This window comes from Lactuca sativa, chromosome 2, assembly GCF_002870075.4.
Source record: "Lactuca sativa cultivar Salinas chromosome 2, Lsat_Salinas_v11, whole genome shotgun sequence".
Taxonomy (NCBI): domain Eukaryota; kingdom Viridiplantae; phylum Streptophyta; class Magnoliopsida; order Asterales; family Asteraceae; genus Lactuca; species Lactuca sativa.
The window spans coordinates 37,773,944-37,846,032 of NC_056624.2; the positions used below are offsets into that span (position 1 = coordinate 37,773,944).

Here is a 72,089-nt window from a genome sequence, read left to right on the forward strand (position 1 = left end):
TGTATGTTCATAAAAATGCAATCTTGGACGTAGATGTTGAGCCATGCATGAGATCTAGACTTTTGGAGGAGAAATGAAAGGTGTTAGAGGGTGTGGGAACCTTTATAGCCATGCAAAGGCTTAAAGGTTTCGACTTTATGAATTAAGAGGTGTTAGAATGGCCAGATCTGGAATATGAGATTATGTCTTAACTGTTTAAGACCTAAAATGAAGAAAGTAGGAAACTGGGATTTACGTTGGGCGTAATCCCAGTACGCGCCGCGTAGGGGATCGCTTTCCCTGATTCTGGAGTGCAAGAGTACGCCCCGCGTACAGGAGTTGGTATGCCCCGCGTACTGCTTGCTGTTGACTTTTGTTGACTTTTAGGGTATTTGGTCAACATGTGGACTTTTGAGTCAGGGAGGGGTAAAATGGTCTTTTACCCTTCTGTGGGATTGTAGAAAGGGATGTAGTATAGCCTTGAGAGCCGTTAATGATTTGAAATGATTACTTGTTGTGATTAGGCGAGGCTAGGTCGTTGTTTCGAGATTTAGACGTATCGAGCACGTGAGTTATTAGACATCATACGAGGTGAGTCTCATCACTATATTGTACCTGGAAGGGTACCTATGTGTGACCGGAAGGTCTGGTATGCTATGAGATATATGCATTGTATGCTATGAGTTACATGTATTGTATGCGTTATGTATGTGATATGTATGTTATGCTTGATATGGGCCGGAAGGCATTATGATATGGGCCGGAAGGCATTATGATGTGGACCGGAAGGTCAGGGAGTTATGGACCGGAAGGTCGACACGGGAAGGACCGGAAGGTTTACCGGGTTGGGACGGAAGTCCCCTGAGACACATGGACCAGAAGGTCGTGTGGGTATGGCCTGGAAAGGCGTATGTGTGTAAGTGGTATATTGGGGAACTCACTAAGCTTCTTGCTTACAGTGTTTATGTGTAATGTGTTTCAGGTACTAGTGAGGACCGTGGGAAGGCGCCGGCATGACTCGTACACACACAGGCGGATTTGGATTTGTTTGATCTTGGGATTTGATATGTTTTGTATAATGACCATGTTACATTGGATTTTATGGTTTTGTCTTGAATGAAATTATGTTTTAAAAATGAAAAATTGTTTTGAAAATTTACGTCATTACATGGACAATCCGAAGTCTAGCATCCGAGTACGTTGGGCGTAAATCGTCTCGTTTTGTGTACCTCGAACTTGTAAAATCCGTAAATTTCGCATACGAGCTCCTATTTTGACGTTCTTTATATCCACGCGAATGTGAGAAAATACTCTACAACTATCATTTAGATTTCGTCGGCTAAATTTGACTTTATTTTTAATTATATTTTATTTAATACGCCGGGATACGATAATTCCTTTAAAAATCCATAACTTCTTTATCCAATGTCTATTTTCGTCAGTCTTTTTACCATTGTACTACTATTGTAGAGACCTTCAACTCTCATTTAGGTTGCGGCGGCTAAAAATCGCTTGATCTTTATTTCGAGTTTTTAGCTGTCTACCGTTGTTACGAAACTTAGAGAATTCGTAACTTCTTCATACGAAGTTAGATTGGGGCGTTCTTTTTATGTATGCTCATGGTTTAACGTAATCTATGACTTTCGTTTAGATACCTAAGGCTTAAAAAGCATTTTATTGAAGTTTCACTTTTTTACGTTTAGCAGTGTTTTGTCGGGTGTGTCGTGGATTTTCGATTGGTCATAACTCCTTCGTTATAACTCGGATTTGATAGTTCCTTATGTTTGTGGAAACCTTGGCACGATATCTAACACTTTATGCATCCCAATTAATATTTTAGAACACTTCATTTTTGAAGCTAATTTCGTTGATTCCAATAGTTCGTTATATTTGACTTTTTGAATGTTACATTGATTTGAAAAATATCGGGTTGTCACAATTATTGGATTAAATCTGCGCTCATTCGAATCACTTCATTGATTTTATCACGAGTGATCATGAGACGATAATATCTTATATTTTCCAAACGGAGAGATATGAGTTGTAGTCTACAAGTTGGTTGCACATTGATAACGTTAAAACGCACAAGTGACTTGGTGTTATAAAATGCATTGTTGTGTGTGATTTGATGACTAGATAGAGCAAGCATATGAGTCGAAGTTTATCCATTCCTTTTACCCTTGTAGGGATAAAAGTGATATCTGTGGCCCTACGATGATTTAGTGATGACAACCCTAAGTGCTCGGCCGGGCCTGGATTGATTTGGTTTTTTCAATTAGTCGGTCATCATAAATTGGAAATCGGGAAACAATAGATGGACAGCGAGAATGATTATACTCCATGTCTCAGTCTATATGATATCTAGAATGGAGGAATATATGATCCCTTATCTAATGGGCACGACATTGACTAGGTTAGAGTTCGACAGCGGCTTTTAAGAGCTACGATTGCTAGTCGTGATTTTGGAGTCTTACTTGCAGTAATAGTTTTAGACTTATCCAAGTGGGAGACTGTTGGATTAGATTTCTAAGCCCATAAATATTATTGGTATGTACTCGGCCCGAGAGTAGCATGGTCCATTTTGTAACATCCCAAAAACACAGTCTGAAAATTTTGTTTAATTTAATAATAAAACCATAGTCGAATAACCTCATATAAAAATCATAAGCAATGTATCTCAAAATATTATAACAACTGTCAAGTATTTCATAGTATAAACATCCCAAGCTGAACGATTGGTGTGTGCACTGCAATCTTCCTGAGCTCCTCTTTAGAAAAACTGAGTACCTGAAACCAAGACTGAAAACTATAAGCACGAAGCTTAGTGAGCTCCCCCAACCTACCACATACCATACAATAATATATAAACACATATTGGGCCTTGCTCACTACATTGGACCGAAGTCCGGAACTAACTGCATCGGACCGAAGTCCGGAACTGACTGGGACCTTGTCCCCTGCATCGGACCTAAGTCCAGAACTAACTGCATCGGACCGAAGTCCGGAACTGACTGAGCATAGCATAACATAAACATATTAACTAACACATATACTGCATACTGCATCGGACCGTAGCCCGGAACACATAACACAAAATCCTGTATGAGTCACAAAGACATCAAGCATACTAACTACTGCATCGGACCGAAGTCCGGAAACTACTGCTAGCTAAACGGGCCGACATTGTGGCCTTAGACACGTTCCTATTGGAAGGAAACTCACCTGAACTGCTGAACTCTGCTGATAACCCTCTGGCTGCTAACCGACAACCCTCTGAGCCGCTGCTCCTCTAGCTCTCCGAGCTACCAATATCAATATGACACTTAGTCTGACAGTCCTCCAAAAGTCAACTAAGTCAACTCTAGTCAAATTCAAAGTCCTGGTCACAATCAACCTTCTAGGTTGACCCTACTCGCCGAGTCAGCCTACTGACTCGCCGAGTTCATAAGCTCAGAAACCCTTATCATTTGCGACTCGACTCGCCGAGTTAGACCATGACTCGCCGAGTCTACTGATTTCCGAGTCCTGACCTGTCCAACTCACTGGGTCCCCACACAACTCACTGATCCAAGTCTTAACTCGAAGGGTTTGGGGTTTCGCGACATGACTCGCCGAGCCAAGAACAGGCTCGTCGAGTTCAAGGCAATCTTCAACAGACTCGTCGAGTTGTTCTTCCAACTCATCGAGTTCCTGCCTATCTTCATCCAACTCGTCGAGTCCACCCATGTGACTCGCCGAGTTGCTACGCGATTTAAGTCTTATATCTAGCCTGACTCGCCGAGTCATCTCCCATACTCACCTAGTCCATACGTGCATTTCCGTAATTTCGAGTCACAGAGCTTCTCCTTTGCTCCAAACAATAGATTTGGGTTCCTAGAGTCGATTAGCAACATAAAGTTGCTAACTTTACGTGCTTCTTGCCTCATAATAGAAAAAACCAAGCTAGAGAGGAACTCAACTCATGGGGAAAGGCTTTTGCATAGCAACTAACATGGCTTTCTGCATTTTCGATCCAAAAAGAGCTCAGATCTGGAGTTTCAATTCCAGATCTAGCTTATGCACCAATTTCTCATCACATACTCTCAAAGAAACCCTAAAACTCCACGAAAGATGGATCTAGAAAGGAGAAAGCCAAGGATAACGATTCATTACCTCCAAATGCTCTAAAAAGTTCCACCAACTCTGGATCCAAGGCCTACTCTTGCACCACTATGAATCTCTTCTCTTCCAAGCTCCAAATTACTTCGCCAAGGGTAGATCTTGTTCCAAAAACGATTTTGGTGGCTAGGGTTTGGGGTTCTGGACTATAGGGCCGCAAATGAGCCCTAGGGAAGAGAATAAGATGCTTAAATAGGGTACCAAGTGCCGGAATTAGGGTTTCCAACCCAGACCAGACTTGCCGAGTCCACTTGCCAACTCGCCGAGTCGGTCACTTACTTTACACCCAGATCCTGCTCTCACTCGCCGAGTTCCTCCCTAGACTCGACGAGTCAACCCTCTTTAACTTAGGTTTTTTCCTTTCCTTTCTTGACCTTTTTGATTTCAGGTGTTACAACTCTCCCCACTTAAACTAAACTTCGTCCTCGAAGTTCTTTATGGTCAACTGACCTGCAATCCGCCTCAACACCCTCCTTGGTGACTTTAACCCTTTTGTCCATCACTCTAGCCACTCTCAGTGTTGGTCATTACTGTTGGTAGATACTGAATTCTTCTATTTTCCATAATTTCCTTAACGTTACTTCCTCGGACTAAAAATTCTGTTGCCCCTCATCCTCCCACCGGATGCACTGAGACCACCCTGGTCCAACTAATCTACCGATATCTGAGTTACCGGACTCCCACCGGTCACTACACCCCATCGCAACCTACTAGTTGCTTCCAACAACTTCTGAAGATACTTCGATTATCTATAACTGTTTTATCCATTCTGCCTCTCATACTGAAATGATGTTGCTGGAACCAGCCTGCTTATCTCCCATCTGATTACTCAACTCCTACTAACTCGAGTCTTCCATCCTGAAAGAAAAGCTACCTGCCTAACTATCCTTACAGATCACTTATACTTGGCATAAGGCTCAACTGATCCTGCTGAGAGGGACTTGCCATTTCCAAATCAACCAACTATACCGTCAGCACTTACATTCCAACACACATACTAATACTGACCATCACACTGCAACTATCCGAAACACTGAACTGCCTGCAACACTGAACTGCCTGATACACTGAACTGCCTAAAACACTGAACTGCCTGAAACACTGAACAGACTGAAACACTGAACTGCCTGAAACACTGAACTGCCATATGGCTGCTTCCCAAATATCTCGAGACCTTCCTGGTCTCCAATCATTCGTCGGTTATCTACAACACCGAGTTCCAACTCAACTGTGGAGTCCAAGGACTCCTTACTTAGTCACTCCCATGACTTCTGAACGAAATCATTCTCTGGAACTAGTTTCCACTAGTTCTCCTATCGCTGCGGCCCTAACAACCTTCCCGATCCAACCGATCGGGTCCATACGTCGAACCCTAACATCATCAGATCCAAGACAAAAAAATGATGGCTCCCAGACTAGCGGTAGCCCTTAACATATGCGAACACAAGTGGTCCACTGCTTCCCTAATCTCATAACTGAGGTGACGATATATTGCCAAATCTCCGACTTAACCATAACTGAACCATTTGGGAAATCCGAAATCTAACCCGTGGCTTCCCATATCCTCACTGCTGCACCCGAACTGGTGGGTACTACTGCTTTCCCCGCGTCCAACAACGCGCTCATGCTGCCTACCAATCTGATAAAGGCCATGGCTACACCTGCGGACTTACAACTCTCTAATACTATCTGGCTGCTAGTGAATGCTACGGCTACCCCCGTAGACTTACAACACTCCACTACTATCTGACTACTAGTGAATGCTACGGCTACCCCCGTAGACTTACAACACTACTACTACTATTTGACTGCTAGTGAATGCTACGGCTACCCCCGCAGACTTACAACACTCTACTACTACCTGACTGGTAATGAATGCTACGGCTACCCCCGTAGACTTACAACACTACTACTACTATCTGACTGCTAGTGAATGCTACGGCTACCCCCGTAGACTTACAACACTACTACTACTATCTGATTGCTAGTGAATGCTACGGCTACCCCCGTAGACTTACAACACTACTACTACTATCTAACTACTTGTGAATGCTACGGCTACCCTCGTAGACTTACAACACTACTACTACTATCTGACTGTTATTGAATGCTACGGCTACCCCCGTAGACTTACAACACTACTACTACTATCTGACTGCTTGTGAATGCTACGGCTACCCGCGTAGACTTACAACACTACTACTACTATCTGACTGCTTTACTAACCTACTATTCTGAGGACATCCTGACTATCCCTAGTCCTGCTAGCGATCCCTCATTCTGATTTCTCAAAACCAGCCCTTAGTCATCGAATACTACATCAGCCTCGACATCTTATAACCTTGATATAATTCGCGTTTTGTCGAGGAAGTCTTTGGCTTGGTTCCCAAACCAACCGTCTACTAATCCGGATACATGAAACTATTGTTGGGAAGTTTCCAAATTCCCAACTGCTGAATGTACACAACCCTGCATGATGTCTCTGCCACTGGCTACTAACACGGAAGCATCTCTTGCTAACCGTTCTCAAGATCCTCATTCCGACTCACTAGAGTCCTACAGGCGATCCTCCAATCCTGGATTCCCAACCAGCTACTAACCATCTCGATTTCATGAACTAACTATTGGGAAGTTCCTCAAACTCCCAATCCTGAACTCCTCAATACATCCATCGCTGTGCTACTATCTTTTCTTCTCAGAGGCCGCGTACTCATTCTGGGTCTATGTGCTCTTATCCTTATATACTCGGAGGGTTCTCCCCCACTTGGATCCGGATAACTCCTCACAGCTCACTGGTCGAAAGGATTCCCCAACCTTCCTTCCATGAAAAGGGGCAATCCGCTGCCCGCCTACGTTTACCTCTGTTGGCGCTCCAACTAACCCTTACCAGGTCCGAACCATTCTTGCTTAACTAACCGAGCACTCTTCAATCCTTCACTGTATCTACTTAGTGACTGCATCCCGAGAACTTGCGTTTAGGGTGAACATCTCTAACCCACTTCCTTACCGACCGCTAGCTACTCCACTAAAGGCTCTGGATTGTCACTACTGAGAATATAACTGATCATTACCCGACTAACACCTTCCGCAAGTAGTGAGGCACTACTAAATCTTACACATACATGTTATAGTCACCGCATCTGAAGTAACCTGATCTAGAGGGAACGACCTCCAATTCACCATTCTAATCCAAAGGTATGCAAATGGCATATAACTTAACCATAGGCAGGTAATATAATACCCCAACACATATGCTTATTGATATCGATGCAGCAACATAACAATAATATCATGAATAATAATTGTCAAGAAGGTAAAAGATACGTACCCCCAACATCCAGTGCTGCCCGAATCCTTAGTGAAATCATCTGGAATACTCTGCTCCGAGCCTTGGGCGCCCTTGCCCGGCCCCGGCAACTGCTGGTGCTACTCAAAGTCACAGGAGCAGGAGCTATCACCTGCTCTGCTGTATACAAACTCGGACAGTGGGCCTTCTTGTGGCCCGTCCAACTGCAATGGAAACATATCGTGTCAATTTCCTGGGCGATGGTAACAGTACAATCTCTGTTAAAATGGCCAACCCGGCCACACTTCAAACATCCAACATCGCCACCACTTCTACGTCTTCACGCACCCTTGTGCGTCCTACCACACTTCCCGCATCGACTGCAGCTCTAATAGTCCCTCGTTCTCAAATCCGACCCCTTGGGCCTCTTGCCCGAACCTGTGGCTACCTGAGTCTCAACCGTTTTCCTTATCGCTTCCGACTCCCTGCCCGTCTCTCGCTCCTGCATTACCTTTTCGACCCCATCCGCCGTCTGAACAATAGCTGTCTGATCCTGGAGCTTCGTGGTCAACCTATCAGTGATCCTCCCGACCATGTCGGCCAGATCCTCACAAATGGCTCGCGAGAGCTCCTCAACTATCCAATCATGCAGAGGTCTCTCTTGGAGATAGGGTGCCCCACTCACTCTGTCTCCTGATGGCAAAACTAGAAATGGGATCTCCCTCCCTGATGGATCCCTGATCTACATAAGCATCGGGCTCTAGACGAGCCCCAATATGTCCTGAAACTATCCCGACCCTAAAGGCCCCAAGATGACTGTCCATAAGCTCCACAATGGTCTCCCTAACTGAGTCAAAAATCAATGGAGTCTGATCAATGATGTTGCGCATAATCTCTGCGGAAATGAAATCCCTCATCTGATCATCAAGCTGCCCGGCTCGAGAGTCCGAGCCAGACCCCTCCCCGGTACCTGAACCGCTAACTGGTAACTCGCGCAATGTCACCATGCTGAAAATATAACACTTCCCGATCAATATACATACCGCTGCTGAGGGATCTCTCACACACACTCTATAAGTTCCCTGGTCTTGTCTCGGACCCTCTTGACTCGAGTACGGATCCTCTGCTTTCAGTAGTACGGGCCCATACTACCTTCCACATCTATCCGTACTTTCCTCAAGAGTTACCTCAACTCCACCAAGTCACTCTCCTTCTACTGATGTATGTTACTACCTTCCTAGGCTTTCCCTAAGGAACCTTTGACTCCACCCAAACCAGTCCTCAGCTGCTGAAGGCCTCCTTGTAATGCCAATTAGCCACCACCTGAATACCATCACAAGTAATGAGGCTTGGATAATCCTTCGAGTAAAAGACTCGTCCCTACAATGGTTAGATTCATACGAGAGTTGCGCAGTAGGGCCAAATCCAGCACTCTGAGATTTTTCAACCCTGATCACATGTGATGTGACGTATTCACCTAATGGCTAAGTCCCATCACTCAGAGTCCCACAAAGCACAAAGCAAGCACCATTCGGATAAAGGGAACATACTCATGCGGAACTATTCTCATTACGAGAGACTGTACTAGCATACAATGCTAATCTCATACTATCAGGCATAACCTACACAGGCTATCCTACCTCTGTCTACTCAATACTAGCATGCAATTCTTATAAAGCTAAAACACATAAAGCAAGCACATAAGGCACCCTCCTAGATCCTTAGTCCTATACTAGCATGCTGTTCTACTGAAACTAAAACTGAACTGATCTGAAACTGAAACTAAAACTGATAATCATAAACTTGTATGGGTAATTTGGGAGTACTTACTTAAGCTCGGCTGATTGCATGCACTACACCCTTTTTCTCTTTTCAAAGTTCTTTTCTTTCTAAAAATTGCTTATCGCTTTTTCTAAAACTCTTTTCTTTCCTCAAAAATTCTTTTCGAAAATGTTTTTCCTTTAAAAACCTTTTTTTTTGGTTTCCTTAGTTTGAGTCCAGACACACTCTCAAGTATGTCCGAATCCCTCAAACCAAGGCTCTGATACCAACTTGTAACATCCCAAAAACACAGTCTGAAAATTTTGTTTAATTTAATAATAAAACCATAGTCGAATAACCTCATATAAAAATTATAAGCAATGTATCTCAAAATATTTTAACAACTGTCAAGTATTTCAGAGTATAAACATCCCAGGCTGAACGATTAGTGTGTGCACTGCAATCTTCCTAAGCTCCTCTTTAGAAAAACTGAGTAACTGAAACCAAGACTGAAAACTGTAAGCACGAAGCTTAGTGAGCTCCCCCAACCTACCACATACCATACAATAACATATAAACACATATTGGGCCTTGCCCAATGCATCAGACCGAAGTCCGGAACTAACTGCATCGGATCGAAGTCCGGAACTGACTAGGACCTTGTCCCCTGCATCGGACCTAAGTCCGGAAAAAACTGCATCAGACCGATGTCCGGAACTGACTGAGCATAGCATAACATAAACATATCAACTAACACATATACTGCATACTGCATCAGGCCGTATCCCGGAACACATAACACATAATCCTGTCTGAGTCACGAAGACATCAAGCATACTAAAGACTGCATCGGACCGATGTACGGAAACTACTGCTAGCTAAACGGGCCGGCATTGTGGCCTTAGACCCGTTCCTACTGGAAGGAAACTCACCTGAACTGCTGAACTCTGCTGATAACCCTCTGGCTGCTAACTGACAACCCTCTGAGCCGCTGCTCCTCTAGCTCTCCGAGCTACCAATATCAATATGACACTTAGTCTGACAGTCCTCCAAAAGTCAACTAAGTCAACTCTGGTCAAATTCAAAGTCCTGGTCACAATCAACCTTCTAGGTTGACCCTACTCGCCGAGTCAGCCTACTGATTCGCCGAGTTCATAAGCTCAGAAACCCTTATCATTCGCGACTCGACTCGCCGAGTCAGACCATGACTCGCCGAGTCTACTGATTTCCGAGTCCTGACCTGTCCAACTCACTGGGTCCCCACACAACTCACTGATCCGAGTCTTAACTCGAAGGGTTTGGGGTTTCGCGACATGACTCGCTGAGCCAAGAACAGGCTCGCCGAGTTCAAGGCAATCTTCAACAGACTCGCCGAGTTGTTCTTCCAACTCGTCGAGTTCCTGCCTATCTTCATCCAACTCGTCGAGTCCACCCATGTGACTCGCCGAGTTGCTACGCGATTTAAGTCTTATATCTAGCCTGACTCGCCGAGTCCATACGTGCATTTCCGTAATTTCGAGTCACAGAGCTTCTCCTTTGCTCCAAACAATAGATCTGGGTTCCTAGAGTCGATTAGCAACATACAGTTGCTAACTTTACGTGCTTCTTGCCTCATAATACAAAAAACCAAGCTAGAGAGGAACTCAACTCTTGGGGAAAGGCGTTTGCATAGCAACTAACATGGCTTTCTGCATTTTCGATCCAAAAAGAGCTCAGATCTGGAGTTTCAATTCCAGATCTAGCTTATGCACCAATTTCTCATCACATACTCTCAAAGAAACCCTAAAACTCAATGAAAGATGGATCTAGAAAGGAGAAAGCCAAGGATAACGATTTATTATCTCCAAATGCTCTAAAAAGTTCCACTAACTCTGGATCCAAGGCCTCCTCTTGCACCACTATGAATCTCTTCTCTTCGAAGCTCCAAATTACTTCACCAAGGGTAGATCTTGCTCCAAAAACGATTTTGGTGGCTAGGGTTTGGGGTTCTGGACTATAGGGCCGCAAATGAGCCCTAGGGAAGAGAATAAGATGCTTAAATAGGGTACCAAGTGCTATAATTAGGGTTTCCAACCCAGACCAGACTCGCCGAGTGGGTCACTTACTTTACACCCGGATCCCGCTTCGACTCGCCGAGTTCCTCCCTGGACTCGACGAGTCAACCCTCTTTAACTTAGGGTTTTTCCTTTCCTTTCTTGACCTTTCTGATTTCGGGTATTACACATTTGGGTTACATAACATCAGGACAATTTGTTAGGATGGACTCTTGAGAAAAGGTTATATATGATTTATTAATATATTATAAGTTCTAATATATTAATACGAAATCATATGTTTTAATTAGTATTTATAAAGAATTAATTTGGAATTAATTTAGTGATCAAAAGAGACTAATTAAATCTATTGGGACTAATTATGGTAATTAGTTATATTTATATGTGTTGGTATTATGATCCATGTTGGACCAAGTTTATCTATTGACACATAAAGATTTGGACCACATGAACCATGGATCATAAAACCCACGAGTATGGATTTGGGTTATACCCATGACTCTTGGAATCCCACATATAAATACCTACTCCATAGCCTAAAAAACGCCACTTGTAGTACTTCTAGTTCTTGGAGTTCATGGAGGTGTTTTTTGTGCATGGAGATTCTCTCTCAAGAGCCACCTTTGTCCTAGGTGAGTTGTGATCCATTTGAGGCATTTCATACTTTTGGTGCTAACCTCTTAAGGCCAAATACAACAAGGTTTCAAGCTACATAAAAAGGTATGTCATCCTAACTAGTATTTCATATTGTTTATGTCATTTGCATGCTAGTTATAGGATTAATGCTTTGGAAACACTATTACATGTATAATTAGAGAAAACATAGATCCAAGGCATTTAGGGTTATATGTGCACCATAGGATGTTGTTGTATACAAAACCTAACAGATGATGCATCACACCATCTTCTGATCGTCTGATACTATACCAAATCATATTTTTGGCATTGTACTTCAAACAATATACTTCGTCGCTTAGGGACATAGGAAAGTACCATAACACCTTATTAGCTACTTTTTTACTCTTGGTGATTTTATTGATCCATCGGCTCTCTTGACAAATAAGACACATCTGCAATGACTTGTGTTCTTTGTAAAAGAGAAACAATTGTTTTTGCACACATGTATCGACTCATACCACATATTAATATTCTCCGATTTCTTTTTGGCTAGATAATGTGAAAGGAAACCTTGGTATCTTTGGGAAATGTTGATTGAAACAACTCAAGGAGTTGATCAAACGAACTATCAGTCAATTTTTTGTTCATCTTTATATGCATTAACTTTGCTAAAAATCACCGGAAGAAAAAGTGCAACCATGATACAATTTAGTTTCCACTTCTTCTAACAACTATGGAAAATCATCATCCACACCGTTGCCCCTTGTATTCGAGGTTCCTTCATTGAGTTTGGTATCATTTTATTTTGACTCCTACATCACATAGTCGATTAAATCAATCATTTTGTTACTTGGCAAGACGACTGGAGGAATTAAAGGCTCACCATGATAGATCTAAGTTGTATACGACTTACTAAAACCATTTATAAATATATGACGTTCCCCTGTTTCCGGGAACTTGAAGTAGTGGTTATCATATTTTTGACACGCACATCTGATTTTACCATTACTATTAATGTGTGACTCGGACATCTCGATAAAAGAGTTGAGTCTTACTTGGAGCTCAGGATAGTTTCGATGTGGATTACTAGTCCAACTTCTACCAATAGACATGATGTTGTTGAAACATAATTTCAGGTTTAGAGTTTACACTACGGAAAACAAATGTGATGTAATACACACTTTTTGAATACCCAAAGAGCAAAGAGAAACTGAAAACCAAATCTGTCTTAAACAAACAATCATATAATACATGTACACATCCTGGATCAGATAAAGTACTCAAAAAGCAGTCCCAATATGGGGACAACTCGAAGTTAATTTCTAAACCAATTTCAGGCGGGTATTTCTACGCATATGATGATTACAAAGAAGACACACAAACCGATAGAATTTGAAAGATTTTTTTGTTATTTATATCATATTAATTTTGTATATTTTTTACTTTTTTATTTAATTTTGCAGGGCCGGTTTCAAGGATTTAAATGCCCAGGACAAGCCGGAAAAAAAAAAGACACCTAGGCCCTAACGTGTAACAAATTAAATTATATAAACTAAAGTATTTTTAAAACGACGATAAACTTTATAACAACAAACATAATATTTTTTAACGTATCATTTAAATTGAAAAAATATCGAAGAATCTGGTTTTAAGTTTGTATTTAATTTTATTTAAAATGGTTATTGTGCAAATTCCTTTCAATCTTATTCATAGGCAGCCATAGAAACCCTACCCCAATTTTCAAATAGGCTCGTGATCATGACATCAATTCAACAAATGTTCATTAACCTTTCTCTTATGACTTGTATGATAATATAAAGTGTCAAAATGACACGATAATAATAAATAAGTATAACTTTACCGGTAATTACTTATTGCATAAGAAATCTATATAAGACTTAAAGTGAATTAACTTCACGTTTTTTTATAAAATGAAGTATAAGATTCAAGATATGTAAATAAATTTTTATTTTTAAGCAACTTCTAACTCTTATACCTAATTTTTTATTTATATTGTGTAAATCTCTTTATCTCGTATGTAAATTATTATCCCAAACTAACTCATTTTTAAATAAAGGAGTCAAAATTGACAATTATATCTCAAACATCCACAATATTAAATTCAAACAATAAAACACTACAACTAACATACCAAGGACTAATGCTATATAGCTTAAATATAAGAACTAGTTATGCAAAATTTTCTTCTAACTACTATTGTGCTCCAATTTTGGAAGTAAGGTGAAACAAGACACTATAAGTTGAGTCAACCAAACTTCACCAAAAGTCTCGAAAATGGATTTCTTTAAAGAAAGCTTCTCATCTCTCTGAAAAAATACACAGAAAACATCTACAAAATACTCTATTCTCTTTCTCATCTGTTTTGATTCTCTTCAAAAGCAAAAAATATATCTACAATCAAGCAAACTAAGGTGGAAGATGTAAATTGGAGGTTGGTGGTGAAGTTGGAAAGATGAAACATATCGATTTTTGAGTTGGAGATTTAAAGGAAAAGGAGATTTACAACAAATCTAAGGATTATTGTTGTTGTTAGCCGAAAAAACCTAGATTTAATTAAGCTTTTCTTGAAGATATGTGTCTGTAGGGTCTATATACCAGAAAAAGCTAATAAGCTTCGTTCGTGATCTGCAGTTCCCCGCTAGCCCATCTGTTGTTAGGCCGTTGTATATAATATATTTATAAAAAAAAAAAAATGGGCCCCTAAAAAAGGTGGGCCCTATGCAATTATCCTGTTTGCCCTTGCTCTAATCAGCCCTGTGATTTTGTTTTACGTTTTCTATAACAACATTGTACATCAAATATTACATTTGTTTAAAAATTTGAGCATTGTATTGTTTTTATATTTTTGTTATTTATAATATTTTATTTTGAGTATATTACAAAAATGGTCCCTATGCTATGATCGAATTCTTAGTTTTGGTCCTTAAGTTTAAGATTTGATAGGTTATATCCCTATGATTTGTAAAAATTGTACTGTTGGTACTTGGTCCATATACACACATGCACACACACACGTATATATATATATATATATATATATATATATATATATATATATATATATATATATATATATATATATATATATATATATATAAAATAGTTTTTTATCTTTATTTTAATAGAATTAATATAGATTTTTATAAAATATTTTTTAATTTTTAAATCAATTATCTAAATTATAAAAAATCATAATATTATTATTATTTATTTTTATTTATCTTTGTTTTTGTGGTTTAAAAATCTTTTAATATTTTTGATGTTTTATTTAAATATATTTTTCAATGTTTTCTTTTTAACTTTTTGTTCGTTCATTTATGTTCGTAAACGTTCGTTTTTTATCTTCGTTTACGTTCATTTATGTTCTTTCGTTTAATTTACTTATACACATTTATGTTGACTTTTTTTTAATATATCACCATACTATACGTTCGTTTATTTTCATACATGATCAATTGTGTTTTTTTTATTCATTTATGTTCGTTTGGTATAATATGGTAATATAACAAAAAAGAGTTGAACATAAATAAATTATATAAATGAATGTAAACGAACACAAATGAAGGTAAACGGACATCATAAACGAACGTTCACGAACAAAATGAACCAATGAGACCATTGTTCATGTTCGTTCGTTTAACTAAATGAACGATAATTTGTGTTCATGTTCGTTTATTTGTTAAATAAACAAACATAAACGAACTTCCTCCGAACAGTTTACCAACGGCTCACCGAACGTTCAGTTGGTTTACTGCCATACATAGAAGTGAATGATATAAACAAAAATCAACATTAAATAATTATATTTGACGAATAAAACGTCAAAAAATATTAAAAATATATAGTTAAATAAAACGTCATAAGTATTAAAAGATTTTTAAATTATAAAAACAAAGATTAACAAATAAAGCAAAAAATAAATAATAATAATAATTTTATAAATAATCTATATTAATTCTATTAAAATAAAGATAAACAACAACAATAATATATATATATATATATATATATATATATATATATATATATTAAAAAATTTTAAAAGAAAAAGAAAAAAAAGGTAATTTGGTCTTTTTTATAGGGACCAAGGACCAACAATGCAATTTTTACAAACCACAGGGGTGTAACATATCAAAATTTAAACTTAAGGACCAAAACTAAGAATTCGACCAAACCGCAAGGACTATTTCTGTAATTTACTCTTTTATTTATTTTTTTTTTATTTTCCATTTATAGCATTGTATTATAATAATTATATTGTGTTGTTGTTTTCTACTGTAGTGATTTACTTTACGTTTTCATTGGCAATAATAGCATCTTACTTTATTTGTGTGTGCTTGCTTTTTGTTTTTTACAATCTACATTTTTTTTACAAAAAATAGCATCATACTTTAATTGGTTTTTCAATAAAGCATCCTATAATAATATCATCCTATTTTATTTGTTTTTTTCACAACACACATTGTAATTTTTTTACAAAAAATAACATTCTCAATAATAACATCCTACCTTATTTTATTTTTTCAAAAATAGCATCCATAATAATAGCTTTCTTAATAATGACATTTTCAATAACAACATCGTGCAAAAAATATACATTTCATACAAATTCATATATAAATGCATAATGTCATGTTTTCATTCATATAAATACACATTATACACACATACAATCCACATTACATACAAATACACATATACTTTAAATATCATTATCAATAATAAAATTTTACTTTATATGTTATTTTTCCACTATAGCATTGCAACATACACATTACACACAATCCAGATTTTATACATACATTTAATCTACATTTCATACATAGAAATACACATTATACACACATATACACACAATATTCCACAGTCATGTTTTCATACACACAAATACACATTATAAATACATTCACATACACATAACACACACACACACACACACACACATATATATATATATATATATATATATATATATATATATATATATATATCAAATATACACATATGACTAATTTCATATAACACACAAATAAACAAAAAATTAAAGGAGAAATGAACCTGTGGTGGCCAGAAATCAACAATGGTGGCCGGAAATCAACAATGTGGTGCAATTAACTCAACAGTAACCTGGAAAACATTAAAAGAGAAAGAAAATAAGAAATGATGAAGGAATTGCACCTCGGTTGTCCGAATTGTGCCTTCATCCCTGGAGAAGACAACCTCGTCTTACTTAAAGTGTAACAGAATGAGAAGGAAGACAACGTCACTGTGTTGTATTTGTGACAAGCAATACATTTGACAATTAATAGCGGCGATGACAGATCAATAACAGCGACAATTAGGAAACAACGACAACAGCGAAAAGGGAAAAAATCACAGGTTATTTTTCGACTATTAGCGGCAACACTGTCACAGCTATTCGTTAAACGAGACGGACGACCCTTGCCCTTGGATCACAGACAAATTGATCGAACAAACAGGGTTTGACAGAATGGCTTGACGCAGATTGTGGTTTTCCAATAAATTAGTTATAGGGAAAATGACTTATTAAGGTACTTAACTTTTCGGTATGTTCACATTTGGGTAATTATCTTTTTTTTGTACACATCTAGGTAACAAACTTGTTGGAAGTGTTCACATATGACCATTATGACCTGTTATAGTAGGTTAAATCCTAGATGTGAACGCTATCAACAAGTTCATTACCTAGATGTGTAGAAAAAAATAGTTACCCAAGTATGAGCAAAACAAAAAGTAAAAGTAAATTACACGAATGGTCCCTGTGGTTTGGTGGAATTTATATTTTTGGCCCCTAACAAATTATTTTAACTTGGATGGTCCCTACTGTTTATTTTTGTTGCGCGTTTGGTCCTTGTCTTACCTAAAAAAGACTATTGTGCCCTTATTAATTTATTTTTTAATTAATTTTCTTATTTATGTATTTATTTTTTACATATTTAAAAAAATTAATAGACCCCACATATTTGTATCACCTTGGATGATCCCTACTGTTTATTTTTTAATTAATTTATTTTTTTAACTTGGATTATCCTTACTGTTTAATTTTGTTACGAGTTTGGTCTTTCTCTTACCTAAAAAACTATTGTTCCCTTATTAATTTATTTTTTTAATTAATTTTCATGTTTATGTATTTATTCTTCATATATTTAAGAAAATTAGTAGACTCCATATATCTGTATCTCCTCACCATCTCATCTCTCATCCCCCTCAACTTCTATTTATTTTCCATGTTTAGTGATATCGACGTCTTCATCATCCCTTCTTTTTTCGGTCCTTCAACTCCGTCGAATCAACATTACAAACCACTAAAGATGAAGAGCCAGTAGGTTACGGTGTTGGTTCACCACAGTTGAAGTACCAAAAAATGAAGGATGGTGAAGACGTCGATATTACTAAAGATGGAAAAGAAATATAAGTTGGGGATGATGAAAGATGAGATAGTGACCGGTAAGACCCAAATTAAATCTCTCAAATGTGGTTTCAGGTTTACGGTGAGGAGATATAGATATGTGGGGTCTATTAATTTTTTTAAATATATAAAAAATAAATACATAAATAAGAAAAGTAATTAAAAAAATAAATTAATAATGGAATAATAGTCTTTTTAGGTAAGACAGGGACCAAACGCGCATAAAAAATAAACAGTAGGGATCATCTGAATTATATTTCTCAAATGTGGTTTGAGGTTCACTACAACATTAAAACCCTATGGTGACGACAATTTCGGACCCTATACCGACGACTTGTCGTCGGTATACCGTATACCTACGACTTGTTGTCGGTATAGAGTCGTCGGCATAGTCGTGTTGGCATAGGTCAATAGAGTCGTCGGTATAGATGTCGTCGCGATAGCTTCACGTATTCCGATGACTAGTCGTCGGGATAGAGTTTGTCAATCATATTTTCGGTTGTCGTCGGCACACCTATAGTGACGACTTGTCGTCACCACAGGATCGTCGGGATAGCCCTTTCACGCAGATCGCCACGTGTCATAGCGACGACTAATCGTCGGTATAGCATAAAAAAAACTACGTCGTTTTGATTTGTGAAACAAACCAAAAATTTTCGAAGAAATTTAAACTTTCCAAAATCGTTTTTCACACAAATAAAAGTGACTCAAAAATCCACAAGTTCTAATTGCTTTCAAAATGTTTTCATATTAGAGTTCCTAGAAAACCAAAATTATAAAAACGGGGATGTGTACGTCACGCCTTTTCCTTGCCCTAGTCAGCTGAGGTACCTAAAACAATAATCGATAAAATGTAAGCTCGAAGGCTTAGTGAGTTATCCCCAAAATACCAACCTCTAACATCTAATAATAACAAACAACATGCATAATGAGCCTTCAGCCTGACTGGACCGCCTCCTCCAGGCCTACAACCTATCTAGACCACTCCCGAGCCTTCGGCATGACTGGACCGCCTCCTACCGGCCTACAGCCTATCCGGACCGCTCGCCGGGCCTTCGGCATGACTAGACCACCTCCTACGGGTCTATAGCCTATCCGGACCATCCCGGGTATGTTGTCCTCAACCGCACAAAGCAGGACACCGCCTCAACCCAACCCATCCATGTATGTCGACATATAAATAACACACAATCAAACAATAAGCACAGATCACCCTAATCGCTAAGCATAGCACCATTCTATCTACCAAGGTACCAATCCAACATATCATAACCGCATCACACCCTAGGTTCTAGGGTACGAATCTAATTGATCATGAATATGAAACACATACTAACTCCGTGATAAAATCCCAAGGGACCGACCTAGTGTCGTAAACCGTGTTGGTATAGTGAGGAGAACTCACCAAGCAATATTGCAGAACCGAACTGAGAGTCTTCAACTGCTACGCCCGACACCCTCGACTGAAAGATAAAGAATACGAATTACTTAACAAGACCTTAAAGATATCAAGAGACCCAAATGTCCAACGTAATATTGGCCCAATTTATTAAATTGGGCCCATCACTCTATTGGGCCTACACAATCCTATAAGTCCAACCTGGCCCAAACAGCACTATATCCATAGTCCACTAAGGGATTAACCAAAATGGCCCATAATCGGCCCAAAGCAAAAAGCCCACAAGCTAAAAGTCCAACAGGGAGCGTACGCGGGGCGTACATCCCAGTTACGCTGGGCGTAGCGTAGTTCTTCGTTGACCATCATCGGGACCGCTGACCACGTACGCTGGGCGTACAGATATTACGCGGGGCGTACGCAGGCTTTACTAAGATCATAATAAGTGCTTAATGGTTTGAGCTCTTGAACCCATATTCCAGATCCATCGACCAAATATGCCATAGAATCATAAAGTTTCGGACTTTATCACTTTGGACCTCCAAAAAGTCCTTAACTCATAGTCTTAACTCATTAAGACCTTCTTATCACATGCATGGATCAAATCTAGCTAAAAAGGACCGATTTTTATCACTTAAGGCCTCTCAAAACGTCTGAAAGGACAACTTATTTGGTCTAGAACATCACATGCATCATCTTGGGAAATCTAGGGTCCATAAGACCTTCAAAAAGCTAAAATGTCTAGATCTAAAATAAATAAGGATAAAGTTTCAATCTTTTTACCTTCTGGAGCTCAAATGGTGTATCCCAACTTCAGATGTAAGGCCTTGCTTTCTTCCTCTAGCTTCTTAGTGCAATAACTCCACTCTCCAAGGCTCAAGATGCACACTAACACACTCTACACACACAAACTAGGGTTTTGCGGCGTTCTTTGAGGTATGGAGGTTGAGGTAAAGAAAAAAATGAGCCATAAGGGTATTTATATAGTCCCAACCTCGAATATTAGGGTTTTTAGCTGACGCGAGTACGCCCAGCGTACATAAGCTTACGCCCAGCGTACTAGGGCACACCTAGTATGCCCAACATACTCTTATGTAAGCCTAGCGTACTCCCTCTTTGGCCCAAAGTTTCAACTTTAGCCCTTAAACTCCCCGGGACTCAACATAACTTCTTCTAGGGCTGCCAAAGACAATAATCAAAAGAAGGTGGGTTTTGAAATATACCTGCTAGGTTTGGGGTGTTACATCTCTCCCCCACTTAATCTAGACTTCGTCCCCAAAGTCGGATGTTGCGAAAAGATCTGGGTAGTGCTCCCTCATTTCGGATTGTGGCTCCCAAGTCCACTCGGATCCCTTACGGTGCCACCACTGCACCTTGACCAGCGATATGTCCTTGCTACGCAAAATTTTCATTTTCCTTTCCAAAATAGCCACCGACTGCTCAACATAGTTCAGGTGCTCGTCAACCTGAACATCATCCAGAGATACCACTGCATCCTCATCCAAAATGCACTTCCGCAACTGGGAAACGTGAAAAGTGCTGTGTATTTGACTAAGCTCCTCCGGGAGATCCAGTCTATAGGCTACCCTGCCAACTCTGGCTATCACTCGAAAGGGTCCAATAAACCGGGGGCCCAATTTTCCCCTCTTCCTGAAACGGATCACAGCTTTCTAGGGTGAGACCTTCAGGAGCACCATATCTCCGACCTGAAACTCCAGTTCCGATCGGTGCCGGTCAGCGTAACTCTTTTGCCCGACTCTGAGCAGTCTGAAGTCTCTGTCTGATCTGCTGAATCCTCTCGATAGTTTGCAGAACTACTTCGATCCGACCCATAACCTTATGAGCCACTTCACCCTAACAGACCAGGGTGCGACATCTCCTCCCATACAAGAGCTCATAAGGCGGGGCGCCTATACTGGAATGAAAGTTGTTGTTGAATGAGAATTCTGCAAGAGGTATGTAGGAGTCCCAGCTCCCACCAAAATCGATAATACAGGCCCTCAGCATGTCCTCAAGTGTCTGTATGGTCCGCTCACTCTGGCCGTCTATCTGCGGATGGTAAGATGTACTGAGGTGCAGTCATGCGCCCAGTTCCTCATGGAACTTCTACCAAAATCAGGAGGTGAAATGAACATCACGATCCGAGACAATAGAGACCAAAAATCCATGCCGCGCGACAATCTCGCGGATGTATAACTTAGTTAACTTCTCGGCTGAAGATCCCTCCCAAATGGATAGGAAATGAGCACTCTTGGTCAATCGATCTACGATGACCCATATAGTGTCGAAACCTCTTATCGTCCTCGGCAGCTTGGTGATGATATCCATCGTGATTTGTTCCCATTTCTACATAGGAACCTCAATAGGCTGCAACTTCCCGTGTGGCCTCTGATGCTCAGCTTGACCATTATACAGGTCAGGCATCTCTCCACGTACTCAGCGATTTCTCACTTCATGCACGACCACCAATAGCTCAAACATAAATCCCGGTACATCTTGGTTGCCCCGGGGTGAATGGAGAAACGAGACTTATGAGCCTCCTCCAATATAATCTGCCTGACTCCACCAGTCATCAGAAACCAGACCCGACCATGACGGTTCATCAATCCCTGGCTATCCTGCTCAAACCGGGCATTTTCATCCTTTATCTTCTCTGGTTTCTAGTTCTCTCTATGTATACCCTCTGACTGAGCTCCTTTGAGCAAGCTCACGAGTGTGGAACCCACTGATATCATCATGCATGATACTGGGACAGATGGCCCGACCACCTTGCAACTTAAGGCGTCAACAACCACATTCACGTTACCAGGGTGGTAAAGGATCTCACAGTTGTAGTCCTTGACTACATCCAGCCTCCTGTGCTGCCGCATATTCTAGTTTGGTTGATCGATAATATACCTTAAGCTCTTGTGGTCCGTATAGATAGTACAGCGGACCCCCTAGAGGTAGTGTCTCCAAATCTTGAGAGCGAATACCACCGCTCCCAACTCCAGGGCATGTGTGGGGTATCTCGACTCATGCGGCTTCAGCTACCGCGATGCGTAGGAGATAACCCTACCTCTCTGCATGAGGACTACTCCCAAACCTCTGATGGATGCATCACAGTACACCACAAAATCCTCCACCCCTTCGGAGAGGGTCAAGACTGGGGCTTCGCACAACCACTGTCTAAGGGTCTCAAATGCCCTTTGCTGCTCGAAACCCCACCGGAAATGCACCCCCTTCCTCGTCAGATGAGTGAGGGGTACGACAATCTAGGAGAAATCCTGAATGAATCTTTGATAGTACCCTGCCAAACCCAAAAAGCTTCTGATGTCGGAGGGGGATCTCGGGACCTCCCATCGCATAACGGCCTCGATCTTGGCCGGATCGACCAAAATCCCATCCTGGTTCACGAGATGCCCAAGGAACTGAACTCTCGTAACCAAAACTTACACTTTGAGAACTTAGCATAAAGTCGTTCTCGCCTCAGAACCCACAAAAACTCCCGTAGATGCTCCTCGTGTTGCTCCCGGGTCTTGGAATATACCAAGATATTGTCAATGAACACTATGACTGAGCGATCAAGCATCGGTATGCATACCCGATTCTTCAGGTCCATGAAAATCGTCGGCGTATTGGTGAGCCCAAATGCCATCACCACAAACTCGTAATGCCCATACCGAGTTCTGAACGCCGTCTTCTCCACATCCTCCTCCCTTACTCTAACTTGATAGTACCCGGACCTCAAATCAATCTTGGAAAACCAAGATGCCCCTACAACTGATCAAACAGGTCATCTATCCTTAGGAGTTGGTAACGGTTCTTCATCGTTAATTTGTTCAATTCCCTATAGTCTATGCACATCCGATGGGATCCATCCTTCTTCTTTACGAAGAGTATCGGGGCTCCACATGGAGAACTGCTCTGACGAATGAATTGCTTCCCTAGCAGCTCCTGCATCTGTGATGATAGCTCCTGCATCTCTGGTGGTGTCAGTCTTTACGGGGCCTTAGCCACAGGGGCTGCAGCCAGAACCAGGTCGATCCTAAACTCGACCTGCCTCTCTGGGGGTATTCCGGGTAACTCCTCCAGAAACATGTCGGTAAACTCCCTGACTACTGGGACATCTGAAACTGAAGAGGGGCTGCAAACCCGCGTATCCTCCACGTACGCAAGATAACCCGCACACCCGTGCTGAATATATTGTCGAGCCCTGCCAGCTGCACAAAATCTGAAACCCGATCTGGTGCCCTCACCATAAACCACTAGTTCTCCCCCACTTGGGGTTTGAACTGTAACCCCTGACATTCGCAGTCGATCATGGCTCTAAACCGACTCAACCAATCCATCCCCAGGATCACGCAGACATCCCTCATGGGGATGGGAATCAGGTCAATCGGAAAAGGTATACCAAATATCTCCAATGTGCAATCTGATAAACTGAAGAAACGGAAACCCCAAGCTCACTGGAAATAGAGACTAATAACGAACACTCGAGCTCTCCTAAAGGCAGACCGAGTCTGCTACCGAGAGTTTGGGAAACGAACGACCGACTCGCACCCGAGTCGAACAATACCAAGGCAGGCAAGGAATTCACTAAAAACATACCGAATACAGGTACCTACAATAATTTAGAATAAACAATAATATATATTAATCAAGAAAGAGTATAGAAACATACCGGCCACCACATTTGGCACTGATCTGGCCTCCTCGGCAGTAAGCTGAAAAGTGCGTCCCCGGGCCTTCGGAGGCTCTGCACCACTCTGCTTCCCATCCGTGATCCTCAAAGTAGCTGGCGCTGGAGCCTGCACTGGTCTGGTAGCTAACTGCGGACAGTGGGTCTTCACATGACCCACCTAATGACAATGATAGCAAATCCTCATATTAGGAGTAGGGGCGGGTTGGCGGCACTCCCGTGTGTAATGTCCCTCCTTGCCACATTTATGGCATCCAGTACTCATTCGACATACTCCCGAATGAACCTTCCCGTACTTCCCACAAGTGCGGGCCTGCTGCCCTCCCGACCTAGAATCTACGACCTTGAACCGCTTCAGCGCCGGCTGCGCCTGACCTGGGGCCTGCCTCGCCTCACGTAACTGCAACTCAATCTCCAGCTCGCGCCTCCTCGCGGCCTCCTGGAGCTCCTATAACGTACTACACCTCTACGTCGCGACAAACTGCCTAGTATTCGTCTTGAGCATACCCAGATAACGAGTAATTTGTGCCTACTCTGACGCGAACTCCGGGCAAAACATCACCCTCTCAGTAAACAACCTAGTAATCTCTGCCACCGACTCCTTGTCCTGTCGCAGGTCTAAGAACTCTTGCGCCAGTCTCTCCCTCTCCACCCGCGGAACATAACGGGTACTGAACATGTCTCTAAACTGATCCCAAGAAATCGCAGTTCGATGCTCCTCAGTGTGTAACCCAGTAACCAATCTCCACCAATCCTTTGCCCCGGACCGCAATAGGTTCAGAGCACATCTCACCCTCTGATCATCAGGGCACGAACACGTGAAGAAACATCCCTCCACGTCGGACAACCATTTCATGGCAATAATCAGATCCTGAATCCCATCAAAATTCGGGGGCTTCGTGTTGTCAAAGTCCCGATACTGAAAGGCTCAAACAGCTCCTCCTCCCGCTATTGTTACAGCCAATGCAGCTGCAGCAACGGCCGTCTTAGCCAAATTCGCATAATGCTCGTCAAAGTAGTCCACCATGGTGGTCTTAATAGACCCGAACATCTCTGGTAATTGTGCCCGAAACAGAGTGGCAACCTCATCATGCAGGATCTCCGGAATCCTAGCATCTAACTCATCCGTCCCCATCTGAACAATAACGTCGGGCTGTACTGGTTCCCCTGCCCGTCAATTCCTGTCCCCGATCCCGATCCGGATGCGGCTCCAAAGCTCTTCGTCATCACCATACTAAAAACATACCAATAAATACATTAGATAATCCCAAGAAATGGGAACCAGCCCCCAAATAACCCTAAGGATTAAGACTTCCTTGACACGCGTATGGGTCATGTGCTTTCAGTAATACGGGCCCATACTACCTTCCACACCTACCCATATTTGTCTCAAGTATCATCATAATACCCTAGTACACACATACATGATAATCTTTCCAATCTCAACCCTTGAGAAGAATAATCACCCCATAACCGACCTCATGTAAACTACTCATGAAACTTCCACCAACCCCTACAGCACTAGTGTATGCTAGCCATGCATAACGTTGGACGTCATAGACTTTCGAATATTCGACTCAACCCTAAGCCCCCAATCAAAAAAGAACAGAACATTGGGCCAAATCACGTATTCTCAGGCTATAAGATCTTAATTGTGCATAACCGTGATGCATACACCAATCGAATGCAGTAATGATGTCAATTTCATTTAAGGAAAACCCTAGGCTAGCAGGCATCATATAATCAGGAAATTCTATCATGCAATTCCTAAAGATCCCTAGCCTACCTCTAGCATGCGGTTCTAACACATCATAACGTCAAATAACAGTATGGTATTTTTGGGGTCTACTTACTGGCTCCGGCTAACGGTACACATCTCATCCCCTTCATTTAAACTGAATTTTATTTTGAAAATCATGTTGAAAAATATTTCCTTGATTTGATACTGGATTCACACGAATGTTCCTGCAATTCACTCAAACCAAGGCTCTGATACCAACTTGAAACAACCCAAAAATTTTCGAAGAAATTTAAACTTTCCAAAATCATTTTTCATACAAATTAAAGTGATTCAAACATCAACAAGTTCTAATTGCTTTCACAATGTTTTCATATCAGAGTTCCCAGAAATCCAAAATTATAAAAACGGGGATGTGTACGTCACGCCTTTGCCTTGCCCTCGTCAGCTGAGGTACCTAAAACAATAATCGATAAAATGTAAGCTCGAAGGCTTAGTGACTTACCCCCAAAATACCAACCTCTAACATCCAATAGTAACAAAAAACATGCATAATGAACCTTCAGCCTGACTGGACTGCCTCCTACGGGCCTACAACCTATCTAGACCGCTCCCGAGCCTTCGGTATGACTAGACCGCCTCCTACGGGCCTACAGCCTATCCGGACCGCTCGCCAGGCCTTCGACATGACTGGACAGCCTCCTACGGGCCTACAGCCTATCCGGACCGCCCCGAGTATGTTGGCCTTAACCGCACAAAGCAGGACACGGCCTCAACCCAACCCACCCATGTATGTCGACATATAAATAGCACACAATCAAACAATAAGCACAGATCACCCTAATCGCTAAGCATAGCACCATTCTATCTACCAAGGTACCAATCCAACATATCATAATATCAAAACACCCTAGGTTCCAGGGTACCAATCTAACTGATCATGAATATGAAACACATACTAACTCCGGGATAAAATCCCAAGGGACCGACCTAGTGTCGTAGACCCTGTTGGTATAGTGAGGAGAACTCACCTAGCAATATTGCAGAACCGAACTGAGAGTCTTCAACTGCTACGCCCGACACCCTCGACTGAGAGATAAAGAATACAAATTACTTAACCAGACCTTAAGGATATCAAGAGACCCAAAAGTCCAACCTAATATTGGCCCAATTTATTAAATTGGACCCATCACTCTATAGGGCCTACACAATCCTACAAGTCCAACCTGGCCCAAACAGCACTATATCCATAGTCCATTAAGGGATTAACCCAAATGGCCCATAACTGGCCCAAAGCAAAAAGCCCACAAGCTAAAAGTCCAACTGGGAGCGTACGCGGGGCGTACCTCCCAGTTACGTTGGGCGTAGCGTAGTTCTTCGTAGACCATCATCGGGACCGTTGACCATGTACGCTGGGCGTATAGATATTACGTGCAGGTACGCGGGCTTTCCTAAGATCTTAATAAGTGCATAATGGTTTGAGCTCTTGAACCCATATTCCAGATCCATCGACCAAATATGCTATAGATTCATAAAGTTTCGGACTTTATCACTTTGGACGTCCAAAAAGTCCTTAACTAATAGTCTTAACTCATTCAGACCTTCTTATCACATGCATGGATCAAATCTAGCTAAAAAGGACTGATTTTTATCACTAAGGCCTCTCAAAACGTCTGAAAGGACAACTTATTTGGTCTAGAACTTCACATGCATCATCTTGGGAAATCTAGGGTCCATAAGACCTTTAAAAAGCTAAAATGTCTAGATCTAAAGTAAATAAGCATAAAGTTTCAATCTTTTACCTTCTGGAGCTCAAATGGTGTAACCCAACTTCAGATCTAAGGCATTGCTTTCCTCTTCTAGTTTCTTGGTGCAATAACTCCACTCTCCAAGGCTCAAGATGCACACTAACACACTCTACACACACAAACAAGGGTTTTGGGGCGTTCTCTGAGGTATGGAGGTTGAGGTAAGGAAAAAGAATGAGCCATAAGCGTGTTTATATAGTCCCAACCTCGAATATTAGGGTTTTTAGCTGACGCGAGTACGCCCAAAGTACATAAGCTTACGCCCAGCGTACTAGGACGCACCTAGTACGCCCATCGTAGACTTATGTACGCCTAGCATACTCCCTCTTTGGCCCAAAGTTTCAACTTTAGCCCTTAAACTCCCCAGAACTCAACATAACTTCTTCGAGGGCTGCCAAAGACAATAATCAAATGAAGGCGGGTTTCGAAATACACCTGCTAGGTTCGGGGCGTTACAATTTTCTTGCACATGAGATAAAAATAAATGGAAAATATATGTTTTTATACCTATACCGACGACATGTCGTCGGCATAGATTTTCAGGATACCGCGCATTTTTTTGTCATTCCGGCCAGACTTGTCCCGACGACAATTCGTCGGAACAGAGGTCCGGTTCAAATTAATTTTGTCAAAGTTTTCAAAAGTTATGGCGACAACTAGTTGTTGATATATAGGTGTACTTGTGGTGACGACACGTGTCATCGGGATAAGTGTCGTCGCCATAGGCTGTTAATGTTGTAGTGGTTTATGGTGAGTAGATACAGATATGTGAGGTCTGTTATATTTTTTTAAATATATAAAAAATAATATATAAATAAAAAATTAATTAAAAAATAAATTAATAAGGGCAAAATAGTATTTTTTTTAGGTAAGACAGAGACTAAACGTGTAACAAAAATAAACAGTATGGATCATCCAAGTTAAAAAAATATGTTAGGGACCAAAAACACAAATTCTCCCAAACCATAAGGACCATTTGTGTAATTTATTTTTACTTCTTGTTCATATTTGGATAATTATTTTTTTTGTATTTGTTGAAAGTGTTCACATTTAGGATTTAACCGGCTATAGCAAGTCATAATGGTTATATGTGAACACTTCCAACAAGTTTGTTACTTAGATGTGTACAAAAAAAGATAGTTACGTAGACGTGAACATACCGAAAAATTAATCACCTTAATAAGTCATTTTCCCTTAGTTAGAATACCACCTATATTTTGGACAAGACTTGAACCTTCGACCTTGAGGAGGAAGTGCAACACCTACTACTATCATATTAGGATCTTTTAGGTCTAATAAAATAGTTATTACATGTATATAATGTATATAATATAGTTTAGTGGAATATTCAAATAGGATGATTTTTTAAAATAATGGATTATAAGATAAATAAATAAAACTAAATTTTAAAATAAACAAATTAACATGAAGACGTTACTATGTATTACATTTAACCATTTCATCGTTGAACTTTCAATTTTTGTGGCCCTCAAGCAATGCCGCGTTGGTGTGGACATTATTTATCGCCAAATGGGTGGAAGCGTTGACTTAACTTATCTCTCAGCCTCATGACTTAGGATCAAGAATTGCTGTGCGGCTTTATAAAACCAGAAAACACAAACCTTTCTCGTTGTCACAAACACCACTCAGCCATGGCATCCTTCCCCACCTGCTCCGCAGAAGAACTAACCCCTCTCCTCGGCCTTGCCGCCAATGCAACAGCTGCAGCCGACTACATATGCACCCGTTTCACCGCCACATCCGATAAATTCTCCAGCACCACATATGCCATTGACAACACCTACCTCCTCTTTTCAGCATACCTGGTCTTCGCCATGCAGCTCGGATTCGCCATGCTCTGTGCAGGTTCTGTTCGGGCCAAAAACACCATGAACATCATGCTCACCAACGTCCTTGATGCTGCTGCCGGAGGCATCTCGTACTACATATTCGGCTTTGCTTTTGCCTTCGGTGGACCCTCCAATGGATTCATTGGGAAACACTACTTCGGGCTGAAATCAATTCCATCAAGTGTTTTCGACTATAGTTTCTTTCTTTATCAATGGGCTTTTGCTATTGCAGCCGCCGGTATTACTAGTGGCTCCATCGCTGAGAGAACTCAGTTCGTGGCATACCTTATTTACTCTTCGTTCTTGACAGGTTTAACTTCCATATCTGCTTTTCTTCTACGTTGTACAAATTTAATTACCGAAATATTTCCTTTTGTGTTTGAAAAATCGTACAAAAAAACTGTACTTGATAAGGCTTTTTTAAATAAAAATATCCGAAATTTAATTTTAATTATTATACTAGATTCGCTTTATAATTAATACTCTACGGTCAATGTAAGGAAACGTTTCTAGCACGTAGTTGTAGACCGATTCAAGGTTATCCTATCTGTAATCTGAAAGTAAAGACAATACATTTAATATTATTATATAGTAAAATATAAAATTCATAAAATAACTAATAGCACAACTTTCATAAACTATGTTCAATATATATAACCGTTCATATTTGTGTTTTTAAAATTCTATTTTGTCTTTTAGCAATGATATCCAAACATTAAAGATGAAATCTCCGAAGGGGTAAAACATAGTACTAAAGCTCCACTATTACCTAGACTAGCTGCTAACAACTCTGAATGGTTACAGGCTTTGTGTATCCCATAGTATCACACTGGGTGTGGTCTAGTGATGGTTGGGCGAGTGCCTCAAGAACAAGTGGAAGCCTTCTGTTTGGATCTGGAGCCATCGACTTTGCCGGGTCGGGTGTGGTGCACATGGTGGGCGGGATTGCTGGTCTCTGGGGTGCACTCATTGAAGGTCCAAGAATCGGGAGATTCGATCGTTCTGGGAGATCAGTGGTCTTACGAGGCCACAGTGGTTCACTTGTCGTTTTGGGTACATTCCTTCTATGGTTTGGTTGGTATGGTTTTAATCCGGGTTCATTTCTCACAATCTCAAAATCCTATGGTACTTCGGATGTGTTTTATGGTCAATGGAGTGCTGTAGGAAGAACTGCGGTCACCACCACATTGGCAGGATGCACTGCTGGATTGACCACTTTGTTCAGTAAAAGATTACTAGTCGGCCATTGGAATGTGACCGATGTTTGTAATGGTTTGCTTGGAGGGTTAGCAGCCATCACCTCAGGATGTGCTGTGGTTGAGCCATGGGCTGCGATTGTTTGTGGCTTTGTTGCAGCTTGGGTGCTCATAGGATTCAACAAGCTTGCGGAAAAGTTGAAGTATGATGATCCATTAGAGGCAGCTCAGTTGCATGGTGGGTGTGGGTCGTGGGGTCTGTTGTTCACCGGGTTGTTTGCGAAGAAACAATATGTCCATGAGGTGTATGCAACTGGGCGACCTTACGGGTTACTTATGGGTGGTGGTGGAAAACTATTTGCTTCTCAAATCATCTTAATACTAGTGATCATAGGATGGGTGACTGCGACCATGGGTCCGCTTTTCTTTATCTTGAAGAAACTCAAGTTGTTGAGGGTGTCAAAAGAAGATGAAATGGCAGGAATGGACATGACGAGGCATGGAGGATTTGCATACGTTTATCATGATGAAGATGGAAGTTCTCATCCACCACCAGGTTTCATGATGAGAAGGGTGGAACCATCAAGCGCAAGTCCAACACCAAACAACGACTCAACAAGCAATGTTGTGTAGGTGGTCATATTTGACTTCTTTTGTGGGTTTATGTTACCAAAGTGTGTATCCTTCGGTGTAAGTTATAAGTAAAAGTTGTATAGGAAACTTCAACTATGGTAAAAAGAACAACATGTTTTTGAGGTCCAAACAACATAGATTGTCTTTATATTGATGAATCCTAGACATTTAGATATTTTCAGTGTTGATAACCGGTTTGATGATAGATATGTTTATCTTTTGGATTTTTTAAGTTATTGTGTTCTCAGTTTCTTGTTTTGATTTTCATTTTTAGAGATTATTTGTGGCTATATAAAGCGTAAATAAGATATTTCTTTCGTTACTAATCTTGGTTTTTATATTAAATGTAAATAATTTATATCCTTTGTTAGTTGTTTACGCTGGGAAGTTGTGGTGGTGATAAATCTCGGTGTCTAACTCATTTTCGTTCATTTTATCAAAGCATTATTGGAATATCATCAGGAAATATATTATCAAGCATTATTTGAATATCATCCGAAATTTTGAAGCTTGAGCTTGGTAATCAAAAAGAACACGACCTCTCAATCCAATGATCCTATTTATAGTGTCAGATGGAAATGCATTACTTTAATTGGGTCATACCAAATAGCTGCAAAGCTTTTGTCGAATAGGCTCACAAAAATGATCTCCAACGTGATTAGCTAAGTTAAATCGACATATACAAAAGAATAGACAAATAAATGATGGGTTCCTAAACATGAATAAAATCATTCCATGGGCCAAAGAATGACTAAAATCATCCCATGGGCCAAAGCTAAGAAAAACCGATTATATTATTTAAGATTGATTTTAAAAAATATTTGTTTTGTTCATATTTAGAAAAAAAAAAGTTATATATATCTAATCATTTAATTTGTTAAATTTATTCACATATTACTATTGTCATCGGCTATCTTAAGTGATAATGGTAACATTAGCACACATTTAACAAGTTTGATGGTTAAATATATGACAGTTGTTTTGGGCCTAAAACCATAATCTTGGGGTTGATGTCTTATTTAAGGACATTAACTCCTAGGGTTGCCTCATCATCATCATCATCATCATCACCACCACTACCATCATCATCACACCACCATCATCATCACACCACAATCACAATCACCATCACCATCACTACCACCACCATCACCATCACCATCACCATCACCATCACCATCACCATCATCACCATCACCATCACCACCACCATCATCACACCACCATCACCATCACCACCATCACCATCACCATCACCACCACCATCATTACTATCACCATCACCATCACCACCACCACCATCATCACTATCACCATCATCACACCACCATCACCATCACCACCATCACCATCACCATCACTATCACCATCACCACCATCATCACTATCACCATCACCACCACCACCATCATCATCATCATCACCACCATCACCATCACCACCACCACCATCACCATCACCACCATCACCACCATCACCATCACCACCATCACCACCATCACCACCATCACCATCACCATCATCACCATCATCATCATCACCACCACCCATCATTATCATCATCACCACAACCATCATCATCATCATCATCATCATCATCACCATCACACTACCATTATCATCACCACCATCACCATCACCACCACCGCCATCATCACACAACCATCATCATTATTATCACCATCATCACCATCACCATCACCATCACCATTACCACCACCATCACCATCACCATCACCATCACCATCACCATCACCACCACCACCACCACCATCAGCATGAGCATCACCATCACCATCACCATCACCATCACCATCACCATCACCATCACCATCACCACCACCATCACCATCACCATCACCATCACCATCACCATCACCATCACCACCATCACCATCACCATCACCACCACTACCACCACCATCACCATCACCATCATACTATCAATACTGATCGTCATCATCATCATCATCATCCTCATCGTCATCATTTATGCATCAATTTGTTGTTGCTTATGTTTTGTTTTAAGTTTAATCAGGATTACACTTAAATTGAGGAGGTTTGTTGGTGATTTTATATCATCAATATTATTTAAGTGTAATATGATTAAAATTGTTGACCAAAAATGATCTTGTTTAATATTAAACAAGTTAGGATGGTGTAGGAATGCACATATGTTCATGTTTTTCAAGATTCAAAGTACATTGTTATTTAGGGGAGAAGCCCCTAAATGAAAGGGGGTCCGGGGGCAGCGCCCCTGGGAGCGGGGTCCCAGGGGCGGCAGTCCCTGGCGGGGTCCAAGGGGCAGAGCCCCTGGCTGGGATCGAGTCTAAAATATGTAAGAAAATTTATCCAAAAAAAAAAATTAAGACTCAAATAACAATAATAATAATAATAATAATAATAATAATAATAATAATAACAATAATAATAATAATAATAATAATAATCAGATGAATAATTATAATAATAATAATAATAATAATAATAATAATAATAATAATAATAATAATCAGATGAATAATTATAATAATAATAATAATAATAATAATAATAATAATAATAATAATAATAACAAGTCATCCCTATTCAAAGAAGTATAGATTTTGCTGCAAAATTCCCAGATGAAATAAAAGATAAAACTCAGCTACAAAGATTTTTAGGTAGCCTGAATTATATATCACCTTTTTATAAAGATTTATCAACCGATAGTGCAATTCTTTATGACAGGTTGAAAAAGAACCCTGGTGCTTAGACTAATAATCATACCCAAGCGGTTAAAAGAATAAAAGACAAAGTAAAAAATCTACCATGCTTATCTTTGGCTAATCCTAATTGGGAAAAAAGCAGGACCATAACGGGATATGAGTAAGTTATTTAAAAAAAATTTAATATCAAGGAAAATTTTAAAATATTTAAAAGAGTCAGGCGGGCTAGGCAAGTCAATGAGTAAAACGCCCTAAAATAACACTGTGGTTATAAAAGCAGGGCTAAAACACGACTTTGGCTTTTTCTCCAGACTCTTTTTTTTTTTTTTTTTTTTTTTACCATAACGGGATATGAATAAGTTATTTAAAAAAATTTTAATATCAAGGAAAATTTTAAAATATTTAAAAGAGTCAGGCGGGCTAGGCGAGTCAATGAGTAAAACGCCCTAAAATAACACTGTGGTTATAAAAGCAGGGCTAAAACACGACTTTGCCTTTTTCTCCAGACTCTTTTTTTTTACTCATATCTGATTATGATTTGCTGATCATAATACTGCTTCCATGAGGATACTATGTGATATTAACGAATTAGCCTTGCATTAGGCTTACAAATAAAATGAAGTATAAGGAAGTAGACTAACCAGAAAGGTGAATCCAAGATTGTCTTGTAGTAAAACTTTGATACTCCAAATTTATTTCAAACTATTTATTACAGAAGGATTTCTTACAAGAGGAGATTACAAGAGAGAAATATAGAAATGGCTCCAGGCCTGTCTCAAACATAAGAGAGAGGCTACATAAATAGATCAGGAGGCCACAAAAAGAAACAAAACCTGAATTATTACATTTAGCATTGGCAAACAGCTTTAAGAAAAGTAGAAATGACTCTTTGTTTGATTCCCTTGCTTTAATAATATCTGACGAATATTATTCTTTGTCTTCAATAATTTTTGAAGAATATCATCCTCTTTTATTTTGGTCCATCCACTTGTCACCTTGAGTCTATTGTGGTGCTGTCCTTTTTGTCTTGGAAAGATTCTTTCTTTGAGTGATTGATTCCTCAATCATGTCAATCATGCAATCAACGGGGAGGTCTTCCTCTGGAATTTCTTCATCATCTGGTTGGGATTCTCCTGCTAAACACTGTGTTTGGCTGTGGTTATCAACTGACATATTATCTGAAATATCTTCACTTGAACCTTCATCTTTTGCATTTTCATGTTTTGTAAACCGTTTAAGGTTTTCTTTTAATTCAGAACAGTATAACCTGAATGACTTGATTATTTCTTCTTTAGTTAGATTGACCTTTTGAGAAGTTGAGGGGGCTACTTCTGTCGAGGAGGCTATTTCCGAGAATTTTTTCTGTTCTTGGTATTTCTTAATTTGCTGATTGATATGATCAATTGTTTCCTGTGCATTAAGAATTTTTGTTTCTGGATTTTTATGAAGCATTTTAGGCCAGAATTTAGTAAAGTATGACCTTTGTAGAGAAGGAAATTTGGAGGGAGTATAATCCACATGTGGGGACCATTTCCAAATCCAAGGAATAGAAAATTCCATGAAAAAATGCATGGAAGATATTGCTTCCAGCCCTTCTGATTTCAAAGGAATGGCCTGGTTTCGGTATCTAGGAGAGACGGGTAACCATTCCCCATATAATCTCCTAAATGGTTCCTCAGGGAGAATATCTATACTTGGGCCATATGAAATCCACCAATTACTGAACCAATTTGGTATATCTTTATTTTGGTTATAAACCTTTTCACATACTTTAAAGAACCAAGTATGTTTTCTTTGAGGGTTCTCATATAGGAAGGCTTTATGAAAGCTTTCAATATAATCCCAGTATGTAAATTTCATTGGTATCTTCGAAGGAGGGAGTATAAACTCTTTTTCTTTAAGGGTACTTAATCCCCATTCCTCAGGTGATATGATCTTTTTGATAATGGCTTTGCTAAAATTGTAAACACTGGTATTACCTCCGGATGTAAAATGAGAAAATTCAACTGATCCAGTTATTTTCAAAATATTCTCATAATATAATCTTTGTTTATAAGAATATCCAGCGTATGTTGCTGTATCCAAGTATCTTGTCATTAAAAACCATGGATCATCATTGTTTTCAAAATAAGGCATTATATCTATGTTCTAAGATAATAATATTATCTCTATGAGATGATTCCTTATATTCAAAATTATCGTTGATGGTTTCACCATCTGTGATCATTTGGGCGAAATTAGGAATATTTTCCTTTTTTGATTCTAAAAATGCTTTAAACTCCTCATATAATGGGCTTCCAGGAATTGGAAGAGACTGATCATTTGCTTGTGACGAATTTCCAGGTCTATAAGAACTGCTTGAAGCCGCAGGATTTCCTCGACCTCTACTATAACCACCCCTGTATGAAGGATGGCCTCTTCCACGATTGGAATTCATCCTGCAAATTAGCATGTGGTTTCTGAGATTTTCTTATGAAGATATTTGAACATAATGTTATATCGTTTCATGTCAGTTCTTGTTATCGGTCTATCTTTATCTTTTTTACTTCGTTTGACAAACGATTCTAAGACCTTGATATGTTTACAATGAAGATTATTCTTTACTTGTAATCTTGAGTCACCCATAAGAAATTTACCTGAAAATGTCAATTTAAGAGTAATATAAGTTTGTTCTCAAGATTTTTGAGCTGAATTCGTAAACCAATTAATCTTAAATTAATTACTGTTCTCCTGAAATATGGTTCATTTGTTAAGTTGGTTAATTCAACTTCCGCTTCATTAATTAAATTTTTTGTATTAATGATATCATGAGATAACTGTCTTAGTTGGCTATAACTCATTCAGAAATTCTTTAGTTAAAAAATCGGGAAGACTATTATCACTTCCTTTTTTATATTGAATTTCAAAATCAAAACATGCTAATGTAGCTTGCCATCTGGTAAACATTTGTTTAGAAACATCATGTTTGAAGTCTTTATTAAACATGAATTTAGCTGCCTGACAATCTGTTTTTATAATGAAATGTTGATTATATAAATTGTCTTGAAATTTAAGAATACATTTTACTAATGCTAAAATTTCTTTAGCAGTAGTAGAATAATTCTTTTGACTAGGAGTCCATTTTCTAGAATGAAACCTGACTAAAAATTCATGCTTATTGTTAGGGTGAATTTGTTTTAAAATTCCTCCAAACCCTATTTCAGAGGCATCTGTTTCAACTATCTTTTCCCAATTAGGATTAGCCAAAGATAAGCATGGTAGATTTTTTACTTTGTCTTTTATTCTTTTAACCGCTTGGGTATGATTATTAGTCCAAGCACCAGGGTTCTTTTTCAACCTGTCATAAAGAATTGCACTATCGGTTGATAAATCTTTATAAAAAGGTGATATATAATTCAGGCTACCTAAAAATCTTTGTAGCTGAGTTTTATCTTTTATTTCATCTGGGAATTTTGCAGCAAAATCTATACTTCTTTGAATAGGGATGACTTGTCCCTTTTCAATATTATGACCCAAAAATCTTACCTTTGTTTGAAATAAAGACATTTTAGATCGTGATATTACCAGACCATTGTTTATTATTATTTTTTCAAAAGTATGCAGATGATCAAAATGTTCTTGAATATTTTTTGAGAATACTAAAATATCATCTATATAAACAATAATAAAATTGCTATAAGGATTAAATATATCATTCATTAATTTTGAAATTCTGAAGGGGCATTTTTTAGGCCGAATGGCATAACATTCCATTCGTATTGTCCAAAAGGAACATTAAAGGCAGTTTTATATCTATCCTTGGTATCAATTTGAATTTGCCAATACCCTGATTTTAAGTCAAACTTTGAGAATATTAAAGAGTCATGTAAACGATCTAATAAATCCTTCTTATTAGGAATAGGATACCTAATCCATTTTAAGACCTCATTTAGTGGCTTATAATTGATAACAAGTCTTGGTACTCCCCTTTCTTGTTCTGAATGTTTGTTCACATAAAACGCGGTACACGACCATGGAGATTTAGAAGGTTGTATTAAATTTTTATCTAATAAGGAAGTTATTTCTTTTTTACATATATTCAAATATTCAAAATTCATTTGACATGGTCTTGCCTTGGTAGGAATTTGTTTTTCATTGAAACCTTCCTCATAGGGAAGCATAACTATATGTTTTTTTCTTTCCCAAAAAGCATTAGGATGGTCATTACAAATATTTAAGGAAAATTGGTTTGTTAAAAGTTTAATTTTTTCCTGTAATTTAGGTTGTTCTAACTGTTCATCTATTTGAACCGTCCTAATTTCTTCTTTAAGAAAGTTTATTTGGTTTTTCTTTAAATCTAACTCATTGACCCAAATAGAGTAAGGGTCAGAGACAAATTTAATATAACAGGTTTATTCTTATAAGATCCTACAATTTTATTTTTATCAATAGTTAGAGGTAATATCATTTCCAAAAAGGGATTTCCTAGAATCATTGTATTACTAGTCATATTTTTAATTATAGTGAAATTAATAGGTATGCAGACATTTTCTGTACAAATTTTTGTGTCTGTTAGTTTATATCTAATATCTAATTTGGAACCTGATACTTCTCTTAACGTATGTGTCGATTTTTGAAAATATTTCGTAGGTATTAATCCTTCTCTTATGCAATTTAGATCTGCTCCGCTGTCTATTAGGGCAACAAAATTCCTTTGATAATTGTAAGTAATAAATAGATTAATTGTAACATGCCATTTTCTAGATATTACTAGTTCCATTGATTGAAGAAAATTATTATCAGTATTATTGCTAGCACCAGCATCCTGGTTATTTTGTAGTTTTTCTAATTTATTAATTCTTTGATTGTTTATTAATTGATCATTTTTTATTTTGGATATATCATGTTTTAAAGATTGAATTTCATCTTGTAAGTCCTGTACTGTAGGTATATTAGTAGAATTTTTATTTCTTCTTTCTCTTAACATATTATGTACATTTTTCATTGAATAAATCCCTTCTTCTTTTATATTATGTTCCTTGGTATTTAAATTGTCTAGTATTTTTTGCCTTATTTCTGGATCATTAACTTCTTTTAATAAGTCTGCAATATCATTACTAATTACATTTATGGTTAAATTTTCTTTAAATTGAGATTGGATTAGATATAATTGATGATCCATGTTACATGAACATTGTTCTAGATTATCACAATTACATTCAATTTCTTCAGAATCTGAATCATAATTAGAATCATAATCTGTCATGTTGATATCAGAATTATTGTCTGAGATTTCCTCGCCGTCTGACGAATTATCTATTAAATTTATTAACTGAAGTTTTATGTCCTCACTTATATCCATATTATTAATTTGTTTCTTTATTTTTTTATTTCTGCATTTATTAGCATAATGACCGGTTTTCCCACATGAAAAGCAAGTAGGAGGTTTTTTATTTTCCTTTTTAATAAATTTCTTTTTTATGTGTTTATCTTTTCTATTAAAATCGTTATGTTTTCTTTTATAAAATCTTTTTTTCTGTTGAAATTCTTTTCTCTGTTTCTTCTTATTTTTACTGGTTTCTATTCCGAACTGATCACAAAATTCTCCTAATTGTCTTTTTTCATTAAGATGTTGGGTTTTTATTTGATGGTTGAGTTTTATTTCACTACATAGGGCCAAACCTTCCTGTATACAAGTTCCTATTAATTTTCCATATGTGTAATCTTCGTAAGGAATTGTATTATCTATTCTTAGTTGGTTTTTAACTCTTTCAGCAAAAAGATTTGGCAAACCATCTATGAATTTTGATTTCCAATAAACACTATTACAACCATTAAGCTCCATAACTCTACTTAGAAAAGTATCCTTATACCATCGAAAGGACGTAAGAGTTTTACAAAATAATCCATTTAATAAGGTACGAATGTTTTCAGAATTATCTGACCATCTTCCTGTAAAATGTTCTATTATGGTACAAGTAAGAGTGTATACCACATTGGGAGTAGTTATTCCATTTTCTGTTTTTACTGTATTAAGAATAGCTTGTTGAGTTTTTTCATCAACATAATTGTCCCACCAGCCTTTTAGTTGGCCAGTGAATCCGGCAATTAGCATGTTAGCTACTTGTTTATCACTATTTCCTGTATTTTTAGCAATTGTGCTATACATTAACATTCTATGAATCATATTATATATTTGTCTTTCAGTATATCCATCTAGATTCCATTCATAAACATTTTTACCACTGTAACTATTATTAATTTCATATTCTTGTTCCTTGTGTAGGACATCTTGGGGACTTGGTCTTGGATAATAATATGATCTTTGGACAGGCTTTCTAGCAAATTTACTGTCGTAATTATTAATTTTATTTATTTGGGCATCATCTATGTCTGACTCATCATCCGAGTCTTTATTTATGGTATTAATGTGTAGTTTTTTCATTTGTTCTTGTATAATATCTAGCATATAATCGTAGTTTTTTAATTTATAACTAGTAATATTTGGTGGTGGTTGAATAGTAGCGTTTATTTGTTTTTCTTTCTCTTTTTTTGTATTATTATCTCTTTCTGACTATTTATTTTTTCTATTTTTTTATGTAAATCCATTAATTGTTCTCCTATTATTATAGAATATAAATTATGGAAATTTAATTGTTGGATCATACTATTAATATGATTTATATCTACAGTAAGAGTCTTTTCTTCAAAAAGTTTTTGATAAGCTGAAAATTTTATGGTAACATTGTTATTTGTAATTGTAAAAGGGATTTGAGGTGGAAATATGCTTGTTATTATCTTATCTCCTGATAGAGTATAATCTTTTTCTATGTTGTGAATATCATGTAGAAAAGTATAAGTAAACCAAGGAATAAAATGTATAATCTGATTTATAGAGGATAAATGTTCATAAAATTTATTTTGTATCTCTTGTAACTCCTCTTTAGAATAATTTTTAAATAACCAATCTTTAAAAAATGTCCATTTAGTTGAATAAAATTCTTGTGAAATAATTTTTCTTGCCTGAGAACCAGGGCTAAAATCTATTTTTTCGTCTAAATCCATTAAACTGTAAAATTCATTTCAGAAGGAGTAGATGCCTCCGCCTCATACACAATATCATCATGTATATTTAGTTTATTTATTTTTCTGATATCAACAGAAGCACGAGTAGAGGGGACTTCTACCTTCTAGTGGTGATATGTATGATTGTGAAGATCTTGCCGATCTTGTTCGTTTTATTAGGTCGTGTTCATATTCTATTTCCTTGTTAAATTCTATAGTAACAGCCCCATCAGAAGTTTGTATAATACTTTCTATATTATTATTTATTAAAGGCGTGGGTGGTATATTATCTTCTAAAATCCAATGTTGGGGAAATTTTATTTCATCCCATGGAATACTATGTGATATTACCCCGATTTATTATGAGTATATTCAATAGATTTAAAAACAGTAATAAACAATTGATTAAAAACCAGTTAATAGAAGAATATGAAATACCAAAAAATTTAGACCTTCTTAATAAATGGACTATTCCTAGTATCCACCCTAAATTCATTTATGAATTAGGAACTTTTGAAGAATTAGGTTTTATCCAAACTGTTAAAACTACAGAAGAGAATTTAACTATGAATGAAGATGACATGACAGTTCAATTAATAACTCCACAAGATATTAATAGATATAAACATATTTATAATTACTTGCATATTGGTTTAGTGCAAATTGCTTTTAAACCATTAACATTACAAGGATTACCTGAAAGTTTTTTAGCAGTTCTTAGGGATGCTAGAAATAAAAATTGGAAACAATCTTTAATGGGTATAATAGAATCTAGTTTGTCTCATGGACCGGTATATTTTAATGTTTACCCAAATTTACAACTTTCTTTGTCTGATAGGAATATTTTTCAAGCTTTAACATTAAATGTCAAAACTCATGGTTATAATTATTTACCAGGATCGGAAGTAATATGTATATGTTATCGTATATATTTTAAACCATTAAAAACGATGAATCCTAAATGTAAGAAAGTTAATAAACCTATAAATGAAACAATTTTAATAGAAAGTAATTTTGATATGTCAAAAGTTACAACTAGAAAAGCCATAAAATGGGATGAAATAAAATTTCCCCAACACTGGATTTTAGAAGATAATATACCACCCACGCCTTTAATAAATAATAATATAGAAAGTATTATACAAACTTCTGATGGGCTGTTACTATAGAATTTAACAAGGAAATAGAATATGAACATGACCTAATAAAACGAACAAGATCGGCAAGATCTTCACATTCATACATATCACCACTAGATTATAAGGTAGAAGTCCCCTCTACTTGTGCTTCTGTTGATATCAGAAAAATAAATAATCTAAATATACATGATGATATTGTGTATGAGGCGGAGGCATCTACTCCTTCTGAAATGAATTTTACAGTTTAATGGATTTAGACGAAAAAATAGATTTTAGCCCTGGTTCTCAGGCAAGAAAAATTATTTCACAAGAATTTTATTCAACTAAATGGACATTTTTTAAAGATTGGTTATTTAAAAATTATTCTAAAGAGGAGTTACAAGAGATACAAAATAAATTTTATGAACATTTATCCTCTATAAATCAGATTATATATTTTATTCCTTGGTTTACTTATACTTTTCTACATGATATTCACAACATAGAAAAAGATTATACTCTATCAGGAGATAAGATAATAACAAGCATATTTCCACCTCAAATCCCTTTTACAATTACAAATAACAATGTTACCATAAAATTTTCAGCTTATCAAAAACTTTTTGAAGAAAAGACTCTTACTGTAGATATAAATCATATTAATAGTATGATCCAACAATTAAATTTCCATAATTTATATTCTATAATAATAGGAGAACAATTAATGGATTTACATAAAAAATTAGAAAAAATAAATAGTCAGAAAGAGATAATAATACAAAAAAAAGAGAAAGAAAAACAAATAAACGCTACTATTCAACCACCACCAAATATTACTGGTTATAAATTAAAAAACTACGATTATATGCTAGATATTATACAAGAACAAATGAAAAAACTACACATTAATACCATAAATAAAGACTCGAATGATGAGTCAGACATAGATGATGCCCAAATAAATAAAATTAATAATTACGACAGTAAATTTGCTAGAAAGCCTGTCCAAAGATTATATTATTATCCAAGACCAAGTCCCCAAGATGTCCTACACGAGGAACAAGAATATGAAATTAATAATAGTTACAGTGGTAAAACTGTTTATGAATGAAATCTAGATGGATATACTGAAAGACAAATATATAATATGATTCATAGAATGTTAATGTATAGCACAATTGCTAAAAATACAGGAAATAGTGATAAACAAGTAGCTAACATGCTAATTACCGGATTCACTGGCCAACTAAAAGGCTGGTGGGACAATTATGTTGATGAAAAAACTCAACAAGCTATTCTTAATACAGTAAAAACAGAAAATGGAATAACTACTCCCAATGTGGTATACACTCTTACTTGTACCATAATAGAACATTTTACAGGAAGATGGTCAGATAATTCTGAAAACATTCGTACCTTATTAAATGGATTATTTTGTAAAACTCTTACGTCCTTTCGATGGTACGAATGTTTTCAGAATTATCTGACCATCTTCCTGTAAAATGTTCTATTATGGTACAAGTAAGAGTGTATACCACATTGGGAGTAGTTATTCCATTTTCTGTTTTTACTGTATTAAGAATAGCTTGTTGAGTTTTTTCATCAACATAATTGTCCCACCAGCCTTTTAGTTGGCCAGTGAATCCGGTAATTATCATGTTAGCTACTTGTTTATCACTATTTCCTGTATTTTTAGCAATTGTGCTATACATTAACATTCTATGAATCATATTATATATTTGTCTTTTAGTATATCCATCTAGATTCCATTCATAAACAGTTTTACCACTGTAACTATTATTAATTTCATATTCTTGTTCCTCGTGTAGGACATCTTGGGGACTTGGTCTTGGATAATAATATAATCTTTGGACAGGCTTTCTAGCAAATTTACTGTCGTAATTATTAATTTTATCTATTTGGGCATCATCTATGTCTGACTCATCATTCGAGTCTTTATTTATGGTATTAATGTGTAGTTTTTTCATTTGTTCTTGTATAATATCTAGCATATAATCGTAGTTTTTTAATTTATAACCAGTAATATTTGGTGGTGGTTGAATAGTAGCGTTTATTTGTTTTTCTTTCTCTTTTTTTTGTATTATTATCTCTTTCTGACTATTTATTTTTTCTAATTTTTTATGTAAATCCATTAATTGTTCTCCTATTATTATAGAATATAAATTATGGAAATTTAATTGTTGGATGATACTATTAATATGATTTATATCTACAGTAAGAGTCTTTTCTTCAAAAAGTTTTTGATAAGCTGAAAATTTTATGGTAACATTGTTATTTGTAATTGTAAAAGGGATTTGAGGTGGAAATATGCTTGTTATTATCTTATCTCCTGATAGAGTATAATCTATTTCTATGTTGTGAATATCATGTAGAAAAGTATAAGTAAACCAAGGAATAAAATGTATAATCTGATTTATAGAGGATAAATGTTCATAAAATTTATTTTGTATCTCTTGTAACTCCTCTTTAGAATAATTTTTAAATAACCAATCTTTAAAAAATGTCCATTTAGTTGAATAAAATTCTTGTGAAATAATTTTTCTTGCCTGAGAACCAGGGCTAAAATCTATTTTTTCGTCTAAATCCATTAAACTGTAAAATTCATTTCAGAAGGAGTAGATGCCTCCGCCTCATACACAATATCATCATGTATATTTAGATTATTTATTTTTCTGATATCAACAGAAGCACGAGTAGAGGGGACTTCTACCTTATAATCTAGTGGTGATATGTATGAATGTGAAGATCTTGCCGATCTTGTTCGTTTTATTAGGTCATGTTCATATTCTATTTCCTTGTTAAATTCTATAGTAACAGCCCCATCAGAAGTTTGTATAATACTTTCTATATTATTATTTATTAAAGGCGTGGGTGGTATATTATCTTCTAAAATCCAGTGTTGGGGAAATTTTATTTCATCCCATTTTATGGCTTTTCTAGTTGTAACTTTTGACATATCAAAATTTACTTTCTATTAAAATTGTTTCATTTATAGGTTTATTAACTTTCTTACATTTAGGATTCATCGTTTTTAATGGTTTAAAATATATACGATAACATATACATATTACTTCCGATCCTGGTAAATAATTATAACCATGAGTTTTGACATTTAATGTTAAAGCTTGAAAAATATTCCTATCAGACAAAGAAAGTTGTAAATTTGGGTAAACATTAAAATATACCGGTCCATGAGACAAACTAGATTCTATTATACCCATTAAAGATTGTTTCCAATTTTTATTTCTAGCATCCCTAAGAACTGCTAAAAAACTTTCAGGTAATCCTTGTAATGTTAATGGTTTAAAAGCAATTTGCACTAAACCAATATGCAAGTAATTATAAATATGTTTATATCTATTAATATCTTGTGGAGTTATTAATTGAACTGTCATGTCATCTTCATTCATAGTTAAATTCTCTTCTGTAGTTTTAACAGTTTGGATAAAACCTAATTCTTCAAAAGTTCCTAATTCATAAATGAATTTAGGGTGGATACTAGGAATAGTCCATTTATTAAGAAGGTCTAAATTTTTTGGTATTTCATATTCTTCTATTAACTGGTTTTTAATCAATTGTTTATTACTGTTTTTAAATCTATTGAATATACTCATAATAAATCGGGGTAATATCACATAGTATTCCATGGGATGAAATAAAATTTCCCCAACATTGGATTTTAGAAGATAATATACCACCCACGCCTTTAATAAATAATAATATAGAAAGTATTATACAAACTTCTGATGGGGCTGTTACTATAGAATTTAACAAGGAAATAGAATATGAACACGACCTAATAAAACGAACAAGATCGGCAAGATCTTCACATTCATACATATCACCACTAGAAGGTAGAAGTCCCCTCTACTCGTGCTTCTGTTGATATCAGAAAAATAAATAAACTAAATATACATGATGATATTGTGTATGAGGCGGAGGCATCTACTCCTTCTGAAATGAATTTTACAGTTTAATGGATTTAGACGAAAAAATAGATTTTAGCCCTGGTTCTCAGGCAAGAAAAATTATTTCACAAGAATTTTATTCAACTAAATGGACATTTTTTAAAGATTGGTTATTTAAAAATTATTCTAAAGAGGAGTTACAAGAGATACAAAATAAATTTTATGAACATTTATCCTCTATAAATCAGATTATACATTTTATTCCTTGGTTTACTTATACTTTTCTACATGATATTCACAACATAGAAATAGATTATACTCTATCAGGAGATAAGATAATAACAAGCATATTTCCACCTCAAATCCCTTTTACAATTACAAATAACAATGTTACCATAAAATTTTCAGCTTATCAAAAACTTTTTGAAGAAAAGACTCTTACTGTAGATATAAATCATATTAATAGTATGATCCAACAATTAAATTTCCATAATTTATATTCTATAATAATAGGAGAACAATTAATGGATTTACATAAAAAATTAGAAAAAATAAATAGTCAGAAAGAGATAATAATACAAAAAAAAGAGAAAGAAAAACAAATAAACGCTACTATTCAACCACCACCAAATATTACTGGTTATAAATTAAAAAACTACGATTATATGCTAGATATTATACAAGAACAAATGAAAAAACTACACATTAATACCATAAATAAAGACTCGAATGATGAGTCAGACATAGATGATGCCCAAATAAATAAAATTAATAATTACGACAGTAAATTTGCTAGAAAGCCTGTCCAAAGATTATATTATTATCCAAGACCAAGTCCCCAAGATGTCCTACACAAGGAACAAGAATATGAAATTAATAATAGTTACAGTGGTAAAAATGTTTATGAATGGAATCTAGATGGATATACTGAAAGACAAATATATAATATGATTCATAGAATGTTAATGTATAGCACAATTGCTAAAAATACAGGAAATAGTGATAAACAAGTAGCTAACATGCTAATTGCCGGATTCACTGGCCAACTAAAAGGCTGGTGGGACAATTATGTTGATGAAAAAACTCAACAAGCTATTCTTAATACAGTAAAAACAGAAAATGGAATAACTACTCCCAATGTGGTATACACTCTTACTTGTACCATAATAGAACATTTTACAGGAAGATGGTCAGATAATTCTGAAAACATTCGTACCTTATTAAATGGATTATTTTGTAAAACTCTTACGTCCTTTCGATGGTATAAGGATACTTTTCTAAGTAGAGTTATGGAGCTTAATGATTGTAATAGTGTTTATTGGAAATCAAAATTCATAGATGGTTTGCCAAATCTTTTTGCTGAAAGAGTTAAAAACCAACTAAGAATAGATAATACAATTCCTTACGAAGATTACACATATGGAAAATTAATAGGAACTTGTATACAGGAAGGTTTGGCCCTATGTAGTGAAATAAAACTCAACCATCAAATAAAAACCCAACATCTTAATGAAAAAAGACAATTAGGAGAATTTTGTGATTAGTTCGGAATAGAAACCAGTAAAAATAAGAAGAAACAGAGAAAAGAATTTCAACAGAAAAAAAGATTTTATAAAAGAAAACATAACGATTTTAATAGAAAAGATAAACACATAAAAAAGAAATTTATTAAAAAGGAAAATAAAAAACCTCCTACTTGCTTTTCATGTGGGAAAACCGGTCATTATGCTAATAAATGCAGAAATAAAAAAATAAAGAAACAAATTAATAATATGGATATAAGTGAGGACATAAAACTTCAGTTACTAAATTTAATAGATAATTCGTCAGACGGCGAGGAAATCTCAGACAATAATTCTGATATCAACATGACAGATTATGATTCTAATTATGATTCAGATTCTGAAGAAATTGAATGTAATTGTGATAATCTAGAACAATGTTCATGTAACATGGATCATCAATTATATCTAATCCAATCTCAATTTAAAGAAAATTTAACCATAAATGTAATTAGTAATGATATTGCAGACTTATTAAAAGAAGTTAATGATCCAGAAATAAGGCAAAAAATACTAGACAATTTAAATACCAAGGAACATAATATAAAAGAAGAAGGGATTTATTCAATGAAAAATGTACATAATATGTTAAGAGAAAGAAGAAATAAAAATTCTACTAATATACCTACAGTACAGGACTTACAAGATGAAATTCAATCTTTAAAACAGGATATATCCAAAATAAAAAATGATCAATTAATAAACAATCAAAGAATTAATAAATTAGAAAAACTACAAAATAACCAGGATGCTGGTGCTAGCAATAATACTGATAATAATTTTCTTCAATCAATGGAACTAGTAATATCTAGAAAATGGCATGTTACAATTAATCTATTTATTACTTACAATTATCAAAGGAATTTTGTTGCCCTAATAGACAGCGGAGCAGATCTAAATTGCATAAGAGAAGGATTAATACCTACGAAATATTTTCAAAAATCGACACATACGTTAAGAGAAGTATCAGGTTCCAAATTAGATATTAGATATAAACTAACAGACACAAAAATTTGTACAGAAAATGTTTGCATACCTATTAATTTCACTATAATTAAAAATATGACTAGTAATACAATGATTCTAGGAAATCCCTTTTTGGAAATGATATTACCTCTAACTATTGATAAAAATAAAACTGTAGGATCTTATAAGAATAAACCTGTTATATTAAATTTGTCTCTGACCCTTACTCTATTTGGGTCAATGAGTTAGATTTAAAGAAAAACCAAATAAACTTTCTTAAAGAAGAAATTAGGACGGTTCAAATAGATGAACAGTTAGAACAACCTAAATTACAGGAAAAAATTAAACTTTTAACAAACCAATTTTCCTTAAATATTTGTAATGACCATCCTAATGCTTTTTGGGAAAGAAAAAAACATATAGTTATGCTTCCCTATGAGGAAGGTTTCAATGAAAAACAAATTCCTACCAAGGCAAGACCATGTCAAATGAATTTTGAATATTTGAATATATGTAAAAAAGAAATAACTTCCTTATTAGATAAAAATTTAATACAACCTTCTAAATCTCCATGGTCGTGTACCGCGTTTTATGTGAACAAACATTCAGAACAAGAAAGGGGAGTACCAAGACTTGTTATCAATTATAAGCCACTAAATAAGGTCTTAAAATGGATTAGGTATCCTATTCCTAATAAGAAGGATTTATTAGATCGTTTACATGACTCTTTAATATTCTCAAAGTTTGACTTAAAATCAGGGTATTGGCAAATTCAAATTGATACCAAGGATAGATATAAAACTGCCTTTAATGTTCCTTTTGGACAATACGAATGGAATGTTATGCCATTCGGCCTAAAAAATGCCCCTTCAGAATTTCAAAATTAATGAATGATATATTTAATCCTTATAGCAATTTTATTATTGTTTATATAGATGATATTTTAGTATTCTCAAAAAATATTCAAGAACATTTTGATCATCTGCATACTTTTGAAAAAATAATAATAAACAATGGTCTGGTAATATCACGATCTAAAATGTCTTTATTTCAAACAAAGGTAAGATTTTTAGGTCATAATATTGAAAAGGGACAACTCACCCCTATTCAAAGAAGTATAGATTTTGCTGCAAAATTCCCAGATGAAATAAAAGATAAAACTCAGCTACAAAGATTTTTAGGTAGCCTGAATTATATATCACCTTTTTATAAAGATTTATCAACCGATAGTGCAATTCTTTATGACAGGTTGAAAAAGAACCCTGGTGCTTGGACTAATAATCATACCCAAGCGGTTAAAAGAATAAAAGACAAAGTAAAAAATCTACCATGCTTATCTTTGGCTAATCCTAATTGGGAAAAGATAGTTGAAACATATGCCTCTGAAATAGGGTTTGGAGGAATTTTAAAACAAATTCACCCTAACAATAAGCATGAATTTTTAGTCAGGTTTCATTCTAGAAAATGGACTCCTAGTCAAAAGAATTATTCTACTACTGCTAAAGAAATTTTAGCATTAGTAAAATGTATTCTTAAATTTCAAGACAATTTATATAATCAACATTTCATTATAAAAACAGATTGTCAGGCAGCTAAATTCATGTTTAATAAAGACTTCAAACATGATGTTTCTAAACAAATGTTTACCAGATGGCAAGCTACATTAGCATGTTTTGATTTTGAAATTCAATATAAAAAAGGAAGTGATAATAGTCTTCCCGATTTTTTAACTAAAGAATTTCTGAATGAGTTATAGCCAACTAAGATAGTTATCTCATGATATCATTAATACAAAAAATTTAATTAATGAAGCGGAAGTTGAATTAACCAACTTAACAAATGAACCATATTTCAGGAGAACAGTAATTAATTTAAGATTAATTGGTTTACGAATTCAGCTCAAAAATCTTGAGAACAAACTTATATTACTCTTAAATTGACATTTTCAGGTAAATTTCTTATGGGTGACTCAAGATTACAAGTAAAGAATAATCTTCATTGTAAACATATCAAGGTCTTAGAATCGTTTGTCAAACGAAGTAAAAAAGATAAAGATAGACCGATAACAAGAACTGACATGAAACGATATAACATTATGTTCAAATATCTTCATAAGAAAATCTCAGAAACCACATGCTAATTTGCAGGATGAATTCCAATCGTGGAAGAGGTCATCCTTCATACAGGGGTGGTTATAGTAGAGGTCGAGGAAATCCTGCGGCTTCAAGCAGTTCTTATAGACCTGGAAATTCGTCACAAGCAGATGATCAGTCTCTTCCAATTCCTGGAAGCCCATTATATGAGGAGTTTAAAGCATTTTTAGAATCAAAAAAGGAAAATATTCCTAATTTCGCCCAAATGATCACAGATGGTGAAACCATCAACGATAATTTTGAATATAAGGAATCATCTCATAGAGATAATATTATTATCTTAGAACATAGATATAATGCCTTATTTTGAAAACAATGATGATCCATGGTTTTTAATGACAAGATACTTGGATACAGCAACATACGCTGGATATTCTTATAAACAAAGATTATATTATGAGAATATTTTGAAAATAACTGGATCAGTTGAATTTTCTCATTTTACATCCGGAGGTAATACCAGTGTTTACAATTTTAGCAAAGCCATTATCAAAAAGATCATATCACCTGAGGAATGGGGATTAAGTACCCTTAAAGAAAAAGAGTTTATACTCCCTCCTTCGAAGATACCAATGAAATTTACATACTGGGATTATATTGAAAGCTTTCATAAAGCCTTCCTATATGAGAACCCTCAAAGAAAACATACTTGGTTCTTTAAAGTATGTGAAAAGGTTTATAACCAAAATAAAGATATACCAAATTGGTTCAGTAATTGGTGGATTTCATATGGCCCAAGTATAGATATTCTCCCTCAGGAACCATTTAGGAGATTATATGGGGAATGGTTACCCGTCTCTCCTAGATACCGAAACCAGGCCATTCCTTTGAAATCAGAAGGGCTGGAAGCAATATCTTCCATGCATTTTTTCATGGAATTTTCTATTCCTTGGATTTGGAAATGGTCCCCACATGTGGATTATACTCCCTCCAAATTTCCTTCTCTACAAAGGTCATACTTTACTAAATTCTGGCCTAAAATGCTTCATAAAAATCCAGAAACAAAAATTCTTAATGCACAGGAAACAATTGATCATATCAATCAGCAAATTAAGAAATACCAAGAACAGAAAAAATTCTCGGAAATAGCCTCCTCGACAGAAGTAGCCCCCTCAACTTCTCAAAAGGTCAATCTAACTAAAGAAGAAATAATCAAGTCATTCAGGTTATACTGTTCTGAATTAAAAGAAAACCTTAAACGGTTTACAAAACATGAAAATGCAAAAGATGAAGGTTCAAGTGAAGATATTTCAGATAATATGTCAGTTGATAACCACAGCCAAACACAGTGTTTAGCAGGAGAATCCCAACCAGATGATGAAGAAATTCCAGAGGAAGACCTCCCCGTTGATTGCATGATTGACATGATTGAGGAATCAATCACTCAAAGAAAGAATCTTTCCAAGACAAAAAGGACAGCACCACAATAGACTCAAGGTGACAAGTGGATGGACCAAAATAAAAGAGGATGATATTCTTCAAAAATTATTGAAGACAAAGAATAATATTCGTCAGATATTATTAAAGCAAGGGAATCAAACAAAGAGTCATTTCTACTTTTCTTAAAGCTGTTTGCCAATGCTAAATGTAATAATTTAGGTTTTGTTTCTTTTTGTGGCCTCCTGATCTATTTATGTAGCCTCTCTCTTATGTTTGAGACAGGCCTGGAGCCATTTCTATATTTCTCTCTTGTAATCTCCTCTTGCAAGAAATCCTTCTGTAATAAATAGTTTGAAATAAATTTGGAGTATCAAAGTTTTACTATAAGACAATCTTGGATTCACCTTTCTGGTTAGTCTACTTCCTTATACTTCATTTTATTTGTAAGCCTAATGCAAGGCTAATTCGTTAATATCACATAGTATCCTCATGGAAGCAGTATTATGATCAGCAAATCATAATCAGATATGAGTAAAAAAAAAAAGAGTCTGGAGAAAAAGGCAAAGTCGTGTTTTAGCCCTGCTTTTATAACCACAATGTTATTTTAGGGCATTTTACTCATTGACTCGCCTAGCCCGCCTGACTCTTTTAAATATTTTAAAATTTTCCTTGATATTAAAATTTTTTAAATAACTTATTCATATCCTGTTATGGTAAAAACAAAAAAAAAGAGTCTGAAGAAACAGGCAAAGTCGTGTTTTAGCCCTGCTTTTATAACCACAGTGTTATTTTAGGGCGTTTTACTCATTGACTCGCCTAGCCCGCCTGACTCTTTTAAATATTTTAAAATTTTACTTGATATTAAATTTTTTTTAAATAACTTACTCATATCCCGTTATGGTCCTGCTTGAATTATGGTATCATAATAATAATAATAATAATAATAATAATAATAATAATAATAATAATAATAAGCTGAATAATAATAATAATAATAATAATAATAATAATAATAATAATAATAATAATTAGCTGAATAATTATAATTATAATAATAATAATAATAATAACTGACACTTTTAGAAAGTTGACACTTTTTAGAAAGTTAACTGTTCGTGTCTAAAATATGTAAGAAAATTTATCCAAAAAAAAATTAAGACTCAAATAATAATAATAATAATAATAATAATAATAATAATAATAATAATAATAATAATAATAATATGCTAAATATAAATAATAATAATAATAATAATAATAATAATAATAATAATTAGCTGAATAATAATAATAATAATAATAATAATAATAATAATAATAATTGACACTTTTAGAAAGTTGACACTTTTTACAAAGTTAACTGTTCATGTCTAAAATATGTAAGAAAATTTATCAAAAAAAAAATTAAGACTCAAATAATAATAATAATAATAATAATAATAATAATAATAATAATAACAACAACAAGCTAAATAATAATAATAATAATAATAATAATAATAATAATAATAATAATAATAATTAGCTGAATAATTATAATAATAATAATAATAATAATAATAATAATAATAATAATTGACACTTTTAGAAAGTTGACACTTTTTATAAAGTTAACTGTTCGTGTTTAAAATATGTAAGAAAATTTATCCAAAAAAAAAATTAAGACTGAAATAATAATAATAATAATAATAATAATAATAATAATAATAATAATAATAATAATAATAATAATAAGCTGAATAATAATAATAATAATAATAATAATAATAATAATAATAATAATAATAATAATAATTAGCTGAATAATAATAATAATAATAATAATAATAATAATAATAATAATAATAATAATAATAGTAACAACGGTAATGGAAGTGGTTAAAAGGTTTACAGGTCAAGATTAGTATGGATGTGGCATTCCAAGCCAAGTGGTGTTTTCGTTGGTCTTGTATGCAATTTACCCGAGTTCGAGTCCTGCACCCCCTTTTTTTCATTTTTTTGGGCTTCTTCTGTTTAGGGTTTCTTATTTTTTATTGTCCGCCTCCACCTCCATGTATTGACTCCTACGCTTTCCTTCATATCGACTCCTTGCTTCTGTCTTCTGTGAACGGCAACCCCCTCGTTGCTCGTCCCTTCTCCGGCGCATTCATCCATTTTCCGACGTTCCTTCCCTCTCCGACAGCATAGCTCATCCGTCATTACCCCTCTTTGCTCGATTTCTTCTCCCACAAAGGTAAAACCTAGTTTTTTTTTAAATTTGAAGAATGTAATGGCGCATTCACTCCACATCGCAGCACACCCTCTGACCTCCCATCTTCGGCGTGCCCGTTCGTCATCATCTCCGGCTGTCGTTGGTGATGGCTGCGATTTCGGTGTTGTGGAGGCTGGAAAAACACGAAGAAACAACCCAATCGTTATGATTTTCAGCTTGTGAACACAAGATGTGAAGGTAATTTCTATAAACCTAAGTTTACGTCGGTTTCGTTTGGAATTGTTGATTTCATGTTGAAATTGGTTGATAAATCCTAAAATTGCTTATGGATGGAAGCTTTTGAGGACATTAGAAACCTCAATACATGAATCGATTCTAGTTTCTTGAGGTTGAAGATGATGAACGATAGTAACATTGACTTTTCTGTTTTGGTCAAACTTGGATTTATAGTAAAATAGCATCTAATGGTAATCATGAGCATGATTAGAAGCTTGAAATTTGTGTAAAAACACAAATATGTTGCTATTATCTTCATGAACTTTATAACTTGTTATTTTTAGAAACTTTGTTGAAAGTAGATTGTCAAAATTTGTATACGATGACTAATTTCAAAGGTGTTTGACAACCTAAGCATTGGTTCTTCTTAAAAACAGGTTGACATGAAAGATTCATGAAATTTCACTCTAGAACTTAAAGAAAACACATTCAGGCAAGTAGGATGCCTAAATGAGAAAAATGTCAAAAGGGATCACATGTATTGCTTTTGGGGGAACCTTAATTTGGACAGAAGAGGAGCTACAATGGCTCTTGGTTTAGATAATAGCACATTACCAGGTCCGTTAATTTCTTTATGTGTATTCAAGTCTTTATTAATTCTAGTTTTTATAAAGTAAATATTTATGAATCAGAATGTTTCTTTATTAGGCATAGATGATTAGATGGATTGAAATGGTGTTTTTTTTATCATTTAACATTAGTAAAAATGGTTTGTTAATAAAATGCTATTTTTCACTATTATGAACACTAGGAAAAATAGTTTGTTTGTTAGATGATATTTTGTATCTGTTAGCATTCATGTGTTAAAATTAGTTTGAATGGTATGAATATTAGTTACCATGATAAATAATTCTCACAGTATTATTAACATCGCTTGCATAATATGATTTCTTTTATATGCTAAAAGAAATTTATAACTAACTTATTGTAACTAAATAATAGTTGCACATTCTTTCAATTAGTAAATGATAATTGTTTTTACATTTTTCAGGCAAGCTTGCACGTTGTTAGTTTGATACTTCCTTTGCCAAGTAATCCATCAAAAAATTTCAATTTTATTTTGTAAGCACTTATTTAAACATTTGTAGTTGACACTTATTATGTGTATCATTAGACAATTTTAATTAGTAATATGTATTTGTATTTGATACTTTTTTAGGTTTATTAGTTTTATTATAATGATATTTGTTTTGTAGTTGAATTTCAATATTATTTTAAGTTTAATGTAATGGGGGTTTTTTCAATATTTTGGACTGAAAAAAACTAGATTTCTTTATAATTTTTTATTGTTTTTTTTAAAATAAAAAGTAATTAGCTACAGATTACCTACAAAAAATCCGTAGCTATTTACTTCCGTAGCTATTCCGTAGCTATCTACTTCTGTAGCTATTCTGTAGCTATTTTGTAGCTATCAACTTTTGTAGCTATTCTGTAGCTATTCAATTCCGTAGCTATTGAGTAGGAAATCCGTAGCTATTTATTTCCGTAGCTATTCCGTAGCTATGGTAGCTACGGAAAATTCCGTAGCTACTCCGTAGCTATTCCGTAGCTAATCCGTAGCTATAATTTTCCCACGGGCCATTATGCTACAGACATTTTTCCGTAGCAATTCCGTAGCTATCCACTTATAGCTACGGAATAGCTACGGATTGTGCTGTAGCTATTGCACTAGTTTTCTAGTAGTGTATACACACAATTATACATAATATCTTAATATTTTAATTACTTTTATGCCCTTATTAGAACAAAATGTAGTTAATTTCTTATGAATTATGTTGTATGGGTAAAAGACATGTTTGGATCAAAAGGAAGTAGGAAGTTGGAAGCTAAGGAATTTGATTAGATATTTTTAAAATGAAGAAAATATACTAAACACGTCGTGGTGACCCTACCACGACGTGGTGTTTTGAAGTTTCCCGATTGACTTCAAAGACTTGTGGAATACGAGATAATCACGAAACCCACTACGTGGTGGCTTAAACACATCGTGGTGCCCTGACTTCGGGAAAACTATAAATATATAACATTCTCCTCCGAATTGGGGACACACTCTCTGGAAGCAATCATCGACTTTGAAGGCAAAACACCTGTTCTAAGGCTTGGAAACAAGGATTTCGTCTATAACCTTGGAAGTAGGAGCATTAAGGCAACCAAATTCTACACTTTGACTTTTACTTAGATTTTAATATGTCTAGCACATTGAATTTTGAGTTTATGTTCTTGTTTGCTAAAATCATGGGCTAAAATCTCATTGCTTTCGTTTAGCCTAGGATTGTTTGGTTTATTTATGGTTGAATTTATGGATTGGATTTAGTTAATTGGTTATTTGTTGATTTTGCTTATTAAAGAACCTCACGTACTTTTGATAACTATTTTCTCTACTTATTGCTAAATTTCATTAAGTTAGTATGACCATCTTCCTTAGTTGAATTTGAATCTTATGATCTTATGAATTGCAAAATTGTAGGACTAGAGTATTAAACAAAACCTAGGGTTATGTAGAAAATTGGATAAAAAGGTATAGGAGCTAATAGATGACGACAAATCATATATTGACTTGAATCAATAAACTAAATTGATCAATCTATTATAAGTCTAATTAACTCGAACCAAACACTAGTAAACTTATTAGTTTGTCCGCTTGATCACCGTATAAATAAGCTAGTTTGCTAAAGGATTAAGTTAGTGAACACTAATTTGATCATCTTAGGAATCGGTAACTAATGAAACTAAAATCCAATGTACTTACATAAATCAACCATAATAACAAATAAATTCGTAGCTAAATGAAAGTCTCGTATTTACCTTGGTTAAATCATATTTGTTTTCTTTGATTTAGTTATAGTGTTAGATTAATTAGTTGATAGTTACTTAGTTTGGTAAATTAAGTTTCTAGTCTTGCAAAACTAGAGAAAAACCCTTTTCAATTTTATTAGTAATTATTTATTAGCAGATAAAAATTAGCTAAAACACTGTTCCCTGTGCTCGATACTTGTCTAGTGTGCTATACTATCTTCAAGAAGGTACACTGCCTTAAGGGAATAATTAGTCACATTAGTAGGATTAACTAGTGCATATTATATACGCATCATTGGGGTTGGTTGGAAAGTTTGTTTTCATGGCTTTTTGAGTATACATATGGCTTGGTGTTCTCATTAGGAGCTTAGAAGTTGAGATATTGTCAAAATAAGATGTCTTAATGGATAAAGTTGGAAACTGTAACACCCGAAATCTGGAAGACCAAGAAAGGAAAGGAAAATCCCTAAGTCAAAGGGGTCAAATCGTCGAGTCCATGGGTGAACTCGACGAGTCGGAGCAGGTTCCGTGTCCAGGATTTAATGACCGACTTGGCCAGTCTGGAGGCTGACTCAGTTAGTCCGGACTGGATTGGGAAACCCTAATTTCAGGTTCCACCACCCTATTTAAGGAACATTTCAGGCCTCCAACCCAGCCTCCAACACCCTCCTCACTTACTCTCGAAACCCTAAGCCTCCATTGAAGTATCCTTGTCATAATTGTGTGATTTTGGGTGATTTGAGGCTAGGAGGAAGAAAGGAACCTTTGGTGATTCAAGAAAGGGCAGTAGATCCAGAGTTAGTGTGCTATTTCATATCATTGGAAGGTATGAAGCTCATACCTTGGCTGTTTTGCATATAGATTCTCTCCTTAGTTTATATTTTGTCACTTTTGGGCCATTTCCAAGGCCAATCCAAGTATTGTGCCTTTGAGGACGAAGAAGACTTCAGATATGGGTATTTTTGGGTTGTAGAAGCCGAGAGTTGTTAGCTTTGTCCACCCATGACTCCATTCTATGTCTTAGACCTCCAATTTTGCTTGGATATTATCTGTTAGCTTCATAACTCTTTGCATGCACGTAAAGTTAGCAACTATATGTGTGAAGCTATCCCCAGGAGCCCAGATCTATGGATGGAAAGCAATGGTTTAGACTGAAATCGTCAGAATGGAAGTGTTTAGGATGAACTCGGCGAGTCGGGTCGAAACCCTAACCTCTTCTGGATGCGAGTTGAGTCAGTGAGTTAAAGCGATGACTTAGTAAGTTGGTCAGGACTAGGACTAGGACTCGGAGGTTGGTGACTCGACGAGTCGATAGGGTGACTCGACGAGTTAACGGGGTGACTCGGCGAGTCAAGTCGCGACTTATGGGATTTCTGAGCTATGAACTCGACGAGTCAATAGGCTGACTCGGCGAGTAGGGTCAATCTGGAAGGTTGACTTTGACCAGGACTCTGCATTTGACCACAGTTGACTTAGCTTGACTTCTGAGGGTCAGTTTGGGACTAAATGTTATATTGATATTGAAGCTCGGGGAGCTATTGGAGCAGCATTTGGGGAATTTTCCGATAGTAGTCATACGAGTATCAGTCAAAGCTTCAGCAGTGCAAGGTGAGTTTCTTTTTGTGTGGATGGGTCTATGACCACAATGCCGGCCCATGTAGTTATGAGTAAGAAGACCCAGGGGTTAGCCCTAGGCACAATATGCTAGTATAGTATTCAGGACCAAGGTCCAATGATAGCGGGCGGGTGCCCAAGGAATGGGTTATATGATAGTTTATACTTGTTGTCTGTGTGATACATGTATGTGCCTGGTAGGGAGGTGAGTGTGGGTAAGGTCCTGTATCTCACCAATATCAGAGTATAGATGGTGTTCCATATCTCATTAGCAGCAGAGCAGGGGTGAGGCCCAAGTTAGGAAGGGAGTGAGTGTGGGCTGGGCCCGTATCTCACTTTCAGAAGGAGTGTGGACGGGGTTCCATGACTCATCAGTAGTAGGACAAGGGCGAGCTCTAAGATAGGCGAGGCCTTAGAACATAATTCAGTAGCGTATGTTTAGTTTATGTGTTGTGGTATGTTTATGTGTTAGTATATGTTAGCGGTCGGGGCCCAGACACAAGCGGGGCCTAAGAGAAACAGATTTTCACACCGAGCGGGGCTCGAAGCCAGGTGAGGCCTGGGGCAGGCGGGCCTGTTTTAGCGGGTGAGGCCCGAGGTAGAGGGCGAGGCCTAATATATGTAGTATGCAGTTTTGTGTGGTATGTGGTAGGTTGGGGGAACTCACTAAGCTTCGTGCTTACGGTTTTCAGTGTTGGTTTCAGGTACTTCCGGTAACGGAGGGAAGATCTCGGGGTGATCGCATGGCGCACACCGTTGATTAGTCAGCCTGGGATGTTTTACTCTGATAATGAAAATATGTTTTGGAATTAACACTATGATTTATGTTATGATTTTATTTATTGTTTAACAATCATGTTTTAAGTAATGTTTTAAAAGGAAATTTTTAGACTGTATTTTTGGTTTGATACAAGTTGGTATCAGAGCCTTGGTTTGAGGGATTTGGATATACTTTCGGGTGTGTCTGAACTCAAACTAAGGAATTGGTATGGAAATTTTCAAAAGGAAAATCATTTTATAAAAGGAGTTTGGAAGAAAGAAAAGAGTTTTAGAAAAAGCGAAAAGAAATTTAGAAAGAATAGAACTTTGAAAAGAGAAAAAGGTGTGGTGCATGCAATCAACCGAGCTCAAGTAAGTACTCCCAAATTACCTACAAGTTTATGTTATGATTATCAGTTTCAGTTTCAGTAGAACAACATGCTAGAATAGGACTAAGGATCTAGGAATGATGCCTTATGTGCCTGCTATATGTGTTTCAGCATTATGAGAATTGCATGCTAGTATTGAGTAGACAGTAGTAGGATAGCATGTTCAGGTTATGCCTGATAGTATGAGCTTAGCATTGTATGCTAGTATAGTTCCTCGTTATGAGAATAGATTTGCTTGAGTAGTTCCTTATGTCCGAATGCTACTTGATTTGTGCTTTGTGGGACTCTGAGTGATGGGAGTTAGCCTCTATGTGAATACGTCACATCACATGTGATCAGGGTTGAATAATCTCATAGTGTTGGATTTGGCCCCATTTCGCAGCTCTCGTTTGAGTCTAACCGTTATGGGGACGAGTCTTTTACTCGAAGGATTATCTGAGCCTCATCACATGTGATAGTATTCAGGTGATGGCTAATTGGCATTACAAGGAGGCCTTCAGCAGCTGAGGACTAGGTTGGGTCGTAGATTTCCTTAGAGTAAGCCTAGGATGAGAGTAGCAGAGATCGGTGGCAATATTAGTCACTTGGTGGAGTCGAGGCAGGTCTTGAGGAAAGTATGGATCGATGTGGAAGGTATTATGGGCCCGTACTACTGAAAGCAGAGGATCCGTACTCGATTTGCGAAAGGCCGAGATGAGACCCGAAAACTTGTATAGTGTGTGTGTATAATCCCTCAGCAATGATGAGTATTCTGATAGTTATTGTGATATGTTTAAGCATGGTGCAATTGCGTGAGAGACCAGTGGGCGGATCAGGCGCCGGAGAGGGATCAGGCTCGGGTTGAGGAGCCGAGCAACTCTAGGAGTGAATGAGGGAGTTTGTTTCAGCTGAGGTGTAGATGTTAGTTGTAAAAGTCGAATAGTGTGTCTTGTAATGATTCGCATTTTGTATGTATTTTACTAAGTCAATTTTATATGCGAAGTATAGCATGCGAAGTTTCATAGTATAAGACTTAGTATACTTTTTGTAAGTTCCCTATAAATAGGGACTTAGGCTTGAAGTAGAAAAAATATATCGAAACACATAAAATCTCTTCAGCTTATTCTGTAATCAGTCTTAATAAAACGAGATCTGATTAACATTTACTTCGTGTGTTCTTTATCATTCATGATTCAAATCTATTATTTTGCATCTTAATTCTCGATAACAATTCTCATCAATTGGTATCAGAGCAAGATTCAAACTGCTTAGATCTGATTTTCGTATAAGAATCATTTGCTTTTTGAGTTACAAAATTTACTCAAAATTTTCCGCGCAATTTTGGTTTTGAAAATCACTTTTGATCTTCAGATTTGAATTGATTCTGCATTTGAATTGTTAAGTCGAGTATTCGATTAGCGATTTTTGATCAATTCGTTTGCTCGATTTCTAAAATTCATCAAGTTCTCAAGTTTTCAGAAATTTTTTTTGTTCATCAATGGCGAACTTCAACATGAACACGATGACTTCTTTCTCTCATTTGCTTGGTTCTTCAACCAAAATTCCGATGTTGATTCCAGAATACTATGATCAGTGGGCTGATAGAATGGAAGATTACTTAAATGGAATTGATGAAGAACTTTGGAATTGTATCGATGGAACAGTTCAAGCTCCTGCAAATGTTCAACAAATTGGTCCATCCACTGGATCTCCTGATGTTGAAGATCAACGAAAACGACTGAAGGATAATGAAAAGAGGTGCATGAGGGAACTAAGAGGTGCTCTTCCTCCTGTGGTTTACAATTACATTCGTAGTTGTAAAACAGCAAAAGACATCTGGAATACTCTAAAAGAGAAGTATCAAGGTAGCGAAAAGACGAAGATCAATTCTGTGAAGCAATGTCTGATTGAACTGAAGGAATTCAGACAAAAGGATGCAGAAACTCTCGAAAGTTACTATGATCGTCTGAATGAGCTTGTGTTTCGCTGCAATAGGTATGGTATCACTAGATCTATCATGGAATTCAATTTAACTTTCATTATGGGACTTCGCAAGGAGTGGCGAAGTGTGAGCATGATGATTAAGAATCAACAAAGTTTTGATACAACCAAATTGAATGATCTCTACAATCAAATGAAAACACATTAATCTGAGGTCTCAGAAATGTATGAAGAATCAAAACTAGTTATTGGTGGTCCTTTGGCTCTAGTTTCAAAGGTATCAGAAAGTGAAGAAAAAGATGGATCAGATAATGAAGGATTTTTGATGAATTCCGATGATGAAGCTGTAGCTTTCTATTCAAACAACAGAGTTAAAAAGTTTTTCAAAAAGCCTTTTAATCCAAAAGGAAAGATGAATGATGCGAAGAATGTTACCACAAGGACTGGAGGGGATGAGAGGAAGAAGATGGAGAAAATTGATGAAAAACAGAAAAATGCGAATGAAGAGAAAAAGTTGAAAGGTGATTCAGGAATCTATTGTCATTATTGCAATGGTGCGAATCACTTCGCAGCTGACTGCATGTTGCGAAAGAGAGAAGAGAAGAAAGAAAAGTCAAAGATGAAGCATACTACTCTGAGAAGATTGAAGAGTTACGTGCTAAGACAAAAGGAGTGTCATTGGTTGCGAAGGGAGAAACTACTGAAGAAGAAAGTGGAACTTATCAGATCTGGTCTTCAGGATCTGATGATGAAGAAATGAGACATCCCACACATGGAGCAATGTTTGCAAGCTTTGAGGACTGCGAAGAGAACATTTCAGGGAGATGTTTTGTGTTAAAATCCACTGACAAATCACCCATGACAACCAAGGTACATACAATTCTTGAATCTTTTAATATTCCTTTATCTGCTTATGATGCTGAAATTGTTTCATTTGATGATACTGTGGCTTATTTTGATTCTGTTATTGTGTCTGCTAGTAATGAAGCTAAGAAATTAAATGTGCAACTTAGTGAGACACAAAGAGATTTAGAAATAAAGAAGAGCAGAGTTGAAAAATTAGAATTGCAAGTCAAAAATATAGACTGTGATAGGAATAATCTTACTAATGATGTTAGGTTATTACTAGCACAGAGAAACATATATTGTAATTCTGCAAAACGTTTGTATGCAAAATTAACAGCTTTACATCACTCTTCTGATATTAGCAAAGAACAACATAGAAAATTTTTTACCTTTTCTTGAGTATGAACGTGAAAAAGTTGATGTTGTTTCTTATGATTGCGAAAGCACAATTGCTCAATTTGACAAAATACCTGATGATAGATATGCATATGGTATTGTCAAAATTGATGAATTTCTGAATGCTGATGAATTGGTTAACATAGTCAATGAAAGTTTGACAAAAAGTGAACAAGTGAAAATCATAAAGAAAACTGAAAATTCAAAGCTTGCCTCACAATTGAATTATGTTGATATTGATGAAAATTCTGATAATGTGAGTGAAATCAGTGAGATAGAAGAGGAAGAAGAGGTTGATTGTTCTCAATTGTCAATCATTAATATCACATCAAAGATCAAAGGTAAAGAAAAAATAGTTGATTCAATAGTAGAGGATGAAATTGATAAATCTTCAACTTCGCAACATTGTATGTTTGATAATGTGGAAGTTGAAAGCTGGAAATCTGATGACACAGAAGTAAATAAAGAAGAAAAGAAAGTTTCAACTGAAACACCTCGAAGGATTGTAGTTGATCAAGTGTTTGAAAATACAAAAGAATTTGATAAAATTTTAAATGCTAAAGGCGCACATTATTTGGAAACCAACACTGTGGTATATCCAAATTTTGTATGTACTGATAAAACAATTTTTCCAAATCAAGTTTTTGTCACTACTGGAAATGCTGAAAAAGTTCATCCTGATTTAAATAAAATGATTGAAAAAGATAATCAAAAGTCCACAACTGAAGGTTTTTTTCGCAAATCAAAACACAGAAGAAAACAATTTAACGAAAAATACTTATGTGTTTCAAAAACAAAAATCAACACAAAAATGGGTGGTTAAAGGTGAAAAATCAAACAAAGTTTTTGAAAAAGATGAAAAACCAAAGGTTGAAGTGAAACTAAATTCTCATGAATTCAAATTGATGGTTGGAAATTTTTCAACAGAAAATAATGTTTCAAAAAGAAAAGCAAGAAAAGCAATATTCTGGCAAGTAGTGTCTAAGGAAAAACCAAGAGATGAAAAAGAACAAATTTCAAAAACATCATCAAGTTTTCATAAACAAATAAACTCTGTTGACAAGGTTCCATATGTTCACAAATATGACAACAATCAAAAATTTGAGAATTCGCAAAAATTTGCAAATAATCAAAAGTTTCAGAATGCTGGCAAATTCACGAATACTTCCTCAAGTTTGAAGAACTCAACTCAAGTCGAAAACAAATTTTCACCAAAACAACCAAATTTTCCAAATCCTTCAATATCAAAACCAAACAAAGTTTCATATACAAAAGGAAAATCTGATGTTAGAACGTTCAATCATTGGTTTGAAGGAAAAGGAAAAAAATATCAAAATGGAAAATTTTCAGAAGAACAAATCAAAAGTGCATTTGATAAGTACACAAATAATTCTTCAACTGAGAGTACATCATCTAATAATTCGCAAGTTCCAGTTCAAAAATGGAAACCAGTTATCAAAAATGCGAATGTTGTGAAGGATAAGATTACAATTAATGGAAATCCAAAATTATTGAATGATTATATTTCAAAATCTAGAACTGATGATGTTGATATAATTGATTCGGTTACAAACAAAGTGAAAACATGGTTCTTAAATTCCAAAAATTTGTTTCATTCTACTAATGATGGACCCAAAAAGTCTTGGGTTCCTAAATTTTTTCAATAAATACAGGTGATATGTGACGCGCAATATGACATGAAATGGTACATTGATAGTGGTTGCTCTCGTCACATGACTGGAAGGAAAGAAAATTTGCGAGATTACAGGAGTTTGGAAAATGCTGGAGTTGTCAAATTTGGAAATAATCACAAGTGTCAAGTGAAAGGATATGGGAAATTCACAAATGGAAACTTCACAGTCAATAGAGTGGCATATGTTGAAGGACTTCAACATAATTTGATAAGTGTATCACAACTTGTTGTGGGTACTGGAAATCAAGTTGTATTCAATGAAGAAGGTAGTATCATTTCAAATGTCAAGACGAATTAAATACTCCTCAAATCCAAAAGATATGGTGATATGTTTACACTGGACATCAAACCGATTGTGGGAAAACCAGCTGTGTGTTTACTATCAAAAGCATCAAATGATCTTAGTTGGCTTTGGCATAGAAGATTGTCACACTTGAACTTTCGAAATATAAATAAACTAGTAAATGAAGATTTAGTTCGAGTTTCAAGCTAAAGCTGATGAAGGCATATTTTTAGGATATTCACAGAATTCAGTTGCATACAGAGTGCTAAACAAACGAACAAGAAAAATTGAAGAAACGTTCAATTTAACATTTGATGATTACTATCTTAAACAGATTGATAGTAAATTTGATAATAAACCAATACTTGTAGATTCACATAATCCAATTGATAATTCTGAAATCAATGATTTTGATTATGACTTGATTTTTGGAATTCCTGACAGGGCCATTGATGCAGAAAGTAATGCTCCTGATAATCAAACATCAGAATCTTCAAAACATACTGATGAATCAACGATAACTTGTGAAAGCACATCAGATATTCACAAGGAACAAGAACATCCAGTTGAGGGGGAGCCTTCACAAAATCCATAAGAACATCAAGTTGAGGGGGAGCATTCGCAAAATTGACAAGAATATCAAGATACAGATCATGTTGAGGGGGAGCATGATGAAATAGAGACAATTAATCTTGATAATAATGAAGAATTTCATGAAGTTAATGATAATTTTTCTGTTGCAGGATCTGAAAATGAAGATATGTTTGAAGATGCACCATTAGAATTTGATCCAAATTTTCCACCACTCGAGAAATGGACACGAAATCATCCAAAAGAACAGGTAATTGGAAATCTAGAAGAAGGTGTGTTGACTAGAGCTCAAATTCGTGCAAAAAATGAGGTACTGAATGCAAACCAAGAACTTTGCATGTTTAATGTTTTTATTTCAAAAATAGAGCCAAAAACTGTCAAGAATGCTATGGAACACTCAGATTGGGTTGTTGCTATGCAATCTGAATTGGCGGAATTTGAACGAAACAAGGTTTGGAGATTAGTTTCTAAACCCTCTGATGTTTCAATTGTTGGATTAAAATGGATTTTAAAAAAAAAAACTGACAAAGATGGCAATATTATTCGAAATAAAGCAAGACTAGTAGTAAAAGGTTATTCGCAACAAGAAGGCATTGACTATGAAGAAACATTTGCACCTGTTGCAAGACTTGAAGCAGTTCGCATATTTTTAGCCTATGCAGCTCACAAAGACTTTGATGTTTATCAAATGGATGTTAAATGTGCATTCTTAAATGGAAAACTCGAAGAAATAGTGTATGTTGAACAACCACCAGGGTTTGTAAACAGTGAGTATCCTGATCAACACTTACAAATTTCTTGAAACAATCTAAATTTAAACAAGGATCAGTTGACCCCACATTATTTCGCAAGAAAGTTGGGTGTCATCTAATGCTTGTTCAAATTTATGTTGATGATATTATTTTTGGTTCAACTGATCCAGCATTGTCAATTGAATTTGAAAATTTGATGAAAAGTCAGTTTGAAATGAGTATGATGGGAAAAATTAATAATTTTCTTGGTTTAAATATAAGGCAGAACAGAGAAGGAATCTTAATCAATCAAGAAAAATATACGAAGAACTTGCTTGAAAAGTTTGGAATGCTAAATAGCACAAAGCTCAGAGTACCTATGGCAGTAGGAACAAGACTAACTCCTTCGTTAGCTGCTCCTGCTGTTGATCTAACACTGTATCGTAGCACGATAGGGTCTTTATTGTACTTAACTGCAAGTAGACCTGATATTATGTTTTCGGTTTGTTGTTGTGCTAGATTTCAAGCTAATCCAAGAGAGCCTCATTTGACTGTAGTGAAAAATATTTTTCGATATCTCAAGGGAACTGTTTCTTTAGGACTATGGTATCCTGCGAAAACAGGATTCTTCATTCAAGCTTTTTCCGACTCAGATCTAGGAGGATGTACTTTGGACAGAAAAAGTACGACTGGTGGATGTCAACTTTTGGATGGAAAGTTAGTGAGTTGGCAATCAAAGAAACAGACTTGTGTGGCTATATCAACCACTAAGGCAGAATACATATCTGCAGCTGCTTGTACTTCGCAAATTATCTGGATTCAGAGTCAACTTCGTGATTATGCAATCAACATGAAAAAGATTCCTTTGTATTGTGATTCGCAAAGTCCAATTCGCATTTGTCACAATCCAGTACAACAATCAAAGACAAAACACATTGCTCTTCGATATCATTTTATTAAAGATCATGTGGAAGATGGGAATATTGAAATTCATTTTGTCAAAACAACTGAACAACTTGCTGATATTTTTACAAAACCTCTTGATGAAAAATCATTTGTTCGAATTTTAGCAGGTTTGGGGATGATTAATGCGAATTCAATTTTGTCAACACAAGAGTAAAAGCTTTGTTCAACAGTGAAGAGTCGAAATCATTCAGAGGTTACTGTTCATTCAGAACGCTTCGCATGGCTTCGCAACCACAGTTTTTCGCATCTGGCTCATAATCACTATGGTAAGGTTTATGCTTACTGTTTTAGTTATGAAAAATAGAAAATCCAAAAAGATTTTATTTTTTTTGTTCTTTAAATTTGAAAAATAAAAAATACACAAAGATTTTATTTTTTTGTTCTTTAAATTTGAAAAATCAAAAATACAAAAAGATTTTATTTGTTTTGTTCTTTCGTTTTTGAAAAATTCCAAAATCACAAAAATATTTGTTTTCTTTGTTCTTTAAACTGTGTGTTGAGAATTTAATACAGGACTACAATGCGAAGAGGTCATACATTTGTGTTTCTATGGGAAGGTATTAAATTTCTTTTACACACTAGTTAGGATGTCCCTAGAAGCATGCTGCTGTATGTAGACCTCAAGCCTCGAATGATTCTATGTGTGAAAAATGAAAGCCTTGATGAAATTATCTCATGAACATTTCTACCCAACAAGGCTTGTATTCGCATAACTCAACAAGAGCTACCTTACTCTTCTCAAATGAGTTAAGAGTTTTCTGTTTTGTCCACATAATAACAGAGGTACACTTTGCTTCTTAACCAATCTTTTTAAACCAAAATGTTCTTCAAATCCAAATTTTTTTGAAAAGATTTGTCCTTGAGGTCTTTGGTAAAACCAATCAAAACCTAGACAAATCACAACTCTGTGTTTAAGATCTAACATCATGAGTCCGTGATGAAAGTGAAACCCAAAAATCATACGCCTTTAAGGAATTGACGGGGAACTTTGTTCCAGATTTTTACGAAATCTTTGTTTCAGTATCAAAAATTTTGAAACTTCAAATCATATTCAATTCGCGTGCGTGGTCTTGATCAAATATTTACAACCAAGAATATTTGTTACCCAACAAGATCCAAAACAAATTTTCTCTTGAATATGATTTTAGTGTAAGTTTCATTCGCAAATTCTTGTCATGATAAATAATTTCACAAGCCAACTTGTCACTGACTACACTGGCCAAACAAGTAATTTCATTTACAATTTCTCACCTTATGTTAAGGCTGATATGTAATGAAATTTCAAACCAACCCAAAATGACTTTTAAAAGAAGCCCTTCGAAACTTCTTTACAAGTATTCGATTGTAATTCACGGGAAACTACACAAGCTGTTGATTATCTCTCTTGATAATTAACGAAGCAACCATTGCCTGGGGTTTTACTGCATTCATGTCAAATTAACTTTTTGACATCACCACATTCCAAAAATTTCTTGATTCTTATCTTATTTCATTGGCACAATGCACACACGAAATCCTTGAGGTTCTGAGTAAAACCAACTCAGACTGATGATTTCGCAAGTCTGGCATATGACTTCGCTTTAAATCCCAAAAGTGAAAGAGCCTTGCTTCCATGCGAAGGGTTTTACCGGTTCGGATTCTATAACGGATACATGACAGGCTGTCTACTAAAAATGGTTGGTATTCTATCTGGTTTTCGAGGAGATGTGACAGTTACTTTTTACTGCATAGTGATCTTTAACAGCAATGATCCGAGATTCAAGGTGCCACATCAGATAACATTAAATGCATCCCACTTTAATTTCAAATCAAATTTTGAGTAACCTATAAAAGGGGCATGAAGAACACTGTGTACGGTTACGCAAACAAGAATTCTCACAAACATTCAAAGCTTTCATCTTGATCCTATACTTCTAATTTCTTTCAAACCCTAACAATGGCAGCCACAAACTCAAACACTGATGAGGTCCTTTCTCAATCCCTTATGAAGATTCAAAGCACAAACTATCAAGTTGATCCCAACGTATCCGCATATCCAGAAGACTTGAAGATGCTCATCGTGGCTTTGAAACGATCACCGTTATCAAAAGCCATGTTCCGATCCTTCCCAGTTCCGATGATCTGGTTATCACGTGCTGCATCCACGGCTTCTTACAATCACACGGCGGATGTGATTACCTTCAACCTCGTCAACAACAAGAGGGTTAAACTGTCCAAGAACTTGTTCGTGGAGTTCTTGGAGATTCCCAACAACCTACCATTTGTTAAACCTGTAAACTCCCAGATTATCCACATGTTCAACGAGATGGGACATCAACCGGAGTTGGAGAAGATTAGTGATTTCTGGAAGTCGGGATTGCCCTGTATTTGGAATTTTCTATTTGGAATTTTCCTAAGGTGTCTTACAGGAAGATCAGTTGGCTTAGACAGAGGAAGAGTCGAAGTGTATGCCATGGTAATGGGTATCTACTATGACATAAATGTCGACTACGCGACTCAACTTTGGAAGGAATTCGTTAAAAGTCTGGAAAACACGAATTCGGAGAAGGGGATATCATGTGCCAGGTACTGGAGTCTGATCCTAGAGAAAGTCTATGAGAAAGAAGCAATTCCGATCGTATCAGATGTCGAAGTGGCTGAGTTTTCGCTTTACCAATTTCCCAAAGTGGTAGAAGATGATAAAGCCATATTCACCCGGGTAGCTCGCATTCCGGATGCGATGCTTCGCAAAGTGTCTCCCACTCACAAAGTGTTGGTGAGGTATTTGCGAAACATTGACACAGCTGATCAGTCGGGTGTCTTACCTGAAGTTGCTACTCCATCAAAGAAGAAGAAGGGGAGCAAGAAACCTGCGAAGGGTTCATCTTCACCAATCATTCAAGAAGAAGAAGTAAAGAAAGATGTTTTACCCTCCAAGTCTGGAGTGTTAAAACAGATTCGCAAAGCAGAGGTGAGTAGTAAGGGAGTTACTATTCGCAGCATTCCTGCACCAGTATCTCCTGGAAAGAAACGACAAAGGGCAGAAGACGTTGCGAAAAACATGCAACGAACACTAGGCAAGAGGAGGGAGATGGTGATTCGCAATGAATCATCAGATGAAGAAGTTGTCCCTGAAACTCCACCTGTCACAACAATGGTAACTGTTTCTTTACTAATCTCTCAACCTTCGCAAATTTCAACTACCATTTCTCAAACCCAACCACTCGAAATAGTTCTTACCAAGTCAGTTACTGAGGAGGTACCTATTTCGGATATGGTTGTCAACGTATCTGATACGGGGGCACCTATCCCGAGTGTTGCATCCACACTTCCAATAACCACCACTTCATCCATATTCGACCATGCCCTTCAAAACCCATTCACCACCCTATTTCCATCTCAATCACCTGAGAATCCTCCACCTTCGCAACAAATGTCAGATCCAGAAATCGAAGGAGGTGCTTTTGGAGGAGTTCTTGATGACATTTCGTTTGATTCCGATGAAGAAGACATTCCTGATCATATGCTGATTACAGGAAAGCAGTTCAAAATACTCAATCAAAAATTGAAGGCCATTATCCAATCGCAAGCCAATTCTGGGAGAATGTCTTCAATCTCAGCAATGGAGGTGGATGTGATGATCAAAGGGGCTGAGAAACGCATTATGGAGAAAGTCGATCAGTCCGAAAAAAATAAATGACTCAGAGTGCAAGCACAAGGGCACAATTTTACGTCTGGAGTACAAGACTTTAAAGCTGCTACAAAAGAAAGACACATTCTTTTTGTACAAGACGTTAAGAAAGTTCGTGAGGACGTCAACTTCAAAGTTCAGGAGTTGAAGTCTGACCTTGCGAAGGATCTTCAAGCAGTAAATACAAGACAGGAAGATCTTCACAAGCAGGTTGTGGAAATTTCGTCTCAAATCCACAAACTCAACAACATTCCTGTTGCTGATGATCACAAAGCTGCTACCATGGAAAAGTTTGATCACCTGATCAAATTGGTCACGGAGCTCAAATCACCAATTTCGCAATCTTCCACTTCGCAAATCCTTACTCCAGAATTTTTGTCTCTAAAGATTAACACTTTAGAACAAGCCATTCAGAAGGCTCTTGCTCCAATTTCAAACTTCAGTTCTTTACTTCCGAAGGGTGCTCCACCTGTTTTCA

At 36.1% G+C, this 72,089-nt stretch overlaps 2 protein-coding genes across 2 annotated transcripts; both read left to right on the forward strand.

Moving 5' to 3' along the window:
• Nucleotides 1-29,487: 29,487 nt before the first annotated feature.
• On the forward strand, nt 29,488-31,841 carry LOC111886494 (ammonium transporter 1 member 2). Its single transcript, XM_023882750.3, has 2 exons — nt 29,488-30,090; nt 30,585-31,841. Exons 1-2 carry the CDS (start codon nt 29,583-29,585, stop codon nt 31,607-31,609), a joined length of 1,533 nt encoding a protein of 510 aa, XP_023738518.1. The 5' UTR covers nt 29,488-29,582; the 3' UTR covers nt 31,610-31,841.
• Nucleotides 31,842-47,373: 15,532 nt separating this feature from the next.
• Nucleotides 47,374-51,399, forward strand: LOC128132291 (uncharacterized). Its single transcript, XM_052768805.1, has 4 exons — nt 47,374-47,860; nt 48,227-48,325; nt 48,440-48,473; nt 51,084-51,399. The coding sequence occupies exons 1-4, from the start codon at nt 47,374-47,376 to the stop codon at nt 51,397-51,399; spliced, it is 936 nt and encodes a 311-aa protein (XP_052624765.1).
• The last annotated feature ends 20,690 nt before the right edge of the window (nt 51,400-72,089 follow it).

Excerpts from the sequence above, each read along its gene's own strand:
- LOC128132291 (XM_052768805.1), top strand. The coding sequence starts at position 47,374 with ATGTATAGCACAATTGCTAAAAATACAGGAAATAGTGATAAACAAGTA. Across the intron at positions 47,861-48,226 it reads AGGAACTTGTATACAGGAAG|ATAATTCGTCAGACGGCGAG; the intron begins GTTTGGCCCTAT and ends TAAATTTAATAG. Across the intron at positions 48,474-51,083 it reads GTTAATGATCCAGAAATAAG|GATGAATTCCAATCGTGGAA; the intron begins GCAAAAAATACT and ends GCTAATTTGCAG.
- LOC111886494 (XM_023882750.3), top strand. The coding sequence starts at position 29,583 with ATGGCATCCTTCCCCACCTGCTCCGCAGAAGAACTAACCCCTCTCCTC. Across the intron at positions 30,091-30,584 it reads TTACTCTTCGTTCTTGACAG|GCTTTGTGTATCCCATAGTA; the intron begins GTTTAACTTCCA and ends GAATGGTTACAG.